Below are 72,089 nucleotides of genomic sequence, written 5' to 3'. Positions count from 1 at the left end.
AATTTAAAAAATGATTTATTGCTAAGAAATGCTAACAAATTGGGCACATGCTGTTAAAAAAACCGTGCTAATAGACATGCATGATACTGAGTTGACATAAACCTTTGATGTGTAAAAAACACAATATCTGTGAATCACAATAAAGTGGAACACAGTAAAACAACATATGCCTGTATAGCACTTGCCTCAATTTCCTCTTCTAAGTCTCAAATGAAATACAGCTAATTGGTGGATCCAGAATATGAGCTGCCAAGGAGTTGTAAAAATATTTAGCTTTCAGATTCTATAGCAGAGGATGCGCTACAAGGAAATAAGTGCCAATCAACCATATTCCCAAGTCCAGTTTGGCGATTTGGCATTCTAATGAATCTTTCTATCTGCACTTAAAACCCAAGTAAGGAGTAACGTCAGGGAAGATGGCAGAGGAGGAGACACTGTGAATCCATCTTTCTACCTAGAAAACAATTATACTGAATAGTAGCTGTCTGAAGTAGCGATTGAACCTCTGGAGTATATTTTAATGCTTTCAGCTTCCAGAGGAAGGCTTGGCTGGGAAATTGTGGTTAGTTTTGGTCAATTGCAATGACTACACATTCTCTACCTCACAGCCCTCTGGCAGGCAAGTGGGCCCATCTTTCTGGTGCAGCTTGCTAGTGCCAGGGTGAGAATTCAGGACCTTGTCCTCTAAATGTTGGAGTTTTGTGTTCTGACTGCTGATGGCTGCTGTTGCTTGCTGAGGTTAGGACAGAGAACCTGTCTGTCATTGCTTCATCTCCAGCTTCTGGAAGTTTCCATGGGATTTACATGAACGGCATCTGTTTTATTTCTTTATCTTTTTTGGCCCCCAGGCCAAACATTAGGACATTTAAAAGCAGCAGTGCGTATGGCAGAATTTGTAAAGCCACCTCACACTCCAGCAGTAATGTATTATGCAAAAAAGTCAAAACAATTACTTTAGTTTTCTATTAGTTCAGTCCCATGCAATTAACTACTGCTCTGCCCAGTATTGGACCCGCAATCCTCATGAACACATCAACTCTCCAATGAGAGTCCTGGAAGTTTCTTGTGTAGTTAAATGGCACAAACTCTAAAGTTATCAGAATCCTGCATTCAGGAGACTCTGTCAGGGTCTTATCCATGAACTCCACCAAAGAAGCAAGAATTGGACTGTAGCTAACCACAAACTGCTTTTTGAGAAGAAACAAAGCAAACAAAAACTGTCTGTGGTTGAAAAAGTCCAAGACAAAATTTAAAAAGGCCAAAGACAAAATTAGAAAGGAAATTTGGCTATTTCTGTGGCACACAACAATTGAACATAATAATTATTATTGCTGATAGCATATGCTAAGACATATCAGAATTATAGGAATCTCATACAATTTTGGAACACATATTATTAACACATTTATATAAATATAACCCAAAGAATGTTAAAAACAATTTCATGTTTGACAATGCTTCCTGTATGATTTTAACATATCAAATAAGTCAAATATGTCTGCCTTGGACTTCAGGGGCCCTAATATACAAAAATTAGTTTGAGGTCAAAAGACTAAACTTAGAATTTGGAAAGTTTGTGAAATATCAAAGGTTTAAAACACTTGATATTATAAAGTATTACAGAATCACAAGTCACTGTAAAATAAGTCACTTGTTTAGCCAAAGTGGAAATCCAAATATTTTGTAAAGCATAGAACCTTTACCCTTTGATATCAAGGAGAGTTTCCCAATAATAAGACCAAATAAAGATAGCATAGGCCAAACTGGATCTGTCTCTCTCATTCCTCTTTTCCTTCTTCCTTTCTTTTTTTTTTTTTTTTTTTGCAGTTTACTCAAAAGATAAACAAAAAATCTTTACTACCTCTTAATACTACACAAAAATTTTGTTTGAAAGAGAAAATCAAATTTTACCTTTGCATAGTATATTAACACTAAAGCTAATTTTAATGAAATTTTACAAACAAATCCATCTGGTGAGATTTCTATAAATCTTCCATAAACTTTTATAATTGTCCCCTTCTTTTCCCCAACTTTTTGTATCTATTTAGTTTATATCCATCCTTCTTTGTAGTCCTTCAATTTCAAACAATCCTAAGAAACCTCTAAACTAGGCAAACTTATTTTCCGTTTTAATAAAAACTACATTTCTACGTCTTCTTCTAAACTTTTTACCAAAGACAAATCTTACTTTTAAAAATAGCCCTTGCATATACAATTGCTTCTTTCATATCTAATAGTTTTAATTACATAAATAACAACTATTCTAACTCTTAGTAACCCTAGTTCCAGTGAAAAACTTAGGATTACTTAATTTAATATAACATTTAGATTTTAAATTACTGAAGATAATTTTGAAACTAATTTTATTTATTAAAGATTACTAACATCACATGAACTAAAAGCAATTCCTTATGAAAATGTTCTTGCAAAAGCAACATAAAAGAGTCTATGTGGCCAACAATTATTCTTTCCACACTTTATGCAAATAATCAGGCCAAATATAATAAGACTAAAATTGATTTTCCAAATCAATTAGTCTCTCTATGATTTGTTGTTGGTAAAAATGGGGGACTGGAGATAGAAAAATTATGTTTCAAAAGAAACTATAGTATACCTGCTATTAGATTCTAGCATTGCTCATTATTTTTGAGTTTTTATTATTTGTCTACAATTTAGATTGGATCCTGAATTCTTTCCTGTCTACAGGCCTCCAAACTAATGATTTCAAATGTTTCTTCCATTTTTCTGGTTTGGAATCACTAGAAATTAAAACTGGTTTCCTTAAAGCCCTGCAAACTGCAGGTAGACAAAAACTTCAGGAGAAATAACAGAAACATATCTACAGAAATATACAGCCTTCATGCCTGCCTGTTGATGTACTGACTCCCCAGAAAGTTCATTTGAATGCCTGATTTGAACTATTATCTAGAAAACTGTCATATTGCCACTGCAAACTGAAGTTGCTTCAGAGACTAGAAAAAACAGTCTATAGACTGACTGCTCTGCACATTAACCTTTGTTTTACTTGTTTCTCTAGAAATAAACTCTTACTAAAGATCTGTTCGCTTGCATCATATATAGGGGCCTAGCCCATGCAATGGCACCTCCTGGAATGGGAGACAGTGGTTTAACTGAACTGGTCTATTCTCAGGACTGACTAGAAGATATAGAACAACATATTTAAATTTGTTCTTTTATGTTTATTTCAATTTGTCTTTTCACTCCTTTGTCTACCTCTATCTAACAACCTCTAATCCAAATCTTTCCAAAGCTATCAGGTGGGCTTTTAATATATGAAACTTTTTTTTAAGTTTCAAAGTAGGGACTGAAGGAAATCAAAATATTTTACCTCAACTTATATTTCTTTGACATATTTTAAAATGGCTACAATGGAGCCAGCAGACAGAAGTGGCCTTGCAAATTTGTCTTTAGTGGGGGAAATGTGCATCTGTAGAGAATCACCACTAATGCACCCAGGTCTTTCCTTTCTAGGCTTTTCCTGGATCTAAGAGAGACTGAGAGTTTGACACCTTTAAACGCCTGAAAAGAAACACTTACCATCAATTTTCTCTGAGGACTGCTGCTTATGAGACTTCATCTACATAACAAAGCCATCTTTGCTAGCCAGGAATTGTCTTCCTTTCTCCCTGTCATACTCTGTCTTGCACTAAACCTCATTTAGCCACATAATCTGTTTTTGCCCATGGTTTAAACCTGCATTATTTCTGCGTCTTTGAGATGGTACATAAGCTTCTGTACTTGTTGAGGGCGTGGGCCTTCATTCTGAAGCCTCCCATACACACAGGTTAAATAATTTATGTCTTTTCTCCCACTAAAATAGTCCTTGATTATATTGAAGAAATTTCCTTTTATATCTAAACTGTTATGTGTTTTTATCAAGAAAGAATGCTGGACTTTATCGAGTGCTTTTTCCACACCAATTAAGATGATCATGTGGTTTTTACCTTTCATTTAAGTAATGTGATGTATCACATTAATTAATTTGTGTATGTTAAACCAGCCTTTCATGTCAGAGATAAATTCCACTTAGTCTTGATTTATAATCTTTTTGATGTGTTATTGGATTTGGTTTGCTAATATTGTATTAAGAGCTTTTGCATCAGTGGTCATCAGAGAAATTGGCCTGTAGTTGTCTTTTCTTGTGAGGTCTTGTCTGGCTTAGAGATCAAGGTGATTCTGGTTTCATATGATGTATTTGAAAGGTTTTCTTCTAGCTGTACTTTTTGAAAACGTTTTAAAATATTAGTATTAATTTTTATTTGGATATTTGGTAGAATTTAGGCATGAAGCCATCTGGTCCTGGGCTTTTTTGTTGTTGTTGGAAGGTTTCTGATAACTTCTTTAATTCCTGCGTCCGTTATTGATCTCATCAGGCTTTATAATTCTCCTGACTCAATTCTGGCAGGTTATGTTTTTATAGGAATTATCCATATTCCCTGGGTTATCCAATTTGTGGGCATATAATTACTTATAATTTTCCTTTATGAATCTTTTTGTTTTGGGAGTATCTGTTATAATTTATTTGATTTGATTTACTTGAATCTTCTTTCTTTTTTCTTAGACTAGCTGTGAAGTTCTCAATTTTATTTTTTCAAAAAAGTCAACTATTAATTTTATTATTTTTTTCTCCCTATGGTCTTTCTCACCTCTGTTTGTTTTATTACTGTTTTTATTTTTATCATTTTCTCCCTTAAGCTAATTTGGGGTTTTACTTGTTCTTCCCTATTTACTTTCTTTAGGAATAATGTTAAACTAATTCTTTGAGATTTTCTTTTTTAATGTAGACATTTATTGCTGTAAACTTTCCTCTTATAATTACTTTTGCTGCATCCCATAACTTTTGGTATGTTGTGTTTTCATCTTTGTTTGCATTACGATAACTTTTTTATTTCCCTTTTGATTTCTTGTTTGACCCATTGATTATTCAGGAATGTATTTTTAAATTTTCATGTATTTGTGGATATTCAAATTTTCCTCCTCTTACGATTTCTAGTTTCATATTGTTATGACCAGAGAAGATACTTGATATGATTCCAATCTTCTAAAATATGTCAAAACTTGTTTTGTGGTCTATCATGTGATCTCTGTTGGAGAACGTTCCATGAGAACTTAAGAGAATACGTATTCTGCTGCCCTTTGGTAAAATCTTTCGAATATGCCCATTAGATTCATTTGGTTTTTGGTGTTATTAGCAAAAGCAAAACTAGACAAGTGAGACAGCATCAAATTAAAAAGCTGCTGCACAACCAAGCAAACACTCAGCAAAGTAAAAAGACAACCTATGACATAAGAAAAAATATTTTCAAACCATTTATCGGATGAGGGGTTAATATCCAAATATATAAGAAACTCTTGTGACTCAGTAGCCATCAAAAAAAAACAACAAAACAAATAGCCCTATTTAAAAAGGGACAATTGCCTTTAGTAGACATTTCTTCAAATAAGACATACAAATGGCCATTAGGTATATAAAAAGATGCTCAACATCACTAATTATCATAGAAATGCAAAGCAAAACCACAATAAGATGTTATTTCACACTCATTAAGCTGGCTATAAGACAAACAAATAAAAAAATAGCAAGTGCACATGAGATTGTGAAGAAATCAGAGCCCTTGTGTACTGCTGAAGGAGATGTAAAATTGTGCAGCTGCTATTAAAAACAATATAAAAATAAATGAAAACAATATCATATCATCCAGAAATCCCATTTATGTGCATCTATCAAAAAAACTGACATCAGGATGTCAAAGCGTTATCTGCAATCTCATTTTTATTGCAGCATTATTCATGATATCCAAGATATGGAATTAATCTAAGTGACCATCAGTGGATGAGTGAGTAAAGAAAATGTAGGATTTACATACAATGAAATTGGTGACAATATGGATGAATCTGGGGTATTAGCTAAGTGAACTAAGCTAGTCACGGAAGTTCAACTATTGCGTGATTCTAGTAATAAGAGGTATCTAAAATAATCAAACTAACAGAAGCAGGAAATAGAATGGTGGATTCCAGGGACTGGGAGGAGTGGGAAATAGAAAGTTATTGCTCAGTGGGAATAAATTTTCTGGTATGCGAGATAAATAAATTGTGTACAACATAGTGACTGTGGTTAACAGTACAGTATTACGCACTTAAAAATTTGTTAGGTGTATGGATGTTAATTATTCTTACCACAAATAAAAGAAAAACAAGCAAATTTTTGGAGATGATAAATATATTTACTGCCTTGATTGTGTTGATGATATCATGGGTGTTTTTTTGTTTTATCTCCAGATGTATCAAATTACATACATTAAACATGTGCAGGGTTTTTTAATATAATTTTACCTTAATAAAGCTGATTATACAAGACCTGTCAATAGCAAAATGACACTTCTTTTTCAAGAAATGGTGCTTTGAAAATTGAATATTCACAGGCAAAAGGATGAAACTGGACCATTACCATGCAACATATGCAAATAATAACTCAAAGTGAATCAAAGACCTAAGCATAAAAGTTTTTCATATGAAACTCTTAGATGAAAATGCAGAGGAATATCATGATTTTGGAGTTGGCAATGATATCATGGATATGACACCAAAAGCACTGTTAACAACAACAGAAAAATAGATAAATTGGACTTTGTCAAAATTAAGTACTTTGTGTATTGGAGGACACTATTAAGGAAGTGAAAAGCCAATACATGGAATGAGAGAAAATGTTTGCAAATCAGTATTTATGAATGGGTTAATATCCAAAACACAAAGAATTTAAAAACTTAACCATAGAACAAATAGCCCAATTAAAAAATGGGCAAAGGATTTGAATAGACATTTCTCCGTAGAAGACAAGCAAATGATCCATTAACACATGGAATATACAAATGACAAATAAGCACAGGGGTTCAGGCTCAACATCACTAGTCAATATGGAGTTACAAATCAAAACCACAATAAAATGCCACTTCACACCTACTGGGATAATAATAATGATAAGAATAACTAAATGGAAAATAGCAGGCATTGCTAAGGATGGGGAGAAATTGGAAGTTTCACGGATTTCTGCACTATGTAAAATAGTGCAGCATCTGTGTTGCATACTTTAATTATTCCTTAAAAAGTCAAACATAGAACCCAGCATTTCCACTCCTATGTATATATCCATAATTGAAAGCAATAACTCACAAAAATATTTACAATGTTCATAGCAGCATTATTTACAATAGCTGAAAGTCAGTGGGACAACCCAAGTGTCCATCAGCAGATGAACACAGTGTGGTGTACACATATAATGGACTAATATTCATCCATAAAATGGAAAGCAATTTTATTTGCTACAACATGTATGGAACTTACAAATATTATGCTAAGTGGTGTAAGGCAGAAACAGAAGAGCAAAGTGCTGTATTATTTCACTTCTGTGAAGTACCCATAATAGGCAACGCCACAGAGACAGAAAGTAGAATAGAGGGAACCAGACGCCAAGCAGGAGGAGGAATGCGAAGTTATTGTTTAGTGGGTACGTGGTTTATGTTGAGGATGATGAAGTTGTTTTGGGTACAGATACCAATGATGATTATACAACATTGTGAATGTGTTCAGTGCCACCAAATTGCACATTTATAAGTGGTTAAAAAATGTTATGCCTGGCAGGTCATGGTAGCTCCCGCTTGTAATCCCAACACTTTGGGAGGCTGAGGTGGGCGGATCATGAGGTCAAGATATCCAGACCATCCTGGTCAATATGGTGAAACCCCATCTCTACTAAAAATACAAAATTAGCTGGGTGTGGTAACATGTGCCTGTGGTCCTAGCTGCTCGAGAGGCTGAGGCGGGATAATCGCTTGAACCCGGGAGGCGGAGGTTGCAGTGAACCAAGATCACACCACTGCACCCAGCCTGGCGACAGAGCAAGACTCGGTCTCAAAAAAAAAAAAAAAGTTATGCCTATTTTACCACAATGAAAAATAAACCTACTAATAGCATCAACTTTATCACTCCACCTAACACAATCCAAATTTTGTTTTTATAAGGAAAACATGACCTCCTCCCCAAAGTACTAGGAGTCTTCGAGTCTTTTTTTAGGGGATGTTTGTTACTTTTTTGTTAATTCTAATTTGCAAATTAACATCATGTCACTTAAAAAATAATTTTAAAAAGAGAAACCATCAATATACTCTATGTAAAATAGTAGCAAAAGAGAGAGAAAAGGAGCATCTTGTTTGACAGTAATAAATACGTACAGAACTAGAAGACCAAGGGACTATTAGTGCTATCTTTGCTTCATGTGGCCACAGTTAATACTTTCTTCCTCCACTCTCCATTCCATGTATCCTTTGCCCCCAACTAGAAAGTTAGCCAGTCAGCATTTTTTACCTGGTGGGCTACTAAGCCCTCATTATTTCAAGCGATTCTCCTGCCTCAGCCACTCCTGAGTAACTGGGATTACAGGCATGTGCTACCATGCCCGGCTAATTTCGTATTTTTTAGTAGAGACGGGGTTTCTCCATGTTGGTCAGGCTGGTGTCCAACTCCCAATCTCAGGTGATCTGCCCGCCTCGGCCTCCTAAAGTGCTGGGAATACAGGCATGAGCCACCGTGCCCGGCCTACTAAGTTCTCATTTTTAAGGGGTCCTAAGCCTTCACTGATGGGGTTACCCTTGTTTTTCATTAACTTTTACTACCAAAAATGGCAGTACTAGTTTGAATCCTAGAGGACTCGATGGGATCTCTAAATATCCCTCTCTAAGCACATTGTATAGTTGCAGTCATATGCACCTGTATTTTATAAACCTAGCATCAGACAACAGAGGAGTCCCCGCCCCTTTTTTTTTTTTTTTGAGATGGAAGTCTTGTTCTGTCGCCCAGGCTGGAGTGCAACTGCGCTATCTCGGCTCACCGCAAGCTCCACCTCCCCAGGTTCACACCATTCTCTTGCCTCAGCCTCCCGAGTAGCTGAGACCACAGGCGCCCGCCACAACACCCAGCTTTTTTGTGTGTGTATTTTTGGTAGAGACAGGGTTTCACCGTGTTAGCCAGGATGGTCTTAATCTCCTGACCTCGTGATCCACCTGTCTTGGCCTCCCAAAGTGCTGGGATTACAGGCGTGAGCCACCTCGCCCAGCCCACTTTTTTATTAGTTGGTTCAGGGCATCAGAATTCCAAATGGTAAATTTTTATTTCTGTGGAAGCATTACAGTTCCCCCGGTGGAGACATTCTGCTCTTAGATACTAAAATCACTAAACCAGTGTAAACCAAGTTCATGGATATGGCAAGAAAAATTTTGTGTGGTGATCATTAAATATAATAGTAGCAGATGCCACTTCACTTCTACCCTTCTCATCCAGAACTCTAATACTCTGAGTATGAGAGAAACTACAGAATGTATTAATCACTGTTTCAGAGAAAGTTGCAGGGTGGAACCCTAATCTTAGAAGGGACCACCTCCCACCTGGTGACATAAGTGATCTTGAATCTTCCATTTTATTGTTCTGTAAGGTCTGAATACATAAAAGAGTATGGTATTTGGTGGCCAAAGCCTCATCTCTTTTAGTATTAAGTCTGTAGGACAGAAGTGGTGATGTGTGGAACACTGTGGTGATGAACAAGCCTTCAGGACGTCCACAATGGTGCTGCTAGAAGCTTGGTGGACACTGAGTGTAAACCCATATCCAGAAAAAGTTTCCACTTCAGGGGAGGAAACTGCTCTTCCCTCTAGAATATATTGGGCCCAATTTAATTCAATTTAAAATTGATGTTGGTTTCAGTGCCATGCAACTGAAACTTTTCATGGAAAAGTTTCAGTTTATATTTGTTGTCCTGGTATAACTATTAAGAGTTATCCCTGTCCTCTCAAAAGTATCCAAATGAAGAGAAAAATTATATTTTCAGCTTCCATGCTGGGGACTCATATTGGTGTCATCTTTTGGCAATTTGAGCTCTAGCAGTTGTATTAGCCAGGTCATCTTTGGGCCCAGGAAGCTAATGTTGAGCTTTTACAGAACCTACATCTATATAACCATGCTTGATTAATGAGGATATATATATACATATATATCCTTTTGAAAAAACACTCCAGAGTTAAGTGTAGGCCAATCTCAGTTTCCATTTCTATTCTAATAGCCAATGGATCTCCTAAATCCTTATCTTCAATAGGAGACTCATTTCGGATGAACAATTGCAATAATTTGAGTTACTTTTTCCATTGTGTATGACAGACCATCAGACTCTTGCTATTCAACAGTATGTGTGTGTATATATATATATATATATATCTCTCTCTCTCTTCACTTCCTTTATCCCTTTTTTCTTTCTTTCTTTCTTTTTTTTTTTTTTTTGATTCTCATGCCCCAGCCTCCCGAGTAGCTGAGACTACAGGTATGCACCACCACACCTGACTAATTTTTTTTTTTTGTATTTTAATAGAGATGCAGTTTCACCATGTTGCCCAGGGTGGCCTCGAACTCCTGAGCTCAGGCAATCCTCCTGCCTCAGCCTCCCAAAGTGCTGGGATTACTGGCGTGAGCCACCATGCCCGGCCCCTGTATATCATTTCTATTTTGACTACCCCAGAATCTTATCATTTAAAATGTTGGCTATTAACTGCTCTGGTAGTAAATACTTTATTAATCAAGTTTTCGTGCCAGAAACAGAATTTACCATACTTATTTAAAGCACTAAATGACGTAATACGTTTGTGCTTACAAAGCCCTTGGAAGAGAAGTGTGACCAGCCTTTATGCTGGGAAAGAAAGGCTGCCAGAAACTAACTCATCAGAACTGCAATCTATGACACTGTTGTGAGGTTGGAGCATCTGGAGGCTGCTTTTTGAAGCAGATGAGTTGAAGAAGGCAGCACAATAACCAAAATTCAAGGATCAAAAGTCAGAATCAGAGAGCCTCGCCATATTGGAAACACGTTTCTCTCCACCACTAGTGAAGCTGGTGGCCTCTATTGGAAATCTGAGTATGGCTACTTCCTTCTTGACCCCTGGGCATGAGAAACTGGATGTTGGAATACTCCTGCAGGAAAAAGGGAGCAAAACAAAACCACACACAAGCAGAAAACGTGGTTCCATAACCCTGTTCTGTAGCTACAAACAGCAAAGGAAGGCAGAATATGGCTTCCTTTTCATCTTTACCTTCCAAATCTCAAAGGATGATTCTAATTGTTGAAATGTAATTTTCATCTAGAACTCTTGCTGCCAAGAAATATAGGAGCATGGGTTTTTGTTTTTCATGTTCTTCAATGGAGGAACACACTAAGAGAGATAAGAATGGATGCTAAATGCCAAGAGGTCATCTTCACACGCACAACAGATCATCAGCACATGATCTCATATGTCACCCTGTGCTTGTGTATGTGAACGTCTTAATGGTGGTACCCATGACTAAAACAGAATACTTGTTATCTAGAAAGCACCCAAAATTTCTTCAATTGAATTGACAGATTAAGTGAAAATATTTACAAGTGAGGAATATTTATATCTATAAAAATGATGTTTTTATACAAGAAATTGTAATGAATGTGGTGGGGTAAGTTTTCTACTATATCATATGTAGGACAGATGAAGAAATCAGTAATGTTTTGCCAAGGAGATAGTTAATTCAGTGAAATGATGACATAATAGCTTTTATATGCCTCAGTAATTTCCATGTGGAAGAGAGATTTTATATATTTGGCAGAAGCAGAAAAAATTGAAGCAAGGCATTAATGAAAAATTTTAGAAAGCAGGCTTTTAGCTCAATTTGAGAAACAGATTTCAAACTTCTAGAAAATTCAGGAAATACTGCCTTGTGCTGCCACGTTTTGATTCCTGGATGGTGTGGTGTGGGCCGGGAGGAATGCATTCTTGCTGTGTTCTTCTCGAGTAGACTGAACTACAGCAAAATTTCCCAAAATGTTTTAGGAAAATTGTCTCCTTGAAATGTTTCTAAGTGTTGTTTAAAAAGATTCTGAGATCAAATACATTTATTCAATCCTGAATGCCTTCTATCTTTAGTGCAGACTCCTCCCCAGAGATTTGTGCATTCTAATGAAAATTATGAATATCCAGAAGCATTAGTATTTATTTTTACTGCAGAAAACTTGTACAATAAAAACAAAACCAAATCAAACTAAACACCTTAAGAAAATGAGAAAACATTGAGGAAAATTTCCAGGACATTGGTCTGGGCAAAATTTTCCTGAGTGATATCCCACAAGCAAAGACAATCAAAGCAAAAATGGATAAACGAGATAAGATCAAGTTTAAAAAGTTTTTGCACAGCAAAGGAAACAACAAAGTGAAGAGAAAACCCCAGAAGAGAAGAAAATATTTTCAAACTATCCATCTGACAAGTAACTAATACTCAAAATATATGAGGAGCTCAAACAACTCCATAGGAAAAAATCAAATAATCTGATCAAACAATGGGAAAAATATCTAAATAGACATTTCTCAAAAGAAGACATACAAATAGCAAATAGGCATATGAAAAGGTGCTCAACATCACTGACCATCAAAAAATTGCAAATAAAACTACAATGAGATATCATCTTACCCCAGTTAAAATGACTCATACCCAAAAGACAGACAATAACAAATGCTGGTGAGGATGTAGAGAAAGGAGAATCCTTTTACGATGATGATGGGAATGTAAATTAGTACCAGCACTATGGAGAACAGTTTGGAGGTTCCTCAAAAAAAGTAAACATTGAGCTACCATATGATCCAGCCATCCCACTGCTAGGTATATACCCAAAGAAAGGAAATCAGTATTTCAAAGAGATATCTGCACTCTCATGTTTGTGGCAGCAGTGTTCACAAGAGCCAAGATTTGGAAGCAACCTAAGTGTCTATCAATAGATGAATGGATAAAGAAAATGTGGCACATATATACAAAGGAGTACTATTCAGCCATAAAAAAATGAGATTCTACTATTGGCAACAATATGGATGGAACTGGAGATCATTATGTTAAGTAAAATAAGCCAGGCACAAAAAGAAGACAAATATCCCATGTTCTCACTTATTTGTGGGATATGAAAATCAAAACAATTGAACTCATGGACATAGAGAGTACAAGGCTGGTTACCAGAGGCTTTGAAGGGTAGTGGGGGGTTAGGGGGGAAGTGAGGTTGCTCAATGGGTACAAAAATTAGAAAGAGTAAGACCTACTATTTGATAGCACAACAGGGTGATTACAGTCAATAATAACTTAATTGTACATTTTAAAATAACTAAAAGAGTGTAAATGGATTGTTTGAAACACAAAGAATAAATGTTGAGGTGATGGATAGCCCATTGTCCATGGTGGGATTATTTCACATTTAATGCCTGTATCAAAGTGTCTCATGTATCCCATAAATATATACACCTACTATGTACTCACAAAAATTAAAAACTAAATACTTTTTTAAAAAGTATGAGAAATGTTTTAGGGGAACCTGAAAAACATGGTTAGGCATCATAACATATTTAATTTTGTTTTTTTACCCCATACTATGATGTCTCCACTGTGGGGTGCACAGCATGTAAAAGAGGTAGTAAATGAGAGAGGGGAAGAAAAATGTGAGGGAAGGATAGGAAAGAAAGGGTGTGGAAAAGAAGAAGGAAAAGTAAAATAAGCAGGAAGAAAATGAAATATAAAAGGGAAGAAGAAGAGAGGAATGATGGTTGGGATTTATGCACATAATTGGCTCTAGGTTATACCAATTCTTTTGTTCTCCAAACCTTTTACTTTTTATTGTGGAATATAAAATACATCCCAGAAAAACGCCAAAAAAAAAGCATTCTAGAAATTTGCAGATTAAAAAGCTTCAAGTCCCTCGCAGCCTTTTTAAACGTATCTGCTTTTGTTACAACGTCTTTGAGACGATGAGAGATATTCCTACCCAACAATACTGTTTAGGTTCAACATGGAGGGTGAGTCTGGCCATGACCTTCCTAATCTCTAACAGCCACAGTGCTGCCTGTTCTTAAGAAGCTGTCAAGGTTAGGAGATCGCTGGCCTACAGGAATGATTTTTTTTTTACAATAGTCACAACCTAGAATTTTTGAAAACAAGGCAGTCAGGGTGATTCAGGAGAGTGGCACTCTAACAATGCACTTAAGAATAGGCTATATTGCAATATGTTACACTTCATGGTTACTTAGCGAAGAAAATCAATCTGGAAGAAAAGCATGGTTGGTTAGGCAGTAATTTTTCCAGAAACCAATGTAAGGAACACCACAAAGAATTAGAAACACTGACACTAAAAATCATTAGATTTCTGCACAGATGAGGGATTTGCATAAATTTCATTTGATGCCAAATAGGCAACAGAGTATTGATGCTGCTCTCTGAGGATAGAAGGATTCGGATAAATTATTCTGTGCATGTAAAACCAGGGGATCTTCTTGCAGTTGCTAAACACAGCTTTCAAAAACCATCAGATACAACCTTCATGAGCTAATAAAACTCAACCTGTATACCTAACCCTTGATGGTGCTTCTTGCCTTTCTTTAGTAAATGAGTAAAATCAGAAGTTGTTTAGATGGAAAACAAGCCTTGGGTTTATGCACACACTGCCTTGGGGAGTTGTGCAAATACATTATTTCAAAGGTAAAAGTTCAATTATAAGCTTATTTTCCAATTGATGTCACTTTACTCTGCAGGGAAAGATGCTCATTAAGTGAAGTGTTTCGCAGCCTGGCAGGAAATATAGATATAAAGAATGTTCATGCCTGTGCTTTCCTCTTTCTAACAGACACATCAAGTCATCTAATGTCACCAGCTCCTCATACATTATCGCTTTAATATCCTCAGCTTCCTTATTGTACCACAGGTAAACATTTGCAATGCTTGTATACTAACAGTCTATTTGAGATGCAATTAATATACTGGCAGTACTCTGGGTCACAAGATGGAAGTGTCTTAAGGAGCAAGAAGGAAGAAAGGTGGAAAGATTTTCCACATGATTATTTCACATTGCAGCTCCATCAATGTGTCTGGTGTTTTGGGATGCCACTGAACTCAGGAGAAGCCACTCTTAAATGTTACAGAGGAAATAAGCCAAAACAGACCACCTCCGTTTTTGATATTGGTCAGGCGTTGCCAATTATTTCTTTTTTAAAAGAATGCACTAAAAACTGTATTTTTAATTTCAAAGGTTTTGAAAATGATGAATCAAAATGTCAAGTATCTAGAAAATTATTGTGTAAATTTGCATCCTTTAACTGTGCAGCATTTTCTGATTTCTCTCTGGCTTTCCCTCAATTTAAAGATAAGCAAACGGAAACTTTGAGAGCTAACCTGTGTTTCTCGAAGTCACTTAGACAGATAAAGTATCTGTCTTGCATTCCATATTTTGTTATTGAAAGGGGTGTGGGTGAAAGAGAGATTTTTCTAAGGGTCAGGAAAAGTAAATAATGTAATGTGAAGATTAGATCAGAGTGGAGAGAGTCGGACACTAGCTAGAGTACAACAGAAAGGTACAGACTGGAAAAAAGAAAGAATTTCCAGAAAACCTTAGGAAAATAATGCACAGGCCGTGGGCGCAGATGGAAAATAATGTACAGGACGTGGGCACGGATGAGATGTGCAGACAGTGAGGCTCATACATTTCAAAGTCATCTCATTTTTCAGGCTGGAAATAATTGCCTGCGTTCTCATAGACTTATCATTGGCCAAGAAAGGCTCATCTGGCTATTTCAGGATGGAATATATTATAGGTCTAATTTGCCTCCACTTGAAACTCTGTCAGCTGGAAAACTGGCTGCCCTTGCTTTTGCATTATATCAGTCCATCATGATCTATATTTTGGTATAAATTGTAATTCTTGACTTTCAATGCAACACTAAAGATCTGACTCCCACTCTTGAGACAAAACTTCATAAGGAGTTTTCAGAACAAACTTTAAAGCATTATTTATCTTCAAAATCCTGATTATTGGTTAAAGAGAAAGTTCTCTTTTACCCAGTTGCCTGATTCCTCAATCTGTAAAACATGCTATTCTTGACTCAATAGCTATAAAAGTACTGTAGAGCTTAATCTCCATGGGAAATTATTTCTCATTATAAGAGCTCAGTTTTCTGCCTACATAGTGAAAGTGGACAGAGAAAAGCAAGTAATACCAACAATAGACCTAATTACAGTACTCCTAAGAAAACAAAACATAGCTACATGATGGTGAGCTAAATGATGTTAAATTGCCTTTCATAGGGCAACAATAAAGAAGTTTCTGAGGCTATAGATTTAAGCGACTCTTAGATTACTTTAAAGACAAACACAACCCTGTATTTGTGATACTTTTATTTATTTTGAAAGAATAAACATTTGGCTAATAAAAATACATAGGATGGGTAGGGACAGGAAAATATCACCTAAATAGTGTGACAACATGGAGTTTCTGGCTAGAAGACATGAACTTCAAATCTGACTTCACCACTCAGTAGCTGAAGTCTCTTCATATCTCTGAATCTCAATTTCCTATTCTGGAACATGGTAGTAATAATAATATTATTATTATTTGAGTATGCTCAAACCAAAGGTTTTCTTTGAATTACTAATTGAAATATGCATGCAAAATCAATGTATAAGCTGCTATTCAATATAAATATGTGTGTTAATTTTTAAAGTACTGCAAGCTGCCTTAAAAAAGGTTTGAAAAACTAACTTAGAGGAATGTACTTTTCTGATTGCAGTTTTCTAAAAACAGATTTTCCAATAAAGCTGTATGACTAGAATCACTGATTCTTTTCTTTGCTACAGAAAGTAATTTAAGGCTGCCAATATGCAGTGTTGTTTCTTACTGACTTGTAAGCAGTTACTCAATATAATGCCTGTCACCAGTTCCCATCCACTTTCTTACCTAAATATTACTGTAACCCCTTCTTCAATTCCCTTCACAGATGAGCTACAAACTGAAGAATAAATTCTCCCAAGTAGCGGCAGCAATTAAGGCATGGAAGAGAATGCACCTGGACCCTAAGGGAGCAAACAAGGACACTGAAGAAGTGAAGAACTTACCATCCCAAAATGTGCGTAATTGGCATATTGATTATTTCAAGCTGAAAAAATTAGAGAAATTGTAGTTTCAGATAGGGTGAGCTCACTGTTCTTCCTACATGCAGCAAGCCATAAAGATTCCTCTGGGAGGGGTGCCCTCCCCATATTAGGGCAAGGAAACAGCCCTTATCACCAGAGACTGAGAACTGGGTGGCTGCAATGGATCCGAATAATTATACTTACCCAAATAACTCTTATCTTCCCCTAGTTTTACACCCCACTTCCATATATCTCCTAGTCAACTCCCCTAGAAATTCACTGCACCAGCCAGATTTTCTTTGTTCTGTCATTTCTTCTCAAATGTATTGTTCTTTGTCTAAAAGGTATAAAAACATCTTGCTTTGGTCACTTCTTCAGACCTTACTCTCTTATGAAGAGCCTAACGTACATGTAAAACTAATGAAATCTAGGTGTACTTTTGTTTTCTTAATATGTCTGGTGTCAATTTGGTTTCTAGATCCAGCCAAAGAGCCAAGTGGGGGTTGCAGATGACCTCCAGCTCCCCTGCCACACCCTTGGGGAAGGGAGTCGCCACTCAGCTTGTCACGTGCAGGAGTCCTCAGAGCCCCAGGTTATCCAATCTTCCTTATCCCTGACCTCATCAACAGGGCCTGATCATTTCATACCTTAAATCGCCTATAACTACACCGTTCTTCTCCGTCTCCTTGCTGATATTTAGCCCTCATCACTTTTCTCCTGGATTACTTCTTCAGTGTTCCTGCCTCCAACCTGGCCACTTATCAAACCATCCTTCTCCATGTTGAGTCTGTCATAACACATCAAGCTGATTAAGTCACTCCCTTTTTAAAAATGTTTGCATTTTACCCCTTCCTTCTCAGAATAAACTCTAAACTCCTTACCACAGACACAAGGCCTCTGGGAAACTGCTGCCACCTGTTCACCTCCCCACACTCTCTACTCTGCACCTCAGTTGCTCCAACCACATCAAGGCTCTCCCATTCTTGTTCTTTTGTTTTTTGTTTGTTTGTTTGTTTTTCTTTTTCTTTTTTTTTTTCTGAGCCAGAGTTTTGTTTTGTTGCCCAGGCTGGGGTGCAGCAGCACAATCTCTGCTCACTGCAACCTCTGCCTCCCAGGTTCAAGCAATTCTCATGCCTCAGCCTCCTAAGTAGCTGGGATTACAGGTACTCGCCACCATGCCTGGCTCATTTTGTGTATTTTAGTACAGACAGGGTTTTACCATGTTGCACAGGCTGTTCTCAAACTCCTGAGCTCAGGCAATCTGCTCCTGTCAGCCTCCCAAAGTGCTGGGATTACAGGTGTGAGCCACTGCGCCTGGCAGCCTCTCATCTTCTTAACATGAAGGTCTCTTCTACTCATTATGTTTTTAAATTTTCTTTACAGTTCATTAAAATATGACTCACATACTAGAAAGTTAACAAGTCAATTGATTTTGGTATATTCATGAATCATGCTACCATCACTGCAGTTGGGGACATTTAGGACATTTTGTTTATCAGCATCAACCACAGGCAGGAATTAGGTCGTTTCTATCTTTTGGCCAGATAAATAATGTTGCTATAAACATTCATGTTTCAGCTTTTTTGTGAATATATGTTTCCATTTTTCTTATGTATGTATTAAAGAGTAGGGTTTTTGGATCATATGGTAACTCTATGTTTAATCCTTTGAGAAATGTCCAAACTGCTTTACAAGGTGAATGTATCATTTCAAATTCTGCCAACAGTATATAAGGGTTCCAGTTTCTCCATATCTTTCCTGATACCTATTATCTGTCATCTGGGTTCTGGCCATCCTAGTGGGTGTGATGTAGTACCTAGCTGTGGTTTTTTGATTTGCATTTTCCTGATGACTAATGATGCCAGGCACCTCTTCATGTGATTATCGGCTATTTGTAGATCTTGCTGGGAGAAAGATCTATTCAGATCCTTTGCCAATTTTTAGTTTGTGTTATTTGTCTTCTTCTTATTGAGTTGTAAGAGTTGTTTTATATATTACTTTAGAAACAATTTGCTAACTGGATAAATGATATGCAAGCATTTTCTCACAATCTGTAGTAAGTCTATTCATTTTATTAATGATGCCCTTTGACGCCCAAAATGTTTAATTTTGATGAAGTTCAATTTATCTAGGTTTTTTGGTAGGGTTTTTTTGGAGTTATATTTAAGAGTATTTTGCCAAACCTAGGATCATGAAAATGTAGCTCATTATTTTTTCTGAGTTAATAGTTATAGCCTTGAATTCATTTTCAGTTATTTTTGCATATGATGGAAGATAGCATCCAAATTCATTCTTTTGGATGTTTATATCCAATTATCCCTGCAACGTATATTAAAAAAATATTTTTCCCCATTCAATGGTCTTGGTAAGCTTGCAAAAAGTCAGCTGACCACTTGGTTTTATTTCTGGGGTCTCAGTTCTGTTCCATTGATCTGTATGTCTACTCTTGTGCCAATGCCTTGTTTGGTTTGGTTTTGCAATGAGGTATGAGACTGGGAATTGCACACTCTCCTACTTGGTTCTTCTGTTTCAGTATTCCTTGGTGATTCCATATCTCCTGCAATTCCGTTTATTTTACAATCAGTTTACAATTTCCACAAAAGTCAGCTAGTTTTCCGACAGGTATTGCACTAAATCTGTGTGTCAATTTGGGAAGTATTGCCATCTTCAAATTGTTGAGTCTTCTGATCCATAAACACAAAATGATTTTCTATTTATTTAGACCTTTAATATTGTCCAGGAATGTTTTGTAGTTTTCAGGGTACCAATCTGTATCTCACGATTAAACTTATTTTTAAGTATTTTTTTGTTATTCTACTGTAAATGAAATTGTTTTCTTAATTTTAAGATTGTTTATTGTATCACATAGAAATATAATTAATTATTTTTATTGACCTTGTATTCTTCAACCTTGTAGAATTTGTTTATTACTTCAGATTATTTTTGAGTGGACTCCATATCCAAGGTCATGGTCATCTGAAAATAGAGATAATTTTAATTATTTCCAATATAGAAAAATTTCTTTCTTTTTCTTGCCTAATTCTCTGGAGAAACAAACATAATAAAATGTTGAATAAAAATGGCTAGAATGAACATCTTTGTCATTTTAAACTTAGAAGAAAAATATTCCATCTTTCATCATTAAGTATAACGTTAGCAGCAGGATTTCCATAGATACCCTTTATCAGGTTGAAGATGTTTCCTTCTATTCCTAATTTGTTCAATATTTTTGTCATAAAATTGTGTTAGATTTTGTCAAATCTTTTTTCTGCAATTAAAGAAGTCAAGTGATTTTTGTTTGTTATTCTATTGTGTATTGCATTAATTTTCAGATGTTAGAAATTAGAATAAGATTTTTCTAAGATTTTTTATACACAGATTTGTTTCAATAAATACATTGGATATTTTTGGAATTTTGTGACAATTTACAAAAACGTGCTCTCAAACCATGTAGCCTAGAAATTTCAAAAAAAAAAAGGAAAAATTTAGATATGTCACAAATGCATAAAATATATGTAGATATTAGCCTATTTTATGATTTACTACTATAAAATACACACAAATCTATTATAAAATGTTAATATTTATTAAGACTTTTGCACACAAATGCTTACAGATCAGGCATAATGCCATTCACAGTCAAAAGAGATGTAAACAAATGTAAATATGCAGTATTAAATCATTACTGCGTACAATGAACATACTGTACCACTGTAATCATTTCGTAACCACTTCCTGTTGATATCGTGGTAAGCTCAAGTGTTGTATCTGCTTAAAACACCTTGCAACTCTAATCATCTCTGTGTGAGCAGTTCATTTTTTCTAGGAAATTGCACATCAAAGTAAAAAGTGATCTTTCCTGGTTGTCCAATATTTTTCATCATGTTTAGTGCAATAGTATAAACCTTAACACCATGGGACCCATACAAAGTGTCACTAGTGATACTGGAAGTGCTTCCAAGAAGGAGAGAAAAGTCATGGCATTCAAATAAAAAGTTGAACTGTTTGATGTGTACTGTAGATCGAAGTCTGTAGCTGTAACTACCTGCCATTTCAGACAGACAACTTGTCTAATAAACAGACTATATAAACTTACACTATTGATAAATACAGTAGAATAGTATAAGTGTATTCTCTCTTCCTTATGAGTTCTTAATGACATTTTCCTTTATCTCACTTACTTCATTGTAAGAAATACGGTATATAATACATATAACATACAAAATAGGTGTTAATTGACTGTTATTTGCAAGCTTCTGATTAACGATAGGCTACTAGTGGTTAAGTTTTGGGGGTGTCAAATGTTATATGTGAATTTTCAACTGCACAGTGAATCAGCACTCCTAGCCCTTACATTATTCAAGAGTCAATTGTATTCTATTGTGGACTTTTGCATCCATATTTATAAGAAATATATACTCTGTAGTGTTTGTATCTTGTGAGAGTTTTTGTCGCATGGTAGTACTGGCCTCAGAATGAGTTAGGAAGTGTTCTCTTCCTCTTTTTTTCAGGAGAAGGAGTTGGTAGATCGGTGCTACTTCTTGCTTAATCATTTGGCATGGAATTCACTGATGAAGCTGTCCAGAAATGGGCTTTCCTATGAAAAGCCTATATGGGTAGTTTCTTTTTTTCTAATTACTAATTCAATTTCTTTATTTGTTATACATCTGTTCATATTGTCTATCTCTTCTTGACTCATACAATTAATCATAGTATTCCTTTATAATTCTTTTTATTTATGTAAGGTTAGCAGTAATGCATTCTGTTTTATTTCTGATCCTAGTAATTTTAAACTTCCCTCCTTTGTTTTTGGTTCATGCAGCTAAAAATTTGTAAATTTCATTGATCTTTTCAAAAAGTCCACTTTGTTTTCATTGATTTTTCTCAGCTATTTATTCTGTTCTCCATTTCATTAATTTCCACTTTAATATTTATACTTCTTTTTATATGGTTTTAGATTTAGTTTTCTCTTATTTGTTCAGGGTCTTAGCTAAAAAGTTAGGTTGTTGATTTAAGTTTTTCTCCTTTCTTAGTTAGGCATTTAAGTATAATTTTTTTTCTTTAAGCACTGCCTTAGCAGGACCACATAAGTTTTGGTATGGCTTGATATGTGTGTCTTCATTTTTACTTATCTCAAAGTATTTTCTAATTTCCCTTTTAATTTCCTCTCTGGACCATTGGTTACTTAGAGTATACTTTTAATTTCCACATATTTGTGAGTTTCCCATTTTTTGCTGTCATTGATTTCCTATTATATTTATTTGTAAGTATTGGTTGCTTAGAGTATACTTTTAATTTCCACATATTTGTGAGTTTCCCATTTTTTGCTGTTATTGATTTCTTATTATATTTATTTGTAGTTGGAGAAGATAGTTAACATTATTTTTATCATTTTAAGCTTACTGAGTTTTATTTTATAACCTAAATATAATATGGCCTACCCTGAAGAATGTTCCATGTGCACTTGATAAGAATGCATATTCTGGGATTATTTGGTGGAGGGTTCTCTAGATGTCTATTAAGTTTAGTTGGTTTTAAACAGTAAGTTAGTAAATTTAGTTGGTTTTAGACGGTATTGTTTAAATCTTTAATTTCTCTGTTATCTCCTATAATTTGATTCATTATTTAAAGTGGGATACTGAACTCTCCAACTATTCATTTTTTAATTGTTTATTTCTCCCTTCATTTTTGTCAAATTTTCCTTCATGCATTTTGGAGTTCTTTTGTTAGGTGCATATGTAATGACAGTTGTCATTTTTTTTCTGCAATTGTTACTTCCTTAGCTGACACACTATAGGATAAGATAAAATTAGTATAACCATGTAGTACAGAGTTGACTCAATCAAAGTGAAGTGCACACATTGTGTTCACAGTGCTCTGTGTACACCTCCAACACAAAACCCTTTATTTATAGCTGTTTGTATACTTTTCATGCCTACTAGAATATGCACCCTTTGAAACAAGGCTATGTGATTCATTATAAGTCTAGTGACTGCCATAGTTCATGGCATTTTAGATGAAAATAGTATTCAATGAATGAATGAATGGGTTTTGAAAATACTTACTGTGATGTAAAGAGAGAATGCATAATCTCAGAACTTTGGGAGGCCAAGGCGGGCGGATCACGAGGTCAGGAGATCGAGACCATCTTGGCTAACACGGCGAAACCCCGTTTCTACTAAAAAAATACAAAAAAATTAGCCGGGCGTGGTGGCGGGCACCTGTAGTCCCAGCTACTCGTGAGGCTAAGGCAGGAGAATGGTGTGAAGCCGGGAGGCGGAGCTTGCAGTGAGCCGAGATCGCGCCACTGCACTCCAGCCTGGGCGACAGAGCGAGACTTCGTCTAAAAAAAAAAAAAAAAAAGAGAGAGAGAGAGAATGCATGGCATGGCACGTAAGTACAATTATAATTCAAACTTCTCACTTCTGTCTTTAAGGAGAAAGGTCAATGGTTACTAGCACACAGGTTTTTAACTACCTCTCTAGCATTGTTCACTTGAGGAAATCACTGAAGCTCACAGAACCTCAGTTTCTTTATTAGTCAATGCACTTCCTATCTCTCAAAACACTTTATGGAAAAGAAAAAAGACAAAGAATGTAAAAATATTGCCAAATGTTAAGGTGTGAAATGGGGATATCTATTGAAGGGGAGGCTGAGATAAACATTTGGCTTTGCAACTTACAATCTTCAAAACCTTGCATAAGTTACTTCTGAGGTTTGTTTCTCTGTCTGTAAAATAGGATAACAAGAGTGACCTTTAAAGATTGTTTTATATAGCATATGCAGGGTGCTCTCTGCAGTACCTGACTCACTGAAGATAGCACTTACATGTGAGGTATCAGTATTACTGAAACTGCTATAAATACATGATATTTCTTAGATGTCATGGAATTCTAAGGCAGTGGAGCACATTATTGTTACAAAGAGAAAACTTCACCCACAAATTCAGCAAAAAAAAGACATAAAAATGTTATTTTTATAAAAAGCAAAAGGACAAAAGTGGCATTCATGCCTGTTTCCTAAATAAAAAATGTTACGTGTGTGAATAAAGTATTACAACAAGAAGTTTAAAATAATTTTCAAAAATAGAATAGAAAAAATTGTTTAAAAAGCATGTATTTGCAAATACGTATCAGCAATTATGATATCACTTACTAAAAGTAAAGGAGTTCTCCCACCAAGTAAGCATAGAAAAAACTTCACCAAATACTCATGATTTCTTTGGATAATCCTGGTAAAGTGCTATGAAGATAAAGTAACTTTCTGTGAGATAACTTAGTATCTTAAAAATATTAAGGATATTTATATCTTGTCTCATTTGAAGATGACTATGAAAACCATGGTTGTTGCTTGCTACCAAAGCAACCTTTTTTGAACACACGAGTCGACAGCATGCACCGTTAGTTTAATCAGAAAATCATTTCGGGCACCTTAGTGTCCATAAAAATGAGCATTATTTTTCTCTCCTACCTTATCCGTCCCCTTGAAGCTTCTATACAAATGTTTCCTAGCAGTTTCCACTCCCTCCACCACCCAAAACTCTGTAGGAGAGACAGGACTCGTTTATGTGCCAAAAATGAAATGAAATGTGATGATTTGTCCTCTGGAACTGTACTGTACATAGACATATTTGGCATGACCCAAATACAGGCAGAAAAAAATGTTAAATCTCTCTCATCCTCAAATACCTCCCGAGAAGGAATTATGTGGCTGGCTTATAAGAACCAATGCATAAGAAATTACCTTAAATTAGACTGTACTTTTTAAGGAGTACTTTTTAAGGATTTTGAAATGTCAAAATCCATTGTCTTCAGGGTGGTCCTTCTTAGCTGGCATCCACAGGAGGCAGCTGAGTTGCTAGAAGGGCACTGAGTCTGGAGTGGGGCTGCCTGCGTGTCAATTCCAGCTTGCTGCTTACAGTCAGGAGAATTTAGACAAAGAATTTAGAGCCTCTGTCCCTCAGTTTCTTCTTCTGTTAAATAAGTTAATAAAAGCAACAACTTTCTACTTTCTGGTTATCATAAGAATTAAACCAGTTAATACATGTGAGAGACTTAGAATATTACCCGACATATCATAAGTGATATATAATTAATTGTTCAGTAAAATCAGCGGACATACAGTTTTTGAACAAATATTATTTTAAAAATATACCAGACACAACTATTAAATAACCATTTTTGAACAATTCATTAACTCAACTATTTATTGAATATCATTAATCATGTCAGCAATTAATTATATTAATCATAAACATATTTATTATCACTCCTTAAAAGGAGACACAGATTCTACCCTTGAGAGATTTACAGACAGAAGTTGAAGGAGCCTCTATGAGAACTTCAAATTTAGAAGTGCAAAATTGTATGTAACTGATCTACTCATGCCAATTTGTAAAGATCATTTTACAGTGATCCTTCGATCAAAGAAATGAAAGAATTTATGTCCTTTTGAATTTCATTACAAGATCACATATTTTCATTTAAATAGAAATGTGCTTTTCATAATACACCTCAGTACTTCATCTGCTGTCACCTACTAATATATTTCTTTATTCTATATAACTATTTTTTCTGCCAATATAAAAAAATAGGTATTATATCATATATCATATAATGTATGGTATAACATATAATTTATATATGACATATTAACATGTCATATTTTCATATGCCAACATGAAAAATCTGAGCTCCATAAATTATTTTCTGCCTAAGGAATATCTATTAAACACAGCATAAACTTCAGGTAAAGCCCACTGAGCATGGACATTTCTGGCTACTTTCTTGTGTAGTTGAAGAAACACAATGTGTCTTTGCTCCCTGAGAGAAGCCCAACTGCCATCTGGAAAGTGCACTCTTAAGGGGGCTTCCATGCACGTAAATGAGTGTGGTAGACTGTGCAAATCCAGGGAGTGCCACACACGTAAATAGCAGCCCTTTTTTCCACAGCAGCAAAACCCATCCATGGTAGAATCGAGACAAAGGCCAAAATGGGTATGGGGGCCTGAACGGGACTCTAGACTCAGTAGTTGGCACAGGCAATTATTTCTCCTGTACACATAGGTGGCATGAACACACAAGCAGAATTTAAACCACACACACACACACAAATTATTACTGATTCCAGTAGTTTTGAAGTAACAGGGATTCAAACTAATAACAATTGATATTAGTTATTGAGCAGCTACAAGAATGAGATACCAAACTAAGGGCTTCATTTATGTCATTCACTAATGTAACTGTATTAACATCTACTCTATTACACGTAAGGACACTAAGAGTCAGAAAGTTAACAGACTCTCCAGAGCTCATGCATAAGCAACAGGCTTAGGTGATAAGCTCTGGGCCTGCTGAAGCCAGTGCCTACAATCCAAAATGCTATGCTGCTCCTCAGCAAAAGGGGATTATCAATCTCCACTAGACTGTCACTCCCCTCCTTGTTCTTCAGTTTTGCATGTGCTTCATTAAGCTTGACCTGCATTTTGGGTGTCTTAAGTGGCAATCATGAGCCATATTTTTTTCATGCTATTTCAAAATATAGCACAATCTTCAGTATATATTAATACTCAGACATATACATCCAATTACCAAGTGTAGGGATGTTAGAGATAAAACCTAGAAGACTCAGACATAAAAGAAAGTGAGAAACAGGAATGAAAGGGAAGGTATAATGGTGCTAAATGAGAGAGAAGATGTATTTATGACAAGAGACAACACACCAAAGGGCTTTTTTTTTTTTTTTTTTTTTTACTATACTTACACATAGCATTTTTGCAACGAATAAATCACTAGGAAATGCTCTAAGATAAATATTTTGAGCTGACATTTAACTGCCCAATACCTAACCAAGCTTGACAGGATATGTTATTTTCCATTTACAGTTTTATGAGACTTCATGTTCCTCTGGTAAAGTGATGGGAAATGGGAAGACATGAAAGCATTGTTTTTTCACTTTTTTCCCATTTGAAATGCTCTTTGAGTGATACTGCAAGTTCAAATTTCTATGGTTTGTATCTAACTCTTCTTTACCCCCTTTGACAGTGTCTTTTACTGAATTATATCTGAACATCAACCTTTCCTGAAATGTCTGTTGTATATTGTAAAAACCCTCACAGTTTATCACATAAGAGAGGCCTATGAAAACAACCATGAGGACTTAGCAAACATGCTGTCTGCTGCAAATTTACAAGGATGTAATTAGGAAGATTAGGTAACCTGCCCAAGCTCACACACTCGGAAAAGCACAGTGCTGGCAGGGCTGTCTGACACCGGCATTTATGCTCCTGGTTGTGAGACACTAGGCAGTGTCCCTGGTGATCCATTTCTGTATTTTAAATATGCTGGAAAAATATTACTCATTCAAAAATATATCTTGTGCCAACTTCCCACTTACTAATCTCAGTATGGAAGTGTGTCTTGCCTTCTCTTGATTCCAGTGAAAAGATAATTCTAGTGTAACCATATTAACCATTGCACCTACGGAGCTGATTAGACAATGAAGTATTCATATTTTGGCACACAATCCAGAGAGGAATAATCCTTCTTAATCCCCCTGTCTACCTATTCTGAGTTCCATTTGGTTTCCTTTGCCTTTCTTGCCAATTGTGGCTACTAAGAAAGATTATCATAGCAGCAAGACACTACAATTGCTGTACCCAAGCCAACTGACCAATTTAACATTCATTCTTTCATTCAACAAATATTTGTTGAGTACCTATTAAGTACCTATTGCGGATACAGAAGGAAGCAAGAAATTAAAGGTCTCATATTTTATGGCAATAAATAAAGCAGGTATATAATATTAACAAAGAAAATAATTACATAAGCAAATAAAAACAGATTTTTGTTACTGGAAATGTTGTGTAAAGAATGGAAATACAATGATGGATAGTGGCAGATGAGGCAGCTATTTCAGACAGGGTTCACAGAAGACCTCCTGAGCATTAACATTTAAGCTGAGACCAGAACATACATCTTGGGAAAGATATTGCCCAACACAGGAGACATCTAGTGCTTCCTCTGGACATCTAGTGCTTGCATTAACTTGGTGTCCCTGGGCTAGTTTTAACCTTTCTATTCTTCCGTCTCCTCATCTGTAACACAGATGCCTAGTGTTGTTGTGAGGAGACAATTATTTAATGTATATAATAGAGTAGCATCTATCACAGAAAGAGAGCATTAAAATTAACTACTGCTGTCTCTAGCAATTATAATTATGACTTTTCTCTTCCAGTTCAAGTTTCCCTCCAAGAGATAAGGACACCATGTTGAACTGGTAAGAAATGTTGATTTACAAACATATAGTTTATTTGCATAAACTATAAATACAAGAGTGAGGAAGACAACACATCTCCATTATTCAGAAAATTCCAGCACTCAAGGCTTCAAAACTAAACTGTTTAATTAATATACATATGTCCGTTCTCTTTCAATATCATCATTTACCACAGGTAAACCTTTCTCCAACTTCTCCTCAGGTCACTTTTTCCCTAATTATAGCCTACTGCATTGCTATGTGCATTTCCTCATTCTAACACCATATAATGAGGTAGAAGCCCCATATTGTGGCAAGTTGGGACTCTCTTAAATTTACTGACTTAGTAGATTATACCTTAATTGTATGGGATATTTCTAACCTTGCAAAATTTATATAATTACATTTTCTTTTTTTTGAGACAGAGTCTTGCTCTGTTGCCCAGGCTGGAGTGTAGTGGTGTGATCTTGGCTCACTGCAACCTCTGCCTCCTGGTTCAAGCGATTCTCCTGCCTCAGCCTCCCAAGTATCTGGGATTACAGGCATGTGCCACCACGCCCGGCTAATTTTTGTACTTTTAGTAGAGACGAGGTTTCACTATGTTGGCCAGGCTGGTCTCGAACTCCTGACCTCAGGTGATCTGCCCACCTTGGCCTCCCAAAGTGCTGGGATTACATGCGTGAGCCACGACACCCAGCCATAATTACACTTTAAAACCCTCTAACAAAACACTTAATATGTTTACTTCTGATCTTAAAATATCTTCTCCAATGCAACACATTTCTGTTCTCTTCAGTGTTATAAAATACTCTCCTTTCTGTTGTTTCTTATTCCAATTTTCTTAACTTCTTATAAAAAAAAGAAGGCTTCCCGTTCAATTTCCCACTTCTTTTCTCCGCATCAATACATTCCTATCAGGCATCATTTAGACAGTATTTCTTTACTGATGTTATTTACCTGGTTATAGACAGTCTAAGTTCAAGAGTTATAGAGTACAACTGTCATTTAGGATTTTCCTAGTTTGTATACCTAAATAAGACAATTTGAGATGATTTTTTAAATTTAAAAATAATAAATTATTATCAATAATTTAATCCACATATAATTATAATATTATATTAAACTAATTAAACAGTAACCTAATTGTAGATTATGTAAAATGAAATTCTCTTGCTAGTAAACTGGTAATGGCTTCTGGCCAACTATCTGCCAAACTCAAGTAGAATTTGCCTGATTGAACATTATTAAATGAATACCTATAAGGGCATGGTGCAAACATAATAATCATAAAATAAATCTGTGCTTGCACATCCATGTTAGGACAGAGTAGTTAGTAGGAAACCACCACTCTTATGAAGCACACACAGGACAGCCAGTAAAGTATGACATCATCTGTTCAAAATCAATAGAGAGCTGCTGAGACAGAGGAAGCTGGAGAGAGGAAACAAACTTCAAGAGGAGATCTGACTTGGGCAGCCACATTTATCCTGAGTTTGTGCAACATAATTTCCAGAAGCCTTGAGAGAAAGAACTATGTAGTTAGAAAGAACAAAGAATGGAGACCTTGAGGAAATATAAGACTCTTAGTTAAAACTATAGAGGGACAATGGAAATAAGAGGCAGACTTGGTCTCATCAAACATACAGACCAGCCTTGAGTGCACGCAGTCCCCGAGTGGACAAAAGTGACCGCATCCTCCTTTATCAGACTCACCTAGAGAAAAGCAAACTCTCTCTAAAGAAAGATAACATTAGAAAGTTTTTGTATGTAATGGCCAGCATGCAATTAAAACTTACTCATTATGCAGAAGAATGAAAGCAGACCCCTATCTCTCACCATACCAACTCAAAATCAACTCAAAATGGATTAAAAGCTAACATGTAAGGCCTGAAACTATACAACCACTAGAAGAAAACATGGGAAAATAGCTTAGACATTGGTCTGGGCAAAAAAATTTTGGCTAATGTTTCAAAAGGCAACCAAATAGGCAACCTAAAAAAATAGGCAAATGGGACTATGTTACATTTAAAAAGCTTCTGCACAGCAAAGGAAACCATCAACAGAGTGAAGAAACAATCTATAAAATGGGAGAAAATATTTGTAAACTATTCATCCAACAAGGAAGTAATATACAACATATACAAGGAACTCAACTCAACTGCTAGAAAACAAATAATCCCATTACGAAGTGGGCAAAGGACATGCTTAGATATTTCTCAAAAGAAGGCATACAAATGGTCAACAGGTATATGAGAAAATACTCAACATCAACAACTATCAGGGGACTGGAAATCAAAACCTCAAGAAGATATCTTCTTACCCAATTAGCATGGTTTTTATCAAAAAGACAAAAAAATGCTGGAAGGAATACAGAGAAAAAGGAACTATTTATACACCACTGGTAGGAATGTAAATTATCACAGTCATTTTTTAATGGATATTTCTACAAGAAAAAAAAGCCTAAAAATGGAACGACTATACAATCCAGCAATCCCATTAATGGGTATCTAAACCTCTATGTTTATTGCAGCACTGTTCACAATAGCCAAGATATGGAATCAAGCTAAGTGTCCATCAATGAATGAATGAAAAAAGGCAATGGGGTAGATATACACAATAGAATACTATTCACTTTTTAAAAAGAATGAAATCCTGTCATTTGCAGCAATATAGACTGAACTGGAAATCATTATGTTAGGTGAAATAATCCAGTCACAGAAAGACAGATAGACACATGTTCTTGTCATGTCATCACAGAAAGACACATGTACTTACTCAAATGTGTAGCTAAAAAAGTTGATCTCATGGAAATGTGTAGCTAAAAAAGTTGATCTCATGATGTATATTGGAGGCTGGAAATGTAGGATGAGGAATGAAGTGAGGCTGGTTAATGGGTAAAAACATTCAGTTAGATAGAAGGGAGAAGTTTTAGTGTTAGCTCAGTAGGGTGAATACCATTAATAATAATTTATCGTATAATTCAAAATAGCTAAAAGAGAAGATTTGAAATGTTTTCAACACAAAGAAATAAGTGTTTAAGGTGATGTATATCCTAATTACACTGATTTGATCACTACATGTTGTATGCATGTATTAAAATACCACACATACCTATAAATATACATAATTATTATGTATCAATTAAAAAGAAAAAATACAGCACCATTACAAGCAAGGATTTTCCCCTAAAGGGGAAAACAGTGCACTAATTATACAAAAAGGCAGGAGGACAGAATGAAAACAAAAGAAAAAAGAGATAATGAAAATAAGCCTATGTTCGATCCAACTATAAATGTGAACTACCAATGGCTTTTAAATAGTATCGGAAGCAAACTTTACAAATAGAGGAAAATCTGTAAACAATAGATTAAAAGATGTACATTTTCATCAGTTAAGTAGAATTTATTTTTAAGTTGAAATTCTAAAATCTAAAAAATATAATAATATTTGAAGATAAGAAATAACTAAAGTGTTTTTACAGCAGTTTAGACACAGCAGAAAACAGGATTTGAGAATCAGAGGATGGTTCATTAGAAATGACGAATTGAGACACAGAGAAAAACACAATAAATGATGCAAAAAGAATATTAGAGATATATAGGACACAGCTAAAAGTTTAATATAGGTTTATTGTGAGTCCCAGAAGGAAAGGAGAGGATGACTATTAGGTTTTGAATGTTCAACTTTATTAATTTCGTTCTGAATGCTCAAACAAGATATCTGGATCAGAGAAGTAGTCAGTATTATGTTATGTAATAAGTGCATGCCTTTCTTCACATAGGTCCCTACCTTGGGTAAGTGCCATAGCCAGATGTGAAAAACACATTCCTTTACAGAAGCAACAATAAGACTGGCAGCTGACTTCTCAGTTGATGAGCCAGCAGACAACATAATGATATCCTAAAAGTTGTCAGGGAATATCTCAACTGGGAAATAGATGCCTTATAAAAATATCCTGCAACAATGAATGTGAAAAAAATGTATTTTTAGACAAATAAAATAGAGAAAACTAAATTTGACCTTAAAGAACTATCAAGGAGAATATTTTATGCATATGGAATATAACTCCAGGTTAAAAGAAGAAATTTCAGAAGTTAAGAATGAGGAATATAATGGGTAAATGTGTGAGTAAATTTAAATAAAAATTAATATTTACTTATAAGGCAATAATAGCAATCTTTATGAGACTTAAATTATGCCAAATTAGTGTTTTTTTCTTCTCTTCAGTTGACAAATAATAATTGTATGTATTTATGTTATACTAATTGATGTTTTGCAACATCTATGTACCTTATGAAATGACTGAATAGAAGTAATTAACATATGCATTACCTCACATATTTACTGGGCTGGATCATAGCTCACAGCAGCCTTGACCTCCTGGGCTCAAAAGATCCTCCCACCTCAACCTCCTGAGGAGCTTGAATTACAGGTGCAAGCCACTGCATCTGGCTCCCTAACGGTGTGTGTGTGTGTGTGTGTGTGTGTGTGGTGACAACACTTAAAATCTATTCTCTTAGCAATTTTCAAGTTTAAAATATATTGTTACTATGGTCACTTTGTTGTACAATAGATCTCTTGTATTTATTGCTCCTGTGTAACTGAAATTTTGTGTCTTTAACCAACATCTTCCCAATCCCCACCTCACCTTGTAGCTCCTGGTAACCACCACTCTACTCTCTGCCTCTGTGAGTTTGACTTTTTACATTCCACACGTGAGTGAGATTATAGTGTGTGTATTTCTGTAACTGGCTCATTTCACTAAGCAGAAAGTCATACAGGTTTAGTTATCTTGTTGCAAATGATGGGATATCCTTTTTTTGTAAGGGTTCCATTGTGTACATGTAGCACATTTTCTTAATCCATACATTTGTTGATGGACCCATAGGTTGATTCCGTATTTTGTCTATTGCTAATAATGCTGCAATAAACATGTGAGTGCAAATATCTTTCTGATGTGCTGTTTTTGTTTTTTTTGGGGGGTATACACCCAAAAGTGAGATTGCTGGGTCATATGGTAGTTCTATTTTTAATTTTTTGAGTAACCTCTTTACTATTTTCCATAATAGCTCTACTAATATACATGACCACCAATAGTGTGAAAGAATTCACTTTTCTTCATATTCTCACCAACCCTTATCTTTTTTTTTATAGTAACCGTTTAAAAGCTGCTAGGTGAAACCTCATTGTGGTTTTAATTTGCACTTTCCTGATGATTAGTAATGTTGATCAATTTTTCATATACCTGTTGACTATTTGTATGTCTTCTTTTGAGAATTCTCTTTTCAGGTTCCTTGCTCAATTTTTAATTGTGTTATTTGCTTTCTTGCTATTGAGTTCCGTGATATCCTCATAGATTTTGAATATGACCCCCTCATTATATGTATGGTTTGCACATATTTTCTTTGTGCTGGAGGTTGTCTCTTCATTCTGTTCACTGTTACCTTTGCTGTGAAGGAGGTTTTTAGTTTGGTGTAATCCCATTTGTCTATTTTTGCTTTTGAGGTTAGAACCCAAAAAATTATTGCCCAGACCAATGTCGTAGATCTTTTCTACTAGACTTTTTCCTAATAGTTTTAGAGTGTCCGATCTTACATAAGTCTATATTAAGTTAATTTTTGTATACAGTGTAAGAAAAAATATGTGGCATTTACATGCATAATATCAATTAAGTAAAAGTTAGGAGGAAATTAATACCATTAACATGTTCTAAAATTGTGACATTATTTCAGAAGTAATAACATAATTTTATGTTACATGATGTAATCCTACTCCCTGTGGTAATTATGAATAGATGCGTAAAAGAAAATACGTCAAGTTAATACAAGGAGAAAATGCAAAAAACAAAATCTGATTAATCCATAAAAGACAATAACAGAGTGGGAAAGAAACATAAACAATGAGTAAAATAAAAACCAATTCGTTATATGGCAAATTTTAACTAATTCCTATGCATATATACTTACACTAAGTATATAAATGTTCTAAGTAATTTAATTAAAGACAAACATTGTCAGACTGGATATAGCTGCCAGTGTTAATTATCTGCCCATATCAATCAGCTTTTACTGTTTCTTTCATAATGGTCCGGTCTCTATTCTCCTACCCCGTGCATGTTTGGCTGGAGGCATTCTTTGGCTATAGCATTCTACTCTACACCTGTGTGCCTCCCAGGAATAACCTTCAACCAACGACTCCTCAGAGTTGAAAATGAACAGCCTAAACAGTTCACTTTTTGGAGTGTGGAAATTATCTCTGAGGTGTGCCTTCTGTGCTGTCTGTCATTGACCCTGGTCAGATTAAGCTCAAATTACCAACAGAGGCTTCCTCTCCTTCCCTATCTAATTTGCCAACTAAAATGCAGTGAAGCATGTCCATTAAGCATAAGTTCATCACTGAATAAACTCTGTATATCAAAATCTTTGTCTCATGGTCTTCTTCTCAGGAAGCTCAAACTATGTAATACCATAAAAATATTAAATATTTAACTCAATGATACATGTGTGAAACAGGCTTTAAATAAAAAATAAAGTTTAAAACTAAAATGATGGAAAACAATAAAAATACTTTTCGAAAGCTTATGTCACTATTCTAATAAAACATGTGCTTAAAGGTAAAAAGGCTTTTTAGAGATGAAGACTATTCTAAATCACAAAGGAAAATAAAGCTATACTTTTCTGAATAGCTATACTGTTCTAAATCTCTATAACATAGCTTCAGATAAGTAGATATAATACTTCTAAATCTACATAATATAGTTTTAAAATAAATAAAGCAAAAATTAGGGAATTCAAGGGAGCAGGGACAAGTATGTGATCATTTTGGGAGATTTTAATATGTCTTAAAATAATCGAAAAAATAAGGGAACAGGAAGACTGATCTTCATTGATATAGAAAATCTGAGTAACACAGTGAAGAAATTGATGCATCAAGAAATTATGTAACATAACTATGAATATACAATTAAGAGACTTCACCTCATTTATCTGTATAGAACAATTTAACGATTACAGAATTTGTAGTCTTTAGATCTGCATACTGAATATTAACGAAATGACCATATGCTGGACTATAAAGAAAGCCTCAATAACTATCAAAGGATAGACTTTATCAGAGTATATTTGCTGAGTAGGAAGAAGCCAGGCATTAATAACAAAAATAAAACTATAAAAATAGGAAACTTGTTAAATAGTAAACAACACATTTCTAATTAATTTATAAATCACAACAATAATCTATGACACATAACAGAAGCTAGAAATATTTTCAACTGAATTATAATTACAGCAAAACATCAAAATCTGTTGCACACAACTAAAGCAACACTTTAGTGAAAAATTTGTGGTGTTAAATGCATATATTGTGAAAAAAGAAAGGCTGAAAATAAATAATATAAACGTTCATATCAAAAAGTAAGCTTTGTCCTTGCGATAGTTTACTGAGAATGATGATTTCCAATTTCATCCATGTCCCTACAAAGGACATGAACTCATCATTTTTTATGGCTGCATAGTATTCCATGGTGTATATATGCCACATTTTCTTAATAAACACCGCATGTTCTCACTCATAGATGGGAACTGAACAATGAGAACACATGGACACAGGAAGGGGAACATCACACTCTGGGGACTGTTGTGGGGTGGGGGGAGGGGGGAGGGATAGCATTAGGAGATATACCTAATGCTAAATGACGAGTTAATGGGTGCAGCACACCAGCATGGCACATGTATACATCTGTAACTAACCTGCACATTGTGCACATGTACCCTAAAACTTACAGTATAATAATAATAAAAAAAAGAAAAAAAAAGTAAGCTAAAAAACCATCAAACCTAACACAAAGTAGAAAAGAATACGATAAAGATAAGAACACAGTTTTGAGAATATAAAACAAGCATATTTTAGAGAATATAAAACAAGCATCACAAAAGCCAAATGTTGATTATTTGGAATAATTAGTAACATTTGTAAATTTCTAGCAAAATTGATTTTTAAAAATGAGATAGGAATCTATCAATACAAGGATTGAAAAAGCAAATATCGCTGCAGACCTACAGATATTTGGAAAGATAATAAAAGAACATTATGATAGACTGCAATTTTATGCTATGATAAAAACATAATTGATCAAAACTAACAGAAGGAGAAATAAAAATTTGAATGCTCCTATTGTCCACTATTCTTACAATCCTTTCCTCAAAAGAACTTTAGCCCTACATGGCCTGACCAGTGAATTCTTTTAAATATTAAAGGAAGAAATAGCAATGACCACACACAAATTCCACAGATAAGAATGAAAATAGGAACACATTTGTAAACTTTGTATGAGGTCAGCATATCCCTGAAAAGGACAAGAAAGGAAAATTTACAAATCAAAGCCTCCCATGAGCATTGATATAAATATCCTAAACTGATCAGCAAATTAATCTCTACAATATATTAAATGATATGATCTATTGACTAAACAGGTTCTTTCCTCTAAAGCAAGGGTGATTTAAAATAAGAAAATCAATAACAGCTCATCTCATAAACAGAAAAAAAAAAGAGGAGAAATCATGTAATAATCTCAGAATCATGCGATGAAATTCAATACCCAATCATAAGAAAAATCTATTGGAATCTATTAGAATTCCCAAAGGGAGGTCATCACAACACCTACTGTGGAAGATTATGAGGCAACATGAAAAACACAAAAAATGAAATAGAAAACAAAATAGATGGTTTCATTAAAGCTATATCGAAACTTGTGTTCTTATGCATCAAGTGTGAGGCAACACAGAAAGCAAACTCCTTAAATCAATAAAGACTATAGATAAAACCTTCAGACTAGCCTATGTTACATTAAAGTATAATTATGAAAATAGTACAAAGAAATGTGTTTCAGCTTCACCAATTCCTTTGTGTTGCCTCGCAGTTGATGCATAAGAACACAAGTTTCGACATAGCTTTAATGAAAGCTTCTATTTTGTTTTCTATTTCATTTCTTATGTTTATCATGTTGCCCCATAATCTTCCACAGCAGGTGCTGTGATGACCTCCCTTTGGGAATGGAAGACTTTCTCCCACAGGTTCCTGGAGTTCTTCTAGCAGAACACCCTCAGTCATTCACTCCACAGGGACGGCCCAGCTAAGGAGAGTTGTGGCAGCCATGGCCAGGCTCAGGCCCCTTCTGATGTGGTCACATCCAACCTCTAACCAACCTGGGTATGTAAAATCCCACCCTTTCATCCCAGCTAGGGATGATCTGGAGAGTCTTCCTACCCTCAGAACTCCCAGGGCACTGGCTGAGGCCTCCACTGAGCTAACTTCACAGCACACCTTCTTCCTCTGCCCAGCTGTCCTTCCCACTTTCCTTTCCTTGGTCTTTTTTCAAGAGCACACCCTGAGAGTCTCCCATAGGTCAGCCCCCTTGCAGTCAGCTTCCTAAGGTTCCAGACAGTTGCATCTTCATGGATTTATTTTTTTAATGGTTGTTTAATAATCCATAGAATTTAAACATCATAACTCTCTTATCTTCATTTTATATATGTATAGTTATTTTCTTATGTAACACTGAAACACCATTTTGTTGGGTGTTAATTTAATATTCTTTGAATTATTTTCTTAAAGTGCATAGCCAAGAGTAAAATAACTAGGTCACAATTTGTGTGTGCATGTATATATATAAAATACAAATTATACTACCATATTCTATATGTGAGTTGTATATATGCATAAGCATACAGTGTTGTCATTCTGTAGCACATGATTTTGCCAGCTGGTGACACACATCAATCACTCTACTCGTACAACGGCTTTCCCAGTACATCACATAATTAGGTATGATTTTATTTGACAATTAAGAGATATAAAATAGAACCTCACCCTTCCTTTAGTTTGAAATTCTATTCACTAGCAATTTTAAAAATTACTTCTTTTTTCTATAATTAACATAATTTTTAGCAAAGTAATAGAATTAAAAGAAATGTTATATGAGTGTTATACCTAATTGTTTTCACTACTTTTTTCTAAACAGCTCATAAATTCCTGGTTTTTATACAGCTGTTCTCCTAAGAATCAAGGATATAGAACCCAATAATTAAAGTAGACATGTTCGATAGAGTTAATTCATTTTTCGTTCAAATTGCTATTATTATTCTGACACAATAAATATGCCATTAATTAAAAATAACTGTTACAGAAACATGTAGATATTTAAAGCATATGAATCTCAGTTCTAGCACTTTTTAGTAATTTAAGCTTTCATAATCTTATTTACTTATCTGTATAAATGTGGACACAAATGCCCACCTTGTAGCATAGACATGATGACTACGTGTGTAAAGCCGCTGGAGTAATATCTGCCCTGTAAAAGAGCTCCTATGATCTGCACTGTAGAAAAAAAGAAAAGATTCTGGCCCATATTTCAGGACATAAATGAAAGAAAACTATCCTATAGTAGGAGAAAGCAAATATAGGATGGTCCTGGACAGAGCCTTCCAGAGCAGCAGTCTGAATGAGAGATAATAAACACTATCTAGGAAAAACATGTATACTCATGTTTTGTAAGAAGATCTCAACTTCTGACAAGGACTTCCTCAAAATGGTCCTCTGCAGGCATGGACTTCAGGTAACTGGTTATATATGTTTGCCTGTATCTCCTACAGGGCTGCTATAAATAAGACTCAGCAAAGTCCAGGCACTGATGACATGAAGGAAAGAATGGAGTTGCTGTGGATCCTAGCCAGGTCTGAAACCCTGACATTCCAAGCAGACTCAAGGGCACAAAGGCAAATGACGGTAGAAGGCTGTGCTACAGTACGACTTTCCTGGTGATGCAGTAGCCCCTTGGGTGCAGATAGCAGCTCACTCTTAAAGACATTTGGTTATGATTTATTGGAAGAAAGGTGTAGCAACTAGATTTACATAGAAGTTCTAGTCACAGAATACCTGGGCGAACTTGAAGGCTTTTTCATCATTTGGGCTTATAATGTCATATCAAAGAGAGTATTTAAAAGTGAATAATCCAAATACAATTTACTTGAGTAATATTTGTTGAATGTCTACTCAATGATAAGAAACCACTTAGAAAATAAGAATATAAAACCAAATTAGACAAGAGACTGCTCTCGAAGAGGTCAAGTGATCAGTCTACCTTAAACAAAATTTATGAAAATGCATTTTTAAGTAATAATATTTTAAATTATAAAATAAATGGCTACTTGTTAGAGACTAGACCAAAATGTTGCCCATAAATTTATAAAATATTTTCCTCTGTTCAGGTCTTTTGCCTACTTTTTAATAGGGTCGTTTGTTTTTTTCTTGTAAATTTGTTTGTGTTCCTGGTAGATTCTGGATATTAGACCTTTGTCAGATGAATAGATTGCAAAAATTTTCTCCCTGTCTGTAGGTTGCCTGTCACCCTGTTGATACGCAAAAGAAGACATTCGTGAAGCCGACAAACATATGAAAAAAAGCTCAACATCACTGATCACTAAAGAAATGCAAATGAAAACCACAATGAGATACCATCTCATGCCAGTCAGAATGGCCACCATTAAAAGTCAAGAAACAGCAGATGCTAGCCAGGTTGTGGAAAAATAGGAATGCCTTTACACTGTTGGTGGGAATGTAAGTTAGTTCAACCATTATGGAAGATGGTATGGTGATTCCTCAAAGATCTAGAGCCAGAAATACCATTTGACCCAGCAATCAATACATGCACATATGTTCATTGTAGCACTATTCCCGATAGCAAGGACATGGAATCAACCCAAAGACCCATCAATGATAGACTGACAGACTGGATAAAGAAAATGTGGTACATATTTTCTAAGTACCACATAGAAAATGTACGCACACTTGGAATACTATACAGCCATAAAAAGGAATGAGATCATGTCCTTTTCAGGGACACAAATGGAGCTGGACACCATTATCCTCAGCAAACTAATTCAGGAAGAGAAATCCAAACACCACATGTTCTCACTTATAAGTGGGAACTGAACAATGAGATCATATGGACACAAGGAGGGGAACAATACACACTGGGGCCTGTTGGGGGGCTGGTATGGGGGGAGGGAGAGTATTAGGAAAAACAACTAAGACGTGCAGGGCTTAATACCTAGGTGATGGGTGGATAGGTGCAGCAAACCACCACGGCCCACAGATATCTATGTAACAAACTTGCACACCCTACACATCTACCCCAGACCTAAAAATAAAATTAAAAATTAAAAAAATTTCCTCCGAATCAGATATTTACCTACCTTTATATTGTCTTGTGTTATCCATTCATTAAACTCAGTAAATATCTATTGAGAAGCTATGAGCATTCAGCAATGAACTACAGAGAAACAATTCCGGCGTGTGTATATGAGGGCTTGAGAATGGGAAAGATTGGGGACATTTTGTAGCTTGGACATTGGGAATTGCGGTAGTAATAAGGGGTTGAACAGATGGCAGAAAGGAAAGAGTAGAACTTGGAGGGAATAGAACAAACTGGGGAGAAAAAGACTGTTAAAATCAATAGGACCTACTCATGGAAGGATCAGCCTTAAAGTGAAAGGAGATATCTTCCACAGAGACTAGTGGAAAAGAGACAAAGGTGAGCATAGATATTTGGAGCTGTCATAAGTGGATTCTGAGAGTGTCTGTTCCCCTCAGTCTCAACTATGGTCCTGGCACAAATTAGATGTTCAGCAGATACCTGCGGAATAAATAAGAGATAAATTTCAAAACAAAATCTCCACATAGAATGCTCTTACAACAGTGACACTGTAAAAGTATGTAAAAGATTAGCAAAATTCTCAATAATGTAAGATGAATGTATATGTCAGTCAGTTTGTGATAATGATTCATAAAGGACAAAGTCTGTGAATAATACAAAGGAAAGTAAACAATGAAGTTTCAATTTGCTTCTTACTTATAAAACTCCCAGAAATTTTATGTCACTATAATTAATCCCTAACAATTCTGAAAATGCATGAATGCTAAATACTCCAGTTATTCTTAAACTGTGACAGGCCATTTATTTGGAACGCTGTGTTTCAGTCTCAGTTCTGTTCAAACCACAATAAGAAAAAGCCCATGCAGTCGTTGCCTAGGTGGGAGACAGGATCATATTCAGGTGACTTGTACGTAACAGGGACACATGTTTGAAATTGCTAGCTTTTCCTAGCACCTGTGGGTAGTCATTGCATGTCAAACTGAGCAAGCTGATGTCCAATTCAATTCTGCTAGAGGAGATGGAACCCAAGTTAATGTGGGCTGTAGGACCAGCCAACTCATTTACCTGTGGTCACTGGGTGGAGGGCTGCATGCAAAAATGGTACACGATGTTGTGTCACTTTGCCCTTGGGAACACACAGGTGAGGACATACAGAGGTGTGGTGTGGTTCGACTCCCAGCTGCTACTCCACACTTAACTAATGACGTTAGGTAAATCATTAAATCATTAAGACTTCCCAAGCCTCCATTTTCCTTTTTGTAAAATAAAGATTAATGGAACCTCTTGCAAGACTAATAAAAGTGTTGTTAGAAATAATATATTTAAAGCATTCATATGCAGCATGGAATGTAGTGTAAGTTTATAAATCATAGGCACCATTAGTAGAAGTAGCAGCATTAACAGCCTAATTCTTCTCAACCCATGATGAAGCTGATGTCAAGATTGATTCTTAGCAATTTTAGCTGCCCCTTTTTAAGGAAGATTCTTGCTCTGTCACCAATATAAATTCTGTGGTCAAATCTTATTTTGAATTAGAAGTTTTTATATTTATAATTTAAAGTTACGAACACACTGTGAAATATGTCACAATGTCTTCCCTAAGTGTCACATTGCTTTGTGTGGAACCTAGGTACACCACATACTCAAGGACAGCAATGTAATTACTTGCATAATTTTTTGAAGAGTGCTTTCAGCCTTGCTTCTATGTGACTTAAAGAAATTACTGCTGATTAATAATTCAGTCCCTGCTTAAGCACCTGATTCATAATTTAGGAACAGGCTGATAAAATAAATATTCACTTGAGACAGGAATTAGGTATTCCCACGTGCAACAAGCATTGGTATGAAAAGCATTGATGTGAACACGGTTGCCCTCCCAAATTATCTCACTTTGAAATAATGACCCAGACCAGGAGCAGTGGCTCATGCCCGTAATCCCAGCACTCTGGGAGGCTGAGGCAGGTGGATGACCTGAGATCAGGAGTTCGAGACCAGCCTTGTCAACATGGGGAAACCCCGTCTCTACTAAAAATACAAAAATTAGCTGGGAATGGTGGCAGGCACCTGTAATCCCAGCTACTCGGGAGGCTGAGGCAGGATAATCACTTGAACACAGGAGGAAGAGGTTGTAGTGAGCTGAAGTCGTACCATTGCACTCCAGCCTGGGTGACAAAAGCAAAGCTCCATCTTGAGAGAAAGAGAGAAAGAGAGAAAAGAAAGGAAAGAAGGAAGGAAGGAGGGAAGGGAAGGGAAGGGAGAAAGAAAGAAAGAAAGAAAGAAAGAAAGAAAGAAAGAAAGAAAGAAAGAAAGAAAGAAAGAAAGAAAGAAAGAGAGGCTCAGAATTCAGAAGAGAGAATATCAATCATGCTTTATTTCAGAGAAAATTTAATACTACAAAAAAAAAGTTTGCATCAACAATTTCTCTCAAGGAATCTTCAAAGTTAAAAAAGATTAGCTATTTTCCTCAACATCACATTTATGCCTTTAAAAACATCTACATGTTCTAATATTCTAAAAGTTACTTGTATTAGGCCATTCTTGCATTACTATAAGGAAATACCTGAGATTGAGTAATTTATACAGAAAAGAGTATTGCTTGGCTCAGGGTTCTGCAGGCTGTACAGGAAGCATAGTTGTTCTGCCTCTGGGGAGGCTTCTGGGTGGGGACACAGATCAAAAATATATCTTTACTCATTTTTATTTAGTTACTGAAGCTAACAGAAACTTATTTATTAAACTAAATTTATTAAATGTACTCTTCTTATTTGTATGGCACAAATGGCTGTGTGTCTGAAACCAGGTCAAGGCAAAGTATCCATGACTATTAGGGATGGTGATAATGACAATGATAAAGATAACAATGATAATGGCAGCAATGAAAAGCACTAAAAGGTCTAGTTTTTAAAGTTATTTTATAGTTAACCTCTCTCAGCATTCTGCTTTTCAGTATTGGCATTCCAGAAGCTAGAAGAATCTTATTCTAAATATAAGAATATCACTATTGCAAAGAATTTAGCATGTGATGCTCTCTTGAATGAAGAAAAGTCAATTATATTTCCTTTGTAGATTTCCACTGGAAAATTTTTGGATAGGTTGTCAGTCCTTACCAACAATAACTGTCCCTCTCTCAGTCCATAGGAAATTTATATAATATCTGACTAGATTTGACCCCATTGGCAAACGAAAGGTCTTTCCCTGGGAATCTGAAGTTATAACTAAGAGAGTCCAGACTCAAGTTTGAATGAGTCACTAGAATGTGACAACAGGAGTGCCAGCACGGCCAGCTGCTGCGTGTCCACAATATGGTGGACATGGCAAACAGACACAGAAAGTAGGCAGGAGAGACAGGGGAAGCACGCCAGGAGGCCTTGACTTCTGTGGCTTCCTGCTTCTAGCCTTTACCTACCATCTGGGTGCATTGACTAAGACACCAGTACTTTTACAATGAAGTCTCCGTTTTTGATTTTGCTGGTTTAAACAGGCTCTTATTATTTAAATTGAGAGAAGATCTAATCAAGATGGAAGACAGGCACTATTAGAGCACAGAAGGACTGAAGTTAATTTTGCTAAAAGAATGGTCTAGGGTTAAAAATTGGGCAAAACTTTGAAATATATGATTAGATGTCAATGGGCTTATACACAAATATTCCAAGGGTATAATAGAGTATTAAAAGGCAGAAATGGGAGAAAGTGTGGGTGTTTGGTAGGAGTGATTACTGTCATGTGAAAGATTTACTATGTGTATTGGAGACAGAATGAGAGAAAATGAGAAAAATAGCTTTTGGGTTCAAATAACAAAAGATCTTAAATGCATTCATAAAATATTAACAGTTTATTTTGTTATCAATGGAGGTCCACCAAAGTCTATGACCATGGGCAGAAAACAAAAAAGGATAAATCTCATTTTCAAAACTTTGTCCAAATTACTTACAGTCATCCTTCAGTATCTGCAGGGGATTGGTTCCTGGATCCCCGCAGTTACCAAACTCTGTACATATTCAAGTTCCGCAGTGGGCCCTGCCGAACCAGCAGATGAGATAGTTCTTCGCTCCACATCCAAGGCTTCACATCCCACTAATACTGTGTGTTCATTTCAGCTGCATACAAGTGGACCCAGCCATTCAAACCTGTGTAGTTCAAGGGTCAACTGTGCTACCAACTTTCGCATTATTTCCAACTTCTTTTTTTTCTAACACTTAAAAAGATAGGCCAGGCGTGGTGGCTCATGCCTGTAATCCCAGCACTTTGGGAGGCTGAGGTGGGTGGATCACGAAGCCAGGAGATCGACACCATCCTGACTAACACGGTGAAACCCCGTCTCTACTAAAAATAGAAAAAATTAGCCGGGCGTGTTGGCGGGTGCCTGTAGTCCCAGCTACTCGGGAGGCTGAGGCAGGAGAATGGCATGAACCCCGGAGGTGGAGCTTTCAGTGAGCTGAGATCGTGCCACTGCACTCCAGCCTGGGCGACAGAGCGAGACTCCATCTCAAAAAAAAAGAAAGAAAGAAAGAAAGAAAATAAAAAGTAAATAAAACAAAATCCATCTCTGTGACTTGGATCTTGGAAACTTGAATATGGCTAAGACTATTTTGGAAATGCATGTTGGGACATGGATTTTATGACCATCATTTTATGATTATCTGCCTATGATAACAAGATGTCCATTCAATACTAAGATTGCGTTGATTCAGCTTATTTACACTATATAGCAGATGACAAACTGCATCTCAGATCAAAAAAGTGACCTGTCCAAGACCTCTTAGCAGGAAAGGCTTAGAGCACAGATACAAATTGGAGTTTATAACCACAGTCAGAAGCCACAGAAAAGTCTTCATAGAGGAGCTGGGATTTGATTTATGTCTTTTTTATTTTTTTAATTATACTTTAAGTTCTAGGGTACATGTGCACAACGTGCAGGTTTGTTACATATGTATACATGTGCCATGTTGGTATGCTGCACCCATTAACTAGTCATTTACATTAGGTATATCTCCTAATGCTATCCTTCCCCCTCCCCCCACCCCACGACAGGCCCCAGTGTGTGGTGTTCCCCACCCTGTGTCCAAGTGTTCTCATTGTTCAATTCCCACCTATGAGTGAGAACATGCAGTGTTGGTTTTCTGTCCTTGTGATAGTTTACTCAGAATGATGGTTTCCAGCTTCATCCATGTCCCTGCAAAGGACATGAACTCATCATTTTTTATGGCTGCATAGTATTCCATGGTGGATATATGCCACATTTTCTTAATCCAGTCTATCACTGATGGACATTTGAGTTGGTTCCAAGTCTTTACTATTGTGAATAGTGCCACAATAAACATACGTGTGCATGTGTCTTTATAGCATCATGATTTATAATCCTTTGGGTATATACCCAGTAATGGGATTGCTGGGTCAAATGGCATTTCTAGTTCTAGATCCTTGAGGAATCACCACACTGTCTTCCACAATGGTTGAACTAGTTTACAGTCCCACCAACAGTGTAAAAGTGTTCCTATTTCTCCACATCCTCTCCAATGCCTGTTGTTTCCTGACTTTCAAATGATCACCATTCTAACTGGTGTGAGATGGTATCTCATTGTGGTTTTGATTTGCATTTCTCTGATGGCCAGTGAATGATGAGCATTTTTTCATGTGTCTGTTGTCTACATAAATGTCTTCTTTTGAGAAATGTCTGTTCATATCCTTTGCCCACTTTGTGATGGGGTTGTTTGATTTTTTCTTGTAAATTTGTTTAAGTTCTTTGTAGATTCTGGATATTAGCCCTTTGTCAAATGGGTAGATGGCAAAAATTTTCTCCCATTCTGTAGGTTGCCTGTTCACTCTGATGTTAGTTTCTTTTGCTGTGCAGAAGCTCTTTCTTTTAATTAGATCCCATTTCTCAATTTTTGCTTTTGTTGTTGTTGCTTCTGGTGTTTTAGACATGAAGTCCTTGCCCATGTCTATGTCCTGAATGGTATTGCCTAGGTTTTCTTCTAGGGTTTTTATGGTTTTAGGTCTGACATTTAAGCCTTTAATCCATCTTGAATTAATTTTTGCATAAGGTGTAAGGAAGGAATCCAGCTTCAGCTTTCTACATATGGGTAGCCAGTTTTCCCAGCACCATTTATTAAATAGGGAATCCTTTCCCCATTGCTTGTTTTTGTCAGTTTTGTCAAAGATCAGATGGTTGTAGATGTGTGGTATTATTTCTGAGGGCTCTGTTCTGTTCCACTGGTCTATATCTCTATTTTGGTACCAGTACCATGCTGTTTTGGTTACTGTAGCCTTGTAGTATAGTTTGAAGTCAGGTAGCATGATGCTTCCAGCTTTGTTCTTTTGGCTTAGGATTGTCTTGGCAATGTGAGCTCTTTTTTTGTTGTATATGAACTTTAAAGTAGTTTTTTTCCAATTCTGTGAAGAAAGTCATTTGTAGCTTAATGGAGATGGCATTGAATCTATAAATTACCTTGGGCAGTATGACCATTTTCACGATATTGATTCTTCCTATCCGTGAACAAGGAATGTTCTTCCATTTGTTTGTGTCCTCTTTTATTTCGTTGAGCAGTGGTTTGTAATTCTCCTTGTGGAGGTCCTTCACATCCCTTGTAAGCTGGATTCCTAGGTATTTTATTCTCTTTGAAGCAATTGTGAATGGGAGTTCACTCATGATTTGGTTCTCTGTTTGTCTATTATTGGTGTATAGGAATGCTTGTGATTTTTGCACATTGATTTTGTATCCTGAGACTTTGCTGAAGTTGCTTATGAGCTTAAGGAGATTTTGGGCTGAGACGATGGGGTTTTCTAAATATACAATCATGTCATCTGCAAACAGGGACAATTTGACTTCCTCTTTTCCTAATTGAATACCCTTTATTTCTTTCTCCTGCCTGATTGCCCCTGCCAGAACTTCCAACACTATGTTGAATAGGAGTGGTGAGAGAGAGCATCCAATGGATAAATTCCTGGACATACACACCATCCCAAGACTAAACCAGGAAGAAGTTGAATCTCTGAATAGACCAATAACAGGCTCTGAAATTGAGGCAATCATTAACAGTCTACCAACCAAAAAATGTCCGGGACCAGACGGATTCACAGCAGAATTCTGCCAGAGGTTCAAAGAGGAGCTGGTACCATTGCTTCTGAAACTATTGCAATCAACAGAAAAAGAGGGAATCCTCCCTAACTCATTTTATGAGGCCAGCATCATCCTGATACCAAAGCCTGGCAGAGATACAACAAAAAAAGAGAATTTTAGATCAATATCCATGATGAATATCAATGCAAAAATCCTCAGTAAAATACTGGCAAACCAAATCCAGCAGCACATCAAAAAGCTTATCCACCATGATCAAGTGGGCTTTATCCTTGGGATGCAAGAGTGGTTCAACATATGCAAATCAATAGATGTAATCCATCATATAAACAGAACCAAAGACAAAACCACATGATTATCTCAACAGATGCAGAAAAGGCCTTCGACAAAATTCAACAGCCCTTCTTGCTAAAAACTCTCAATAAATTAGGTATTGATGGGACGTATCTCAAAATAATAAGAGCTATTTATTACAAACCCTCAGCCAATACCATACTCAATGAGCAAAATCTGGAAGCATTCCCTTTGAAAACTGATTTATGTCTTAAAGAAAATAGATAATTACTCAAGTTGAGGGTAGGAGGCAGGTCCATGTGGATGGCTGGGACGGACATAAGAAGCTCTGGGTCCTAACCCATCTTGGTTACTTACCAGCTGTGTGGACTGGGCAGAATCCAGAGGAGCCATCTGAGCCTGTTTTCTATTCTAAAAAATTGAATGTATGCTTTCTGTTTATGTCATAGGGCACTTGAAGGCATGAAATGTCATGTATAAAACACAACAAACATGCAATGGCAAAAGTTTCACAATAGGATCACACAAGCAAACATATTGAACAATAAATCGTCTCTGTTTATCATGGAATAAATGTAGGGAGTAAAGAGAATAAAGAATGAAAAATGGGGTGGGGCCAGCACAGGCCGGTGTGAAACCCAGGGGAGGATGATCCACATCTTGCTCGTGGTTAGTGCCTGGACAGAGCCCTGAGAGGGAAGCTCATGAACCGGAGCCCCTCCTTATGCTCAGCTGCTGTTTGCATCTTAGACAGTGACATAGGGCCTACCCAGCACTGGGCTCCAGTTGTTTCCTTGGTGAAGTATAAATCTTCTCCTGAGTTATATTATTAGCACTTAGATCCTACTTCAGTGTATTTAATTCCCTCCAGATCAGCGAATTTGTAAATATACCTTAGCACAATGCTGGGACATGCAGTGTTAACAAGTATACGATTTGAGATTAGAAGGCTTTACATGTGGCTTGTGGAATCAGAATCATTGTATCATCGTATTCTCTATTTGTTTATAAGCAAAATAGGCTAAGTATCCAGGAAGATGAAAAGAGCAAGCAGGCTTATTTGGGTGAGGAAGTGGTCAGCTCCTAGGTGGTTTCTTAGGAGCTTACAGAAGCTCACAGGGCACTCTGAGGTCTGATTGGCTGCTGTGGGAAGATGGAGGTCAGAAGGCCAGAGAGTGTTTAGCTTACCTCAAAAATTTCCAGATATTCTCAACTTAAAAACAAAAATCTGCAACTCAGCAGTTCTCTTTTGCTTATTCCCAGTGTTCTAGAAGTGGCTTTTAATTTCCAATGACTCTATGTTCTCTCCAATGTAAAGATTTTGCTACATGCCAAAGGCTTCTCACTCTCCTTAGAAGCACTTTCACAGACATTGAAGGGAGACAACCTTCTACAGCCCAACTGGCCCCCACCCTGACTGTCTCAAATAATCAGGAAAAATATGATTTCCCACCAGGTAGGCACTGACCTTTCCAAGCCCATTTGTAGGGAGCAGCTCATCCAGCTGCACCACCCCACCTGCACTTCATAGCTCAAATTGCAGAGAATTTTAAGATAAGATTCTTCTAAAATGATTAAGCCCATAGTATGAACTACATATAGTTACTTAGTTAAATGTATCACTATCTGCATGCTGTAACCTACTAAAAGTATGCAGTGAGGTACTCATTCTTGCCTTATCCTATTTGGGGCTTACTAAAACTCTTAGAAGAGTCTATCACACCTCCTCTATTTTCCAAAGTTATGTGCATCAACATGGTCAGGTCTTTGGCCCTGGGCTTTATATTGATTGCAGAGAATTCTCAGTTTTTCTTTCTGCAAATCTGGTGAATATAAATTTATACATAGAACCCCTGTCATGTGTTTTTGTTTGTCGGGTTGTGTGTTATTATGTCTCTGGCTACACCTCAGAAGCTGTTAATAGATCCATGGATGCATGGGCATGCAGTAAGACAAAGCCACTTGTGTCTGCTGGACAGGCAGAAATGATTTCTCTCTATCAATGCTCTACATTTTGGCCATGGAAAATGCCTCAGAGATTGCTCAAAGAAGCATCCTCCAAAGTGGGGCATCACTCAAGTTATTTTCTCTGACTCCCCCAGATAAATACAATGTTTGTCAAACATTGTCCATTTTGTTCCTGGTACATATCACACATTACTGTCATATGGCATTGTAACTTCACTTAGAATTACACTGTAAGTTTTCATAGAGAAGGAACCATCCTTTTAATTTCTTTCTTTGCCAATTGATGTGTAGTAGTATCCAATAAACTTTTTAAATCCATTTACAAGCATGTATTTATCCTCTGCAGCAGCAGTCCCCAACCTTTTTGGCTCCAGGGACTAGTTGCATGGAAGACAGTTTTTTGACCGATGTGGTGGGAGTTGGTTCCTGGATGAAACTGTTCCACCTCAGATCATCAGGCATTAGTTCGATTCTCATAAGGAGTGCTCAGCCTACATTCCTCACATGCACAGTTCACAACAGGGTTTGCACTCCTAGGAGAATCTAATGCCCCCACTGATCTGACAGGAGGTGGAGCTCAGGCAGTACCTCCTGCCGTGTGGCTCCTTTCTTAACAAGGCTGCAGACTGGCACCCGTCCACTGCCTGGGGCCTGGGGACCCCGGCTGTACAGTGTACCAGACTGTGCGCCAGGTGCTGGAGATAGAATGGAAACAAGACAGAGTGGACCCTGGCCTCCTGGAACTTTCATTCTTATGGGGAGAGAGATGAAAACAAGCAAACAGAAGCCTGAAAAAAAAAATCAACTCAATAAAGAAACAAACAAGGGAAGGCCTCTCACTCTAGGTGCCCCTTAAGAAGAAAACTAAAGGAAAGGAGAAATGTTGAAGAAGAGCCTTCCAAGAAAAAGGGGGTCACGTATGCAAATGTCCTTATTTGGAAAGCAAAAGAAATAATGTGTGCATGAACAAATGGATGTGAAACACACACACAGAGACCCTTTAGGCTAAGTGCTTTATATAAAAAAATTATTTCCCACTATATGGAAGGCAGCCTTGCTAGAGGGTTTTCGAGGTCTTATTACCAGTCATCACCCATGAGCATAACAGCTGTAGGCTTTATTTTTTATGTGGTTTAATGTAGCCCCTCCTGATTACAAACCCAAAGCAGAGCCAGAAGGAGGCTGCCAGAAAGCAAGGCAGCACGGTGATCACAGGGAACTGCCCAGGGCATGCTGATCCTAACCCCAGTGCACCTCCTAGGCTATATACATAAAGGAGGCCACGTCCTGTGAACTGTAAACTGCAGGAGAAAAAACTTGTTTATTTTTGAAAATTGGGCCAGTTTTGGTAAATATTTCCCATACCTGGGTTTACAACGTGAGAATATGTTTTAGAACATTCGGTGTAAACTCATAGTTGACTGGCATCGTAGCTTATAGGTTGAGATTGTGGGCTTTGGATTCAGCCTTCCTAGGTTCAAACCCTGACCCTATGACTTTCCACCCATGTGATTGCTTTAACCTCTCTGTGACTCAGTGTCGCCATTCCTGCAGATGTTTCTCTTGTTCCTCTGCCCGTTCTCTCCCTACCCTATTTCGCCTTCTTCTTCCTCTAGCTACTGCTTTGATATAGACATGTACTGAGGTCTTGCCCATGGGCATTGAGATCAAATTAATGCTGCAAGACCATTAGAACAGTGCCCAGCACCCGAGGGGTCTATTACAATGACAACTTTCATCATTAGAATTTTCTTCTTTTATTGAACCAAAATCTCCATCTTTTAAAACTTCTATTGATTATCTTAGAGTTACCCCTTGATACAGCATTTGATCTCCAAGTTCATTCAAATACATTTGAGTCAATTGTGCCTAAAACTCTGTGCTATTTGTTGAGAACAATTTTATTTCAAGTTCTCTTCCATATTGATACGACTTCAAATAGCTGCTGGGTTTTCATTCCAAGTTTAAGGTATTCCCCAGGCTGTTTTACATTTGCTTTTATTCTGAAGTGCTTTTATACTTATTCAATGCTCACATAGTCAAAAAGCGGATGATAACTATTTGGTATAGTTGTGTCTCCCTATATGGTAACAATTCTAAAATATCAATTTTATTTAAAAGGGAGAAAAAAGTGTTTTTGAGGACAATCCTCCACACACAATAGCTGGTGACCTAGGGCCTCTCCTTGGACCCTGAAGCAGTTCTGATGCCCAGGCCATGAGAAGGGCCATCATAGGCATCCACTCTACTTACACAGCACATCGCAAAGGCAGGACACTCTCATTGTCCAGAAGTTATGCCAGGCTTTTGCAATGCCTGCTAGCTATACAGTGCATACACTCGCCCCTCACCCCTACAGCCAGCTTACCTCTTAGAAATAGACTGAGAAATAAGAAAGTATGAAAAAACAGGAAAAATCGAAATCATATACTTTATAAAAAAGGGCTACAAGAGCTTGGTCTGGTCCTATGTGGACTTTTTGTCACTTAATTCTAATAATATTTGAAGTTTTTCAATGTTTAAAATCAAAACATAATAATTCATATTTTTATAATGACAAAATATTTTAAACCTTTCTTTGGTTTAAGAAGTCAGAATAATATGAAATACATTTTTGAAAAATTTTCCATGAAATAAAGTATGGTGATTTGTTTGCTAATTTTATTTTTAGGTTTCTGAGCTTAAAGTGGTAAATTCTTGTGCCTTTTGAGAAATTTGGCTCTTCAGAAAGTATTAATCCTAGGGAAAATCAGATAGCTTTTTATTATGTGTGTGTGTGTGTGTGTATGTATCTATATATATATATGTGCGTGTGTATTTATGTATTTATTACTGTAAGTGATCTGGGCTTGGGGAAAATCATTTATAAAACATATAAAGTGTTATAACTTTTTAATAGCTTATAAAGTGAATTATATGTACCATGGAGCTTGATATTATAAAATATTAACATCTCTAGACTAAGATAACCCCTGTATTTGAACACTTTATTTGGAATCCTTTCATAAGCAGTAATGCTCTAATGTGCTGTATGGATCTATTTTTAATTACCTTTATCAGCTAGCAATCAGAAAGCTGTTTGGGAACCTAGATTTTAAAATGACAACAACCAAATCAAACCTAAAAAATTCAATTTTTTTTCTGTTTTTTTAAGTGATTTTTATCAAGACTGGGCAAACTGGAATGTTTAAGCTGTATAATATCCACCATGATTTTTTTTTTCTTTTTCGAGTACTTTGGGAACTTGATAAAATCTTAAAATACTCTCATAAACATAAGTATAGCAATAATGGGAACCTTAGAATTTTCACTTTAATTCATTTGTATGTTTATGTCATGCAGAAACATTGTTTCCATATTTCAAATTAAGAAATTACACCTGAAATCACTGAAGAATTAATAACACCCTTTCAGTCATAAGCATCCTCAACATTGTCAACCCAAACTAAAGATGCCGTTAATTCTTAAGTTATCCTCTAGCCTCCTTTCTTCCCTCCCCTTCACACATAATGATGTTTTTTAGTTTTCAGTGTAGAAGTCTTGCACTTCTTTTGCTAAATGTGTTCTTAAGCATTTCATTTTTTATGCTATTGTTGTAAATGGAATTGTTTTCATTTAAATTTTGGATTGTTTCATTGCTAGTGCATAAAGGCAGATTGATTTTTATATATTGACTGAGTATACCAAACCCTTGCTAAACTTACCAGCTCTTCATTCTAACGGCTTCTTTCTTGTTGCTTTAGGATCTTATATGTGAAAGAGAATTTCAAGTGCAAATAGAGCTAGTTTTACTTCTTTCCTTCTAATCGAGATTACTTTTATTTCTTTTTATAAAGTAATCTGCCTGCCCACACTTTGCTTTAGAAGCATTAATATATACAGCACATACTTCTGTCATCATATCTGTAACACTCAATGACACTACTTAAACATCTTATTTATCTTAGCAATCCAAGTTGCCTGACATATTACGGACATTCAATAAATACCCGTTATATGATTGAATGAATCTCTAGTGTTTCACTGTTGCATGATGGAAAACATAAAGTGCATTTTGTCTTTTACAGTATACGTCAAATACAGACAAGTAACAAATTGGCAATTTTGAAATTTTAAGCTATCCAGTATTGTGCAATCTAATTATGAAATTTGCCACTACTTTAGGCTTAATAGAAAGTTTTAAAACTAGTTCTTTCCCCACAATTTTAATATATTACCAATAAAATGAAGGTCTTATAATTTGAACTCATTTTAAATCCAGGGAGAGAACGAACAGTTCTGCAAACCCAAGGTGTCATGCACAGCATCAGGACACACCTCACAATTCAGTGAAGGTGACAGGGCACAGTTGTCTCTCTTCACAGAGCAGAAGTACGAACCGTATATGGGGGAGCAGCTCCCCCTTGGTCCTCAGTCCCCACGGGGTGCCAGCGATGCCTCCTGCACAGATAGGCTGTCCTGGCCAGAGCTGGGAAAACCAGAAGCGCTCCTTCAGAGGATTATATAATTTGCTTTAACCTTAACAAAATGTCACCTTAACGATCCAAGCTTTACCTTTAGCAAGTCCTCTCTTCATATACTCATTAATCACTAAAAGAATAACTGAAGATTGGAAAAACTTGTTATGACATGGACATCTCTCAATTAATCACCATGCCATCATATGATTAACACATCCTAGAAACACATTTTAAACATGTTAAAATTTGACTTTTCAATCAGAAAGCAGCAAGGCTACAAAAGTGGATCAAAAGATTCATCAAGGATGGAAAAATATGTTTGTTCGCAATATACAAGAACATATTATGTATCTATATGCTGTAATTGAATTAAAGTCATAGAAGTGTCTTGATTCTAGCAAATGTGGCTGTCATCTGAATGTAAAATAAACACTAAGAAAGGAATGCTGCAATTTAGAGCAAGAATTCAGGAAATAACCCTTGGACTTTAAAACTCGAGGATCTAGAATGTATTCAATAAAAAGCCTGCAGAAAGACCCCTTTTCACATTCCGGTTTTTAAGTGGTTAAAGCTTACTTAGACAGAAACTACCTGGAACTCCCTGCTCTGGTCTTTGTAAACAGCCGTCATAATCTTTTACTCCAAAAGTCTCAGCTGGTTTTAATATGATGTATTATTTTTAAACATTCTGCGTTATACAATGTTGGTTTCTATACTGTCTTACATCCCAATCCCCTCTAGAGTATGAAACCATTGAGCACAATTACCATTGTCTTCTTTTTTCATTTTTAATTGACAAATGCTAATTGCAACTATTTATGGGATACAACGTGATGTTTTGGTACATGTATACACTGTGGAATGATCAAATAAGGCTAATTAACATATCCATCACATCACATACTTATTTATTTGTGGCAAGAACATTTAAAATCCACTGTTTTAGCATTTAGAAATTATACACCATTACCTATAATTACTCTGCTGTGCAAGAGATGATTCCTCCTGTCTAACTGAAACTTTGAACCTTTTAACCAACATTTCCTCTTTCCCCGCCCACCATCTTCACCCCAGCTTCTGGTAGTCACCATGCTACTCACTACTTCTATGAGTTCAACTTTTTTAGCTCCCATAAACACTGAGACATGACAGCTACTTCAAAGTATATATTCTGTTTTATTACAACAGACCCACACTTCCATTTCAAGCTTCTTCTTCTTCTGAAATCTAATGAGACATAATGCACTTACAAAATTAATTTCAATAATTTTAGGGGTACAATGCTTTTTGTTACATGGATGAATGATATAGTAGTGGAGTGTGGGCTGTTAGTGCACTCACCACCCAAATAGTGTACATTTACTATCCAATAGGTAGTTTTTCACTCTTCACCCCCTTCCAGCCTCTCCACTTCTGAGTCTCAAGTGTCCATTATACCACTCTATATGCTTTTGTGTACGCATAGCTTAGCTCTCACTTACAAGTGAGAACATGTATACATCTCATAATTTGTTGAGAAAATTACATGTCAAGAAATGAATCCCCTCAGTTTTCTTATATAACTTGCGTAAATATATCTATGTACTCTCAGAACCTTCCTTATGTCATCACCTTATTTCATCTGTCATTGTACATCTTGAGTTCTGAATCTTACATAATACTGATTTCTTCCACATACATGACATACCTGCATCATTTCCCACACTAGAAAGTTCAAAATAGGCCGGGTGCAATGGCTCACGCCTGTAATCCCAGCACTTTGGAAGGTTGAGGTGGGTGGATCACCTGAGGTCAGGAGTTTGAGACTAAAAATACAAAAATTAGCTGGGTGTGGTGGCAGGCACCTGTAATACCAGCTTCTCGGGAGGCTGAGGCAGGAGAATCACTTGAGCCTGGGAGGCAGAGGTTGCAGTGAGCCGAGATCGCACCATTGCACTCCAGCTTAGGCAACAGAGTGAGACTCCATTTCAAAAAAGAAAGAAGGAAGGAAGGAAGGAAGAAAGGAAAGAGAGAGAGAGAAAGAAGGAAAGAAAGAAAGAAAGAAAGAAAGAAAGAAAGAAAGAAAGAAAGAAAGAAAGAAAGAAAGAAAGAAAGAAAAAGGAAAGAGAGAGAGAGAGGGAGGGAGGGAAAGAGAGAGAGGAAGGAAGGAAGGAAGGAAAGAAGGAAGGAAGGAGTCAAAATAAATGGAAGAAACTTTTTCACCAGGACTCCTCTTCAAACTGCTGTCTGATCTTTCATTTTTCCCTCAAAGAATTCCAAAGAAGAATGTATTCACTGACTCCACTTAGTAGTCTTATACTCCTCAATCCCCTCAATCTAGTACAACTCAACTTCTCCTCTTAAGATTCTATAAACATGATTAATACAGAGATCACACGTGAATTCTTAATAGCTAAATCCAAGGTATTTTTTTTTTCAGTCATTTTCTTCTTTGCCACCTTGGATTTTGTCTTTTGGGTGCTTTCCTCTTTTGAGACATTCTCTACTTCCTTAGTTCTTTATTTTAATAGACAACATAGAGTTGGGTCTTACTTAACCTCTCTGACATTCTCTGTCTTTTAATTGGTCGATTTAGACCATTCACATTTAAAGTGATATTAGCATTTTGTATTAATATCTAATATCTTTATAACTGTTTCCTATTCATTGCATTTATACTTTGTTTCTCTTCCCGACCCCTAACCCCAACCCACCTCCATCTTTATTTTACCTTCTCTAATTTTAATTAAATATTATTAAAGATTCCATTTAATCTAATGTCTTAGAATATCATTTATATTTCTTTTTTATCATTGGTTTTAGTGATGCCTTTGAATTCATTGCTGTGCTTTTATTTGCGTATTTGCATTAACTTATATCAAGACAATAAATACAGAACTGAAATTAGATCAGAGTCTTACACTGGTGGACACTTCTTTCTTATGTATTCCTTTCCTCCAAAACAAAAGGCAGAATGCCATATTGCCCATTGACAACATATGAAAGACAATCCTTCAGCATTTTATTTTACTTTGGAAATGTTAAAAAAGAACCTCTTGATTTTATTGGTACAGTGTACATACAAAAAATTAATAGAAGAAAAAGAAAACTCCAGAGTATATCATAAATTCAGTTATCTAAACACACAACACATATCAGTTATTCCCATAATATAAATACTTTAACATGTAAAATTATTTTCACTAAGAAGCATACAGCTCATTCCTCCTCTCAACATGAAGCCACTTTATATTATCTACTCTATTTTAAGGTGCTTATTTCTATTGACTGGAATTTATTTTGTTTTCATAAACATTATTTTAGAATAGTTTGATTTATCAAAAAGTTTTTAATATAGTATAGAAAGTACCATACAGCCCACACACAGTTTACCTTATTATTAGCATAATATATTGTTATGATTAATTTGTCACAAATTAATGAATATTAATACATTACTACTAACTATAGCTCATGTTTTATTCAGATTTTCTAAGTTTTCCCCTAATATTATTTTCTTTTTTTTTTTTTTTTTTGTCTTGCTCTGTTGCCCAGGTTGGAGTGCAGTGGTGAAATCTCAGCTCACTGCAACTTCTGCCTGCTGGGTTCAAGCAATTCTTCAGCCTTAGCCTCCCGGGTAGCTGGTATTACAGGCGCTTACCACCACGCCCGGCTAATTTTTGTATTTTTAGTAGAGACGGGGTTTCACCATGTTAGCCAGGATGGTCTCGATCTCCTGACCTTGTGATCCGCCCACCTCGGCCTCCCAAAGTGCTGGGATTACAGGCGTGAGCCACTGCACCCAGCCCCCCTAATATTATTTTCTAATCCAGGATTCCATACAAAATATTGTCTTAAACTTAGTCAACATGTTTCTTTAGGGTACTCCTCAGGCTCCTTAGTTTTTCAGGCTTTCCTTGTTTTTAATGAGTTTGAACAGTCTTGAGTACAGGTGAAATATTTTCTAGACTATCCCTTCATTGGCATTTGTCTATGTTTCACACAGTCAGACAGGGGCTATGGGTCTCAGGGAGAATGATCACAGAGGTAAAGGGTCATTCTAATTACATCATGTCAGGGAACAAACAAAATGAATTGCCACTGTTCATGTAGACCTTGATTACCTGGCTTAAGGGAGAGTTTTTTAGGTTTCTGACTGTAAAATCACTATAAAGTTCCCCTTTCCGTGCTGTATGCATTCTAATCAAATAACTATGTGCAGCCCATACTTAATGAAGAGGGACTTAGGGTCCACCACTTTGAGGGCAGAGTATCTAAATACATTGAATTCTACTTGACAGATACATCTGGTCTTCTTCATTAATTAACTAATTAATTATACAAATGCATACACACACACACACACACACACACACACACACACACACAGAGGCATGTATTTTATATATTGGGTTTCAACCCAATACATATATTTTATACTATGGGTAATAATCTGATATTGTGTTATTTATTTTTGTTCAAATAGTTTCAGCTTTGGCCATGTGGAAGCTCAGTTGGCCCCTATGCTCATTGGCGTACCACAGTTAAGTGTGTGTGTGTGTGTGTGTGTGTGTGTGTTCTGTACTTTCTTACTTTCTGGAACCTCAAAATACTACAGATTCATTTTATGTATTTCCTGATGCAGTATTAGAATCAGTCATTTCAACAAGTAGCTGTGGCTCCTTTAATTGCTGAATGCTGTTAGAAACAAAGGTTGGAGTCCTAGATACCAGCGCTACTCATGTGACAAAGCAAGGAGATACATATAGAGAGAAAGTACCATATATATACGTATGCTGCCTGTGTGTGTAAACTTATCTGTAAATATTAGTTATGTGTAAATCTGTGTTTATATCAAAGTAGAGATGAGTTCACACTGACGTTTTCTCCCTTGCCAGTCAGTAACCTCTCACTCCAGAAGTGAGAGACCTGGCTACCACCACACCCAACCATCACATAATCATTCAAATCCACTATACATGTGTAGTGGTTTTAGAATTGTTAACCCCACAGAAAACAAGTTTATCAGCTACAGTACAATACAATATCAGCCTCAGTACATTTCCTTGTACTTTTAATCTTACAGGCTCCATTTATTTGCAAAGTCACTTAGGTCAGCACATTTCCCCCATTTCTTTTATTGAGGTTGTTTCATATATTTGTAATACAGTTAGATCCTTTTATCACATTTTGCATTTCATTCTAGGATCCCATTACCTCTTAACTTTTTTAAATTTTACATACATTAAGATTTGCTCTTGTGCTGTAAATTATATGGGAATTGAAAAATGCACAATGACATGCATTCACCATTATAGTATCATACAGAATAGTATCACCATGATAAAAAAAATTCTCTGTGCCTTGCCTATTCAAACACCCTCTTCCATAAACCCTAGGAGTCACTGATCTGTTCACCTTTTCCAGAATTTCAAATAAATGAAATAATACAGTACCTAGTCTTTTCAGAGTGGTTTGTTTCATGTAGCATATATAACTCATGTTTTTGCATGGCTTAATAGCTTATTTCTTTTCAATGCTGAATGATATTCTATTATGGAACACCACAATTTGTTTATTTATTCATCTCTTGAAGAGCATCTCAGTTGCTTCCAGCTTTATTATGAATAAAGCTTCTATAAATACTCACGTGCCAGTATTTTTGTGGGCATTAGTTTTAAAATAACTTGAGTAGATACCTAGAATGCAATGGCGTGATTGCATAAGATTATATTTAGCTTTGTAAGAAACTGCCAAAATGTCTTGCAAAGTTAGTGCATCACTTGGAATTCCTATTAATAATAAATGAGAGCTCCTGTTGCTCTGCATATTTCTCAACAACATCAGATTTGAAGGATTTTAAACTTTCTCATAAGTCTGCGTGGTATCTTGTTTTTAATTTGCATTTTCAGAATGACAAACAATGTTGCACATCTTTTCTCCTGCTTAGTCATCATCTGTATTCTTGGGTGACGGGCCTTTACAAAGTTTTTGCCCATTTTTAATTGGATTGTTTCTGTATTGTTCAGTTTTTAGAGTTTTTTAAATATTTTGTGTGCAAACCTTTAATAAGATTTATCTTTTTGCTTGCATTGGGCTTCATATGTTCTTTTTTCCTTTAATTTTCTAAGGTGGAAGCTAAGGTGTTATATTTTAGATCATCTTTAAATAGAAATGTTCAAATTTCTCTCTGAGCACTGCTTTTGTTGCCTCCCATGTACTCTAATGTTTTATTTTAATTTTTATTAAGTTCATAATAGTGTTTTAAATATATCTTTAGATTTCCTTAGATTATGTGTTATTTAGAAGTCTTTAGTTTAATTTCCAAATATTTGGTGGATTTTCCAATTATCTTAATGTTATTGTTTTTAATTTTCATATTTTGTTGTCTTAGAACACACTTTGTATGAATTCTGCTCTTTTAAATTTGTTAAAGTGACTCATTAAAACAAAAAGAACAATATAACATGTAAGCTCTGGGGTGAACACTAAAAGTTTAAAAGCAATGCATACCTAAAAAGCCAACAGATGGGAAAATATAATAATAATAAAAAAAGAAAGTATATACTTTATCAACCCAATAATAGGCAAGTAAGGAGAAAAAAGAAAAAGGAGAAAAACAATACAAATGGAAAACTATTAAGACTTTAAATTTCCCTGAGGAATCGCCACACTGACTTCCACAAGGGTTGAACTTGTTTACAGTCCCACCAACAGTGTAAAAGTGTTCCTATTTCTCCACATCCTCTCCAGCACCTGTTGTTTCCTGACTTTTTAATGATTGCCATTCTAACTGGTGTGAGATGGTATCTCATTGTGGTTTTGATTTGCATAAACCTAAAGTATAATAATAATAATAATAATAATAATAATAATAATAAAAGAAAAAAATAAAAATAAATAAAAATAAAAATAAAAAATAAAAAAGACTTTAAATTTAAGCCAAATATGTTAGTAATTGTATTGAGTCTTATTGGACTGAATACTCAACAAAAATACAATAATGTCAGGATAGATAAAAATAAAATTAAAATAGGACACATACCCCTCAAAGAAAGCCTTGTATTCTATTTCCCAGAGACATATCATAAATAAAGGACATGGTAAGTTTGAAATAATAGAATAAAATAAGATGTACCTTAAAAATTAATTAATTGAAACTAACTATGCTAATATCATACAAAATGCAATTTGATTACAAATATTACTAAAGACAGAGGGACATTACATAATGACAAAAGTCAGTATAACAAGAAGACCTGTATTTTCCTCATTTCTAATGCATGTAATAACACCACCTCAAAACTCTATTAAGTAACATCTAACAGTACAAAAGAAGAAACAGATAAGTCTGTAGCACACTTGGGGATTTTAGTAAACCTCAAATGATGCAATGGACGAAACAATCAGTGTGAGTATAGAGGACTTTAACATGATTGACAAACCTACAGAATGTGTTTATTTGGTAAAAATTTATTGCTCTGTGTACTTAAGATTTGTAATTTTGCACATACGGTTAGATATTAATTATTCAGTTGCATTGTAGAGAATCAGTGATCACCTGGCCAGGGATAGGATGCAATGGCATACAAATGAGGACAGGTTCAGATGCCACGGCCTTAAATTTGGTTAGAGATGATGGTAGTAGCTCAAGTTAAGGAATGATAGCAAAAGTGAATGGATTAAGAGAAATATCGAGTACTTAGTGATGATTAATGATATGTTTGTGATGAGAAAATCAAAGAAATATCAGTGTATTTTTTAGTAGATGAGTTTTTTTAATGAAATTAAAAAATCATTTTAGTTTGCATCATTGAATTGGATATGAGTTTGGGTGTAGAATGTGGGAGGTTAAAAAGGACTCATCTATGACTTTCACTTCTGGAATTGTGTTGGGTGGATATGTGCAAAACACAGGGGGAAAATGCACTTATTTGCATATCTGTGTCTACTTGCCTTACATAAAACTCCTTGAATAGAGGACTATTACAGACTATTAGCATCTGTCTTCACTGGTTTGAAGTTCAGGTGCCTAATCACTGTGATGGTAAATGTATGATGGTTGAATGATTCTTGATTTGCTACCTATGTTAGTCCATTTTGCTTGTTATAAAGGAATACCTGAGACCGGGTAATTTATAAAGAAAAGAGGTTTATTTGACTCATGGTTTTGTGCGCTGTACAAGCAGGGCACAGCATCTGCTCAGCTTCTAGTGAGGCCTTGGGAAGCTTCCAATTATAGTGGAAGGCTAAGGGGGAACAGGTGTGTCACATGGCTAGAGAGGAAGCTCAAGAGAGGAAGCGATGCTGGGCTACTTTACACAAGCACTCCTCACATGAACTGAGAGTGAGAACTCACTCATCACTGTGAGGAGGGCACCAAGCCAGTCATGAGGGACTTCCCCCCATGACCCAGACACCTCCCACCAGTCCCACTTCCAACACTGGAGATCACATTTCAACATGAGATTAGGAAGGGACAAATATCCAAACCATATCACTACCCCATTTCCTGGATGTTGGCACTCTGGGGAGCAAAGAAACAACTAAGTCTCAGCAGCTTGTCTTATACTCTTTCCTCAGAAATTTTAGAATGAACATCGCAGTTGGGTCTATTTCTGAAAGCAATCTTCGGTTGACTCACATGTTTTAGCTGTTTAAAGATTGGAGGAGCTCTCTTTACATAACCCTATTAATAAAGTGTTGTATCACAGGAGGGGAAAAAAACCCTAAATGTATGATTCTGGAGGTCATATAATACATCCGTTATGTAATCAGTGTCACATTTAAGGGAGCAAATAAGAGAGGAAAATACTTGTCTGGATCACATCATCCGGGAAGCCTATAGATCCTGGCATTTGCAAATAAAAAAATCAAAATAACCATCATGTCTTTTATTACCCTTGTAGTTATTTAAATAACCATTATTTCTTATCATTAGATTCCATATTTGAAGGTTGCTCATTTTTCATTGCTTATATACATCTGCTTCACTTAACTTTAGCCATTAGTTATCTAATCACTGCCAGGCACTTATGCCAGTAATTCTAGCACTTTGGGAGGCCGAGGCAGGCAGATCACTTGAGGTCAGGAGTTCAAAACCAGCCTGGCCAACATGGTGAAACCCCATCTCTACTAAAAATACAAAAAAAAAAAAAGATTAGCCGTGCATGGTGGCAGATGTCTGTAATCCCATCTACTTCGGAGGCTGAGGCAGGAGAATCGCTTAAACCCAGGAGGCAGAGGATGCAGCGAGCCAAAATCCAAGATTGCATCACTGCACTCCAGCCTGGGTGACAGAGCAAGACTTCATCTCAAAAAAAAAAAAAAAAAAAAACCACAAACAAATTATCTAACCACTGTCCTATATTTTATACATATAAATTTAAGGGGTACAAGTGCAGTCTTAACTGTTGTACTTTAATATCATTTTAAAGATGATCAGATTAAAAAATTAATAAACTTACTGCTTTAAATTATAATACACTATGTGGAAAGTGAGCCTTATGTCCAGATAACATTTATAAATGCTATAATAATATTGCTTCAAAATATACGCTATACTAAGAAAATAAACTTATTATATAGACATTGAGCCTTGATAAATTGAATTTACAATATAATTATTTTGTTATTATGTGGAACTTTTTCTCTTATACCAATTTACCAATGGAAGAACACTTAAAACACTGCTGGAAGAGAAGGAAATAATTGTTACTATAATCTTTTATTTTACTGAGAAACCAACCAAAAACTGCATTGAGTGCCCAGCTCAAAATTGCATACGAAAGTATAAAAATATCACCATAAGAGTATGATATATCTTAATTTTAAGAACCTTGTTTATAACTATAAAAAGAGAAAATAAGTAAATGTAATGAAAGTTAGTGTTAATTAAATGTCATTAACAAAAGCAACAAAAGGAGATTCAGAATAATCACATTTTGGATAATTGACATGAGAAGGTATGAGATCTGATGGTATCTTATGAAATATGTAGATTAATAGTATTAATACCCTAAAATACTCATTTGTGTTGTGCTTCTATTTATTTTTTCTCAGACAGGGCTCACCAGATAGCCTCAGAATAAACTTTGAGATAGGTACAATTATCAAGAAGCAAAGTCTCATTTTCCATAGAAGATGTAAGTTGGTATTTAATGTGTTAATTATTTCCTTTAAATTAGACATACAGAAAAAATCAAAGCACATTTACATGAAATTAGAAAAATGGATTTTATGCCTAAGGAATATATAAAATACATAAAAACTTCCTTATGAGCTGACTGGCAGTTTCTTCATGAAGAATTATAATTGTTATAACTTATGTTTTAAGGATCAACATTTAATTTTGCTTAAAATTGAATATTTACACTAACTAATAGGATATGTTTTCTAGTGATTACTCTATAGCATAAAAGTCTCACATATAATTAATATTTGAGCTGTGATTATGTTTTTATATCTACCAATTTATCCAACAAATGATTTAATGAATCTTTAGTGTGCCAGGCACTAAACCATTCAGATTAATAAGTATGACAAAAATGAAAACAAATTTTTACTAGACATACATGCAAGATCTTAAGAACATCAAATACTCTTAACTATAATAACAGTATTTTTCCACAGTACTTAAATAGTTGTTCATAAACTACCCTCTGTGTGTCCCAACATTTAGCTTTTATTAGATTTTACATTCCCATTAAATTTAAATTTAAGGATGTTTCATTCATGATAAACCACTTCATGTGCAATTAGAAACTAGGCGGACAGAATTGGGCACGTGTCAAGTATAACACTGTAGTCATTAAAGAGATCCTACCACAGATGCTCATGCCAGGCTTACCTTAGATGAAGACTATACTTCTGCATTTGAGACAACATTGATTCATGGACAAATCGTTTAATGTGATTGGTAATAAAATAAGAATTCCTAGAGCCAATAAAATGCTTAAGATAATAATGATGAACTTAGGGTTTAAAACATAAACAAAAGTGGCATAACAAAAATATATTTTTCTTGAAGCATATTGCAAAATACTGTATTGCAAATACATTATTATTAAAATTTAGAGGCAATAATTGGCATTTTCGAAGGGCCTAAGAATTTTTAAAACATGTTTACTGCTTTATATAATAATGAAATTAATATATCTCATTGTAAGGCAAATTTGAAAACTATAAAAAATGTAAACTATAGGAAAGATATACAGAAGAAATTTTAAAATTGAAATCCCAGCATCCAGAGTTCACCAGAGTGATATACATAACTATATTTTTATCTCAAACTGAAATCATAGAACAGATTAAATTTTTAATACACAGAATTTTAGAACTGTTTTAGAGTTACGAAAAAACTATACCGGGACGTCCTGTTGTGGGGTGGGGGGTGGGGAGGGATAGCATTAGGAGATATACCTAATGTTAAATGACGAGTTAATGGGTGCAGCACACCAACATGGCACACGTATACATATGTAACAGAACTGCACGTTGTTCACATGTACCCTTAAACTTAAAGTATAATAAAAAAAGAAAAGAATTATAGATAGTACAGAGTTCCCCTACATCCTACACTCAGTTTTCTCTACTATTAACATCTTGCATTACTATGACACATTTGTTTTAATTAATGAACAAATGATGGTACTTTATTGTTAACTAATTAACTAAAGCCTATACCTTATAGAAATGTCCTTAGTTTTTAAAGGATGTCCTTTTTCTGTGCCAGGATCCCATCTAGGTTACTACATTGTAATTTGTTGCCATATCTTCCCAGGCTCCTCTTGGCTGTGTCAGTTTCTCATTTTTTGTTTTGTTTTGTTTTGTTTTTAAGAACCTTGACATTTTTGAGGAGCCTTGGTGAGATATTTTACAAGGTGTTCTGTTAAAACTTCTCTAATATTTTTGTTTTAAGAAGACTGGTATTATAGGGTATTGGGAGGAAGGCCCAGAGATAATTGCTCGTTCCATCTTATCCTCTCAAGAGTGCATGCTATCAACATGATGTGTAGCTGGTGGTATTGACCAAGGTCACTTAACTGAGGTAGTGTTTGTCATGTTTCTCCACAGGAAAGGTACTCTTTATTCCCCTTTCCATATTGTAGGTTTTAGAAGAAGTGCCTATGCACACAGTCCACACCTGCAGAGAATGCAGAGTTACAGTTTTCCATTGTGAGGGCAGAATTCAGAACGTCTATGTAAATCACTTGGAATATTTCTATATTGGGAGATTTGTCCTATCTATCTATCTATCTATCTATCTATCTATCTATCTATCTACCTATCTATCTATCTGTATCTGTATGTGCTCATGGATATTTATTTTATACTTTGGGCTATAATTTAATACTATTGTATTGTTTTGTTTTTTTTTTTGCTCAAATATTTCTTGGTTTGGCCATTATGAGCTCATTTCAGGGGGCCGGTGTGCTCCTTTGACATACCCCCATCAAGGTGTGTGTGCGTGTGGATGCGCATGTGTGTGTGTTGAGCACTTTCTTCCTTTCTGAGACAAGATGTCTAGGCCTATCTTTTATACTCCCTTCCCCAGTCCTAGAGTCAGTTGGTACTGCTATTGGAGAAAGATATTAGTATTGGCTGTTTCTTGTCAGTAGGGTACCAGATTTATTTTTGCATTCAGCTTTTTTTTTTAAAAAAATTATATAATAAGAATTTTCTTGTTAAGTTTTAAGTTTGCTTTTGGAATTGCTTTAAAATGCAGTAGTCCATTGTACATTTTGTTGAAAAATGATTATTTAAACAAGAGGCAATACTAACAATATAAATATGTTTGCAATTTTCCCTGTTCCTAATAACATAGCACACCTCTTTTTCTGCAAAATGAAGCTAGCTTTTATTTTAATAAAACAAATGCATTTTGTTTAATACCTACTTCTCATAGTTTATATATTTGTTAGTAAATAAGTAAAATATGTATAAAATAATAATAGTCCAGATGAGATTATTAAATTGGATAGAAAATGTACTTGCAGGATTTAACAACAATAACATAATAGAGCTAGAACAAATTTTCATTTTTAATTTTTGTGGGTACATGGTAGGTGTACCTGAGATGTTTTGATACCGGCATGCAATGTGAAATAATCACATCATGGACAATTGGGTATTCATCCCATCAAGCATTTATCCTTTGTATTGTAATCCATCCAATTATTCTCTTTTAGTTTTTTATAAATGTACAATTAAATTATGTTAACTATAATCACTCTGTTGTGTTATCAAATAGTAGTTCTCATTAATTCCTTCTAATTATTTTTCGTGCCCATTAACCATTCCCACCTCCCCTCTCTACCTCCTCCACCCCCACTGCCCTTCCTAGCCTCTGGAAACCTTCCTTCTACTCTCTATTTCCATGAGTTTAATTGTTTTGATTTTTAGATCCCACAAATATGTGAGAACATGTGATGTTTCTCTGTTTATACCTCATTTAACTTAAAATAATCATCTCCAATTCCATCCATATTGTTGCAAATGACAGGATCTCATTCTTCTTTATGGCTGAATAGTACTCCATTGTGTATAAGCACCACATTTATTTTCATCCATTCATCTGCTGATAGACACTTAGGTGGCTTCTGAATCTTGGTTATTGTGAACAGTGCTGAAACAAACACAGGAGTGCAAATCTCTCTTCAATATACTGATTTCTTTTGTTTGGGTAGATACCCAGCAATGGGATTACTGGATCATATAGTAGCTCCATTTTTAGTTTTTTGAGGAACCTCCAAACTGTTCTCCATGATTGTACTAATTTACATTCCCACCAACACTGTACAGGGGTTCCCTTTTCTCCACGTCCTTGCCAGCATTTGTTATTACCTGTCTTTTGGATATAATCCATTTTAACTTGGGTGAGGTGATATTTCATGGAAGGTTTTTTTAGGGTTTTGTTTTTGTTTTTTATTTTTGTTTTTGTTGTTGGAGACAGGGTCTTGCTGTGCCATCCAGGCTGGAGTGCAGGGGTGTGATAACAGCTGATTGCAGCCTCGACCTCCTGTGCTCAATTGATCCTCCTACCTCAGCCTCCAGAGTAGCTGGGAATATAGGTGCATGCCACCACACCCAACTAATTTTTTTGTGTGCTTTTTGCAGAGATGAGGTTTCACCATGTTGTCCCGAGCTCAAGTGGTCCACCAGCCTCAGCCTCCAAAAGTGCTAGGAATACAGGCATGAGCCACCACACTTGTCATCATTGAAGTTTTGATTTGCATTTCTCTGATGATCAGTGATGTTGAGCACATTGTCACATGTCTGTTTGCCATCTTTATGTCTTTTTTTTTTTTTGACAGGGTCTCACTCTGTTGCTGGAGTGCAGTGGCATGATCTCAGTTCACTGCAACCTCTGCCTCCAGGGTTCAAGCGATTCTTCTGCCTCAGCCTCCCGAGTAGCTGAGACTACAGGCATGCGCCACCATGCCCAGCTCATTTTTGTATTTTTAGTAGAGATGGGGTTTCACTTGTCTTTTGAAAAATATCTATTCAGATCTTTTGCCATTTTTAAATGGGATTAATAGACTTTTTCCTATTGAACTGTTTGAGTTCTTTACATATTCTAGTTATTAATCGCTTGTCAGATGGCTAGTTTGCAAATATTTTCTTGTATTCTGTGGCTTATCTTTTCACTTTGCTGTTCCCTTTGCTGTACAGAAGCTTTAACTTGACATTATCCTATTTGTCCATTTTTGCTTTGGTTGCCTGTGCTTGTAGGGTATTACTCAAAACATTTTTGCCCAGACCAGTGACCTGGAAAGTTTCACCAATGTTTTCTTGTAGTAGTTTCATAGTTTGAAGTCTTAGATTTAAGTCTTTAATCTACTTTGATTTGATCTTGTATATGATGAGAGAAAGAGCTCTAGTTTCATACCTCTGCATATAGATGTCCAGTTTTCCCAGCACCATTTATTGAAGAGACTGTCTTTTCCTCAGTGCATGTTCTTGGCGCTTTTGTCAAAAATGAGTTTGCTGTAGGTGTGTGGATTTGTTTGGGGGTTCTCTATTCTGTTCCATTCATCTATGTGTCTGTTTTTATGCCAGTACCATGCTGCTTTGGTTACTGTATCTCAGCAGTATATTTTGAAGTCAGGTAATGTGATTCCTCCAGTTTTGTTCTTTTTGTTTTGGATACTTTTGGCTATTCTGTGTCTTTTGTGGTTTCACATAAATTTGAGGATTGTTTTTTCTGTTTCTGTGAAGTATGTCATTGGTATTTTCATAGGAATTACATTTAATCTGTAGATTGCTTCAGGTGTTATAGATATTTTAACAATATTGATTCTTCCAATCCATGAACATGCCTCCATTTTTGTGTGTCCTCTTCAATTTCTTTCATCAATGTCTTATAATTTTCATGATAGAGAACTTTCACTTCTTTGGTTAAGTTAATTCTTAGGTATTTACCTTTATATATGGCTACTGTAAATGGGATTACTTTTCTGAGTTCTTTATCACATTGCTCACTGTTGGCTTATAGAAATGCTACAATTTTTGTATGTTAATATTGTATCCTGCAACTTTACTTAATTTATTTATCAGTTCTAATAGTTTTCTTGTTGAGTCTTTAGGTTTTTTCAAATATAAGATCATATCATCAGCAAACAAGGATAATTGACATCTTCCTTTCCAATTTGGATGCTTTTTATATATTTATCTTGTCTGATTGCTCTAGCTCAGACTTCCAGTACTATGTTTAATAACAGTGGTGACAGTGGGCATCCTTGTCATGTTCCAGATTTTAGAGGAAAGGCTTTCAATTTCTCCTCATTATGTATGATACTAGCTGTGGGTCTGTCATATATAGCTTTCATTATGTTTAGATATGTTCTGTATATACCCAGTTGTTTAGGGTTTTTATCATTAAGAGATGTTGATTTGTATCACATGCTTTTTCAACATCAATTAAAATGATTATATGGTTGATGTCCTTCATTGTGTTCATATGATGTTGATTTGCATATGTTGAACCATCCTTGCATCCCAGGGATAAATCTCACTTGTTCATGAAGAATGCTCATTTTAACATATTGTTGAATTTGGGTTACTAGCATTTTGTTGAGAATTTTTGCATCAGTATTCATCAGAGAAATTGGCCTTTAGTTTTATTTTCTCAATGTCTTTGTCTGGTTTTGGTATCAGGTAATACTTGCCTCATAGAATGAGTGTGGAAGTATTTCTGCCTCCTCTGCTTTTCAGAATAGAGTATGATTGTTATTAGTTCTTTAAATCTTTTGTAGAATTCAGCAGTAAAGCCATTGTGTCCTGGGTTTTTCTTTACTGGGAAACTTTTTATTACAGCTTTGATCTTGTTGCTTGTAATTGGTCTGTTCAGGTTTTAGATTTCTTCGTGGTCAATCTTGGTAAGCTGTATGTGTCTAGAAATTTGTCCATATCTTCTAGATTTTCCAATTTATTGTCCTGTAGTTGTTTGTAGTGGCTACTAACGATTCTGTGAATTTCTGCAGTATCACTTGTGTCCATTTTCATCTCTGATTTTATTTATTTGAATCTTCTCTCTTTTTTCTTAGTCTGGCTAAAGGTTTGTCAATTTTGTTTAACTTTTCAAAAAGCCAACTTTTTGTTTCATTGATCTTTTTAATTTTTTTATTTCAATTTCATTTATTTCTTCTCTGATATTTATTGTTTCTTTTCTTCTACTAATTTGGGGTTTGATTTGCTCTTGCTTTTCTAGTTCTTTAAAATGCATCAGTAACATGTTTACTTGAAGTTTTTCTTCTTTTTTGATGTAGGCACTTATAGCTATAAACTTGCCTCTTAATACTACTTTTGCTGTGTTTCATGAGTTTTGGTATGTTGTCTTTCCATTAATATTTGTTTCAAGAAATTTTTCAACTTCCTTCTTAATTTCTTCATTGACCCACTGTTCATTCAGGAGCAAATTGTTTAATTTCCATGTATTTGTATAGTTTCTAAAGTTCCTCTTGTTACTGATGTCTAGTTTTATTCCATTGTAGTCAGAGAAGATGCTTGATATTACTTCAATTTTTCTAATGTTTTGAGACTTGTTTTGTGACCTAATATATGGTATATCCTTGAGAATAATCCAAGCACCAAGGAAAATAACGTATATTCTGCAACTGTTGAATGAAATGTTCTGTAAATATCTATTAGATCCATTTGGTATATAGTGCAGATTAAGTTCAATGTCTACCTGGTGTTCTATTTTACTGTGGCCGAGCTGACACTCAAACCACAAGACAGTCCTTCCCACTCTTCACTCTTCCCTTGCCATTCCATTGACAGAGAACCCTCACCCCATGGCCACCACCATCACAGGCCCATGGGGAGTACAGCCAGACTACTGCTGATGTTCCCTTAAAGCCCAGGGGCTCTTAAGTCAGCTTGCAGTGAATGCTGCCTGGCCTAGGACTCACCCTTCATGGAAGTGCCCCCACCCTCATCCCCAGCCCAGGGCAGATCCAGAAATACCATCCAATAGCCAAGTCCTGGAATCTGGAACCCCAAGAGCCCACTTGTGCCCTACCCTTTGTGGCCAAGCTGCTACCTAAGGTAAAGAACAAAGTCCCTTTTACATTTCTCTCCACTTTTCTGAAGGAAAAGGAGCCTCCCCCATAGCCTCCAGAGCTGGAAATATGTTGAGTTTCACCTGAAGCCAGCAAGTCTCAGGGTCTCACCCAAATCCCTCGACGTAGTACCTGGCTATTACTGCTGGTTGTTTAGAGCACAAGGGCTATTCAGTTAGCAGGTGATAAATCCTGCCGGGACTAGGTCCTTTCCTTCAAGGCAGTGAGTTCCCTTCTGGCCCACGGTGTGTCTAGAAATGTCA

The 72,089-nt window shown here is 35.8% G+C and overlaps 1 long non-coding RNA gene across 1 annotated transcript; it reads right to left on the bottom strand.

The window, feature by feature from the left end:
- Positions 1-19,226: 19,226 nt before the first annotated feature.
- LOC134740109 (uncharacterized) lies at positions 19,227-54,304 on the bottom strand. Its single transcript, XR_010127344.1, has 5 exons — positions 54,141-54,304; positions 32,062-32,227; positions 23,082-23,194; positions 19,912-19,992; positions 19,227-19,573 (listed from the first exon to the last, which is right to left on the bottom strand). It is a non-coding gene; the product is annotated as an uncharacterized LOC134740109 (long non-coding RNA).
- Between the last annotated feature and the right edge of the window lie 17,785 nt (positions 54,305-72,089).

This window comes from Pongo pygmaeus, chromosome 7 (genome assembly GCF_028885625.2).
Source record: "Pongo pygmaeus isolate AG05252 chromosome 7, NHGRI_mPonPyg2-v2.0_pri, whole genome shotgun sequence".
Lineage (NCBI taxonomy): Eukaryota > Metazoa > Chordata > Mammalia > Primates > Hominidae > Pongo > Pongo pygmaeus.
The sequence above is the reverse complement of the archived record's forward strand: the minus strand, read 5'-3'. Positions and strand labels throughout refer to the sequence as shown.